Below are 53125 nucleotides of genomic sequence, written 5' to 3'. Positions count from 1 at the left end.
TAAAATGAGATGTTTGAGTATGGTTTTAAAAATTGGATCTGAGCAAAATTGAATTTGCCTCCAATTTCCAGTTTTGATCAATTTGGCTGGTTGTGATCGGTTTTGGGCATTTTTAGCGTGACGGACTGGTATTTGGTTTCCGGTTGAATTGATTAGACCGATCAATTTAGTCCGGTTTTTTTTTTTTTGGTGTAAATCTAGTCCGGTTTTTAAAACCATGTGTTTGAGCAACAATTTGAACAATAAATCAAAATATTTTATATGGACATGATTTGTTTTAGTACAATAGATCCATGTGAATAGATTGTATTCTATTCAACTATATAATTTAGATAAAATTTAAAGTCGATGTCACAATTAGGTATTATTTCGAGTTATTCCCTCACTTTTTTTTATTAGATAGTCCTTCAACTATTAGTTGTGTTAATTTAATTCTTCGACTTTTAAAATTAAGTAATTTTATTGCAGATTCTCTTTTTCCTTAAATTTAACAAAATTAATAAATACATCAAATGGAGTATCTTTTTTAAACATTTTTATAAAAAGTATAAAAATTTTCAAAATCAAGTAAATTTAACTATTAAATTTTTTTTCAATTATAATTAATTAATAATAATAATAATAATAATAATAATAATAATAATAATAATAATAATAATTGTAGCGGGCAAAAAGTGAACAAGAAAATATAGGTAGGTCTTGATTGTACTACTATTTGCTCACACATTTAATTTGTAGATGTGGAATGCAGGGTCAACCTTTAAGTATCCATTATGTGATAAAAGAAAAAAAAAATGATAGCCAGACCAGTCTTATGTGTATAATAGAAGACGTTCGATTAGAGAAAAACCCTAATATGGCTAAGTGCCCGTCCTCGGGTTTGGTCCGAGGAAGAGTTTACAAATAGATCATTTCTCTCTCTTTTCTCTTCTCTATCCAAAAAGAATACTCTCCCCTTAATCCAGATGTTTCTTGGTTTTATATAGCTTAGCCAAAATACATCTAGACTTTACATTTGAAGGGTTAGAATCAGGCCTTCTTAATACTTGTCCCATTGGGGCCTTACTAGAAGAAATTACACCAAGGTGTGAGCTGTGTGATCACTATTCATGATCATTTTCTCATTAATGCGGCCAGTTAAGTGGTTACAGTGCATTTAATGCGAAGGAGATGGATGTTTTTTCCTTCCTTTTTCTTCTATTCCTTGTTTAGTGCTAAGTCGCTTTTTTTCTCCAGTGGGTTGCGCCATGCTTCCTTCACCCTTAACTTTTAACATTTTGAGGCTAGGCAAGAGTCCTTGATATCTCTGTCAATTGTAGTAGCTCAACATCTTCACAAGTTAGGGGAGCGCCTCCCGAGGGCATACTGCCAGTATTCCATGAAGTTTACCTCCTCGAAAATGACCTTACCCATCCTATTAGTTGTTTTGGATCCTCGTCCCCCCACAATAGCCCCTCAAAACCTTGCTTTCCGTTTCTGCCCCAGGAGAGGGAGGTTTTGTCAATTTTAAGCTGTTGATTCTAGCACACTCTCAATATGTTCTCACGTGAGAGCTTCCCTTCAACTGACTGAGACACGTTCCTGACACTTCGAAATTCACAACACAGTAATAAATGCTACAGGTGGCTTGTTGTCCCCCACGTTCCATGGCTAGATTGCCATCCTCTGTCCCTATTCCTCCACCAAAGAAGCAAGAAAGCTTTCGCTACTTTTTTTGTTCCTTATATAAAGGGGAGTAAGGGGGTACTTACCCCATTTTTCTTCTTTAAAAACAGAGACTTACTTTCCACTTTAGATAACTCACCCGAGGAGCCCTTCTTCTCAAATTTTGTAAGTGTTTTTTTTTTTTTTTACGACTCTTTATTCTTCTTACATACTCTTAGATTTTCCTTCCCAGTTATCTTCCTTCTGTCATAAATGGATAGATTTTTTAACTTAGTTGATACCCCCGAGCACAAAGAGAAGTTTAAGAGGCACTATACGATTCCTAGTAACGGATCTATAGAGCACTGTAACTTAGGGGAATGGCATGAGAAAAGATCCACTAAGGCCGTAGCAATTCCTATGATAACATTTATGGAGGGAGGAATGAGGATTCCTATGAGTAGAGTTACTAGGGATTTTTTGAGTCTTTTTCGATTGTGCCCCACTCAGTGTGCCCCAAAACATGTTTAGGATACTGGGTAGTGTAGATGTAATAAACGACAGGATTGGTATAAATCTTACCCATCAGAACATAAATTTGATCTATAGTTGTCAGAAGAATAATGAAGCAGGGTACTACTTAAAAACTATGCTTCTTTTGCCTCCCCGAGAAGAACAAGGGCATGGACGAGGATTTTCTCATTGTTTCAGGGGAATGGCATGACGGACTCCACTGCTCGACCACAGATGGGATTCCAAGTGGGGTGGCTTAAGGACACATTTAAGATCTTTGTGCTTTTAGGAAAGAAAACACAAATATTTTACCTTTACTTTTCTATGCTAATTCTTTTTTTTTTTTGTTTAAAAAAAAAATCTTTTTTATTAAGACAAAGAAGCTACTGCCAAAAGATGAGACTTGGTGAACTTTGATTTGTTGAACCGAGTTCTGAGATCTGAGATCCTCCTACACCGAGACAGCCAACATCGGGCAGTACACATTATCCTCGGCTTCAAACCTATCTCCACCTGCTTCCAAGTTTCCAAGCATGTAATCAAGGCCAAAGACTCTTGTCTCGCATTGGTTGACATGGCCGTTGAAGGGTTCATCCGAAAACCCCCTCCTCGGTTGAAGTTGTTACCTCGATGTCACAACCTTCTGCTAAAGAGCAGACCACAAATGAAGTAAGGAAGGAGAAAGAGACCAAAGACCAAGGAACAGAATAGATGATAGGTTGAAGTTTTATCTTGTTGTTCTTCTTCTTCTTCTTCTTCTTTTGTGCAGTCTCTTGTTTCATGACCCTTATCTTTTTTGTCAATAATTTTTTGGTACCTCTACTTGTTAATGAAAGAGCTTCTATCCATCTTTTGCCACATATTCTCTATTTTTGTCTTTTTTTGTTATTATCCTTCTGCAATAATTCTCTAACATTATTCTAACTTACTGGAAATTACTTCTTCTTCCTGAACTTTACCATATATTAACAGCTGACTGCACATACATACCTACTTTTAACTTATCAAACTCGGCCGAGATTTTATAAAACCCTTAGCTACACATTTAGGTGTTAGTTTATCCAAGGCAGGTGATCCAAGGAATTGAACCTGGTTGAGGTTTTGTTTAACCCTTAGCAACACATTACGTGTTAATTTAAGGTAGGTGGTCTGAGGAATCAAACCTAGCCGAGGTTCTATTTAAATCTTAGCAACACATTACGTGTTAATTTACCCAAGGTGGGTGATTCGAGAACTTGAACCTGACTGAGGTTCTGTTTAACCCTTAGTAACAAATTAGGGACACTTTTAATCAAGACAACAATAATAGAGCTAATCAATACATTGATTGCACACATATATATATATATATATATATATATATATATAGATAATTGTCTACAAAACTTCACACTAGAAATAATACTTGCATAAGTTATTTATATTCCATGGTTGAGGAATTACAATTCCATCTAAACCCTCCAACTGATAAGCCCTTATTCCAACTACGGAAGTCACCCGATAAGGCCCTTCCCAATTGGGACCAAGTTTTCCCCAAGATGGATTCTTCATACTTCCAACCACCCTTTGCAAAACAAGATTTCCTAGAATGAAAACCCTCACTTTAACCCATTTCTCAAATCTCTGCCTTAGTTTCTGTTGGTATTACGCTAATCACACCGCAACAACTTCCTTATGTTCTTCAGCTAAGTCGAGGTCATGGGAGAGGAGCTGTTCATTGTTGCTACTGATGTATTGGTCAGACATCAATGTTGGAAATCCTGTTTCTGTAGGGATTACTACTTCAGATTCGTATGTCATAGAAAACAGGGTCACTTGTGTGGATCTTCTAGGAGTCGTGCGATATGTCCACAAAACATAGGGTAGCTCATCCACCCATTTTCTCCTAGCCTCTTCCAGCCTCTTCTTTAGGCCATCCACAATAACTTTGTTTGTGGCCTTTGCTTGGCCATTACTTTGTGGATACGATGGGGTGGAATATCTGTTCTTTATCCCTAAATCGCAGCAGTATCTCTAGAATGCCTTACTATCAAATTGAAGCTCATTATCCGAAATAAGAGTGTTCGGAACCCCAAACCTCGTCACAATATTTCACCACACAAATCTCTTTACATCCTGATCTCAGATATTTGTCAGGGGTTCAATCTCTACCTATTTGGTAAAATAATCAATAGCAACAAGAAGATATCTTCGATTCCCCATCACTTTAAGGAATGGCCCAACAATATCCAGCCCCCACTGTGCAAAAGGCCGAGGGCTATTTAATGGATTCAGCGCTCCCCCTAGTTGGTGGATATTGGGAGTATACCTTTGACACTGATCACATTTTTTTCATATACTCTTAGGAGGATTTTTGCATTCTCGGGCACCAGTAACCTTGCATTAAAGCCCTCTAGGCAAGTGACCTACCCCCTGTGTGACTACCACAAATTCTCTCATGCAAATCTTCCAACAGCACTTCCACCACCTCAAGATGAATACATAACAGATATGGTCTCAAATATGAGCACTTGTATAATTTCTGATCCTCAAACAGCCAAAACCTTGGCCCCTTTCTACGAATTCTCTCACCTCAATTTTGTCCTCAGTCAATATTCCACCCTTGAGGAACGTCACCAATGGGTCCATCCAACTAAGGCCCACTCGCATGAAGTGAACTCCAACTGGAATCGGTGTATCATAAGCAGGTAATGCATAGTCCTCCACAAGTATAATCCTATGAAGATTTTCTCTACTGGTGGTAGCTAAAGTTGCTAGCGAATCAACATGAGAATTTTTACTTCGAAAATTTGTTCCAAAGTAAAAGAATGGAAGCTCCCCAACAAATGTTTAACTTGATTTAAGTACCAAAGCATCCTCGAGTCTTTCACTTCAAAATAACCTATGTCCAACTATGAGCCTTGAATCACAAAACGCCCTGACAGATTTACCTTCAAGCTTCTGGACAATGACTAGCCCTACCTGTAAAGACTCGTTTTCTGCCTCGCTATTCATCGCTGAAAAGACTAGCCTTAGAGATTTTTCCAAAGTAATCCCATCTGGTGAGATTATCACGATTCCAATTCCTGATCCTTTCTGGTTGGCCGCACCCTCCACAAATAACTACCATATGTGTTGGGTTACTACTAAACTTACTCTCACCGCTTCCTCGAGCTTCTTTACCTCTTCAGAGTCACCCAATTCCTCGGTAAACTCCACTTCCAAGTCTGTTAGGATTTGACCTTTCATGGCCATTTGGATTACTCTTCCAGTGTAATTCGATATTCAAAGTAATGCCTGCAAAGGCAACTGGGTCAGGACGATCACAATGTAGGCTTGGAAGTAATGTGGCAGCTTCTTGGTGGCATGGATGATAGCAATGATAGCCTTCTCAAGATGGAGATACCTGACCTCAGCCTCTTGAAGGGATTTTCTGACATAGTACACCGGTTTCTAAACTCCTTCATCGACCCGTATCAAGACCAAACTTACTACGTGTTGCGCAACAGCTATGTATGCATACAAAACTTCCTCTTTCTCTGGACAAGACAAAACCGGTGGATGAGCCCAATATGCCTTTGGCTCCTCTAAAGCCTTGACACACTCCTTAGACCACGAAAAAAAATCCTTCCATTTATGCAACAGCTAAAAGAATGGCCTACACCAATCAGTAGACCTTGATATGAACCTATTCAAAGCCACTATCATTCCAGTCAGACGCTGAACTTCTTTCAGATTCCAAGGAGGATACAAGTTATTTGAATAATCTGATCGAGATTAACCTCAATCCCTCTATAGGTGATCATGTAACCCAAGAATTTCCCAGACCCTACACGAAAAGAACACTTAGAAGCATTTAAGCATAGTTTGTATTTTCTCAAGATTGCAAAAATTTCACCAAGGTTTGATAGATGTTCGAACTCTTTACTTTTTACCACCATATCATCAATGTATGCCTCCTCATTCTTTCCCAACTGGCTCTCAAACATCCTAGTGACCATTCTTTGATATGTAGACCCAGCATTCTTTAGACCAAACGACATTACTCGGTAATGATAGTTTCCTGTTGGAGTGAGGAATGCCATTTTCTCCTGATCTAGCAGTGCTAATGGGATTTGGTGGTACCCTTGAAAAGCATCCAAGAAGCTCATCCTAGGATGTCCGAAAATGTTGCGTCCACCAACTAATCTATTCTCGAAATAGGAAATGGGTCATTTGGGCAAGCTTTATTAAGGTTTGTGAAATCCACGCACACTCTCCACTTCTCTGATTTCTTCTTTACTACTACGGTGTTGGCCAACCACTTAAGATAAAAATCCTTTTTGATTGCTCTTGCCTGCTTAAGCTTACGGACCTTGTCCTTTACAACCTCGGCATGCTTTTTAAATGAACACTAAGGTAATTGCTTCTTTGGAGTTTCCTTGGGGCTAACATTTAAATTGTAACAAATGAACTTGAGATCAACCCCAAGTGCTTCATAGGCACTCCAAGAAAAAATATCTAAATTTTCCTTAAAAAAATCTACCAGTTGTCGTTATCCTTTAATGGGAGTTAAGTCCCAACTTGAAAGTACCTTTCTACATCCTCCTTAATGACAACCTTTTCTAACTCCTTACATGATACTGGCAATTCGAGAAGACATGCAACTCGGGTTGTGGTTGCTATAAGGTAGGCTCTATCTCTGAAGAACTCACCTCAAAAACACGATGACTAATTGCTGCTACCATACACTGTTTGGCCACTGCTTGGCATCCTACTAGCTTGGCCACTCCTTCACTAGTGGGATATTTTAACTTTACATGAAGAGTTTATGAGACCGCTCCCATAGCATGCTACCATGGCCTAGCAAGGATGGCAGTGTATGGAGAGATAGCATCCACCACAATGAAATCTACACTCACCACCTTGTCCCCTGTCTGTACAGGTAGCCAGATCATACCCTTTGAAATAGTAGTATTCCCATCAAACCCCACCAAAGGAACATCATACTTGTTCAAGTCTTCAAGCCTAAGCCCTAAGCCCTAAGCCCTTAAACAGATCAGGGTAGATGATCTCAGCCCTACTACCTCGATCAACCATCACTCTCTTGACATCATACCCCGCTATTTGCAAGATCAACACCAACGCATCGTTATGTGGCTGAATTATCCCTTCCTTGTCTTCCTCAAAAAATCTTAAAATTGGCTGTTCCAGAATCTTAGGCTTCTTACATGGTGCTTCTTCTTCCCGTGCTTCCATTTGCGAAGACACCATCATTACCCCGCTGACTGAATGAGAGTCTATCCTCGAGGCTGCGAAAATAACATTTATCATTCTTAAGGATGACGAAGGAGTTCCACTTCTTTGTGGTTCTGCATTGGGCTGACCTCCTTGAATGTCTGGCTGTTGTAAAAACTACTTTAACTTGCCAGCTGTAATTAACTGATTAAGGAAGGCTTGCAAAGTCCTACAGTCCTTAGTTATATGACCTCGGTCCTAGTGGTACTGACAATACAAATTATGCTTTCTTTTAGTAGGATCTCCTCCGATTCTATTAGGCCACTTAAAGTAGGGCTCTTTTTTTTTATCTTCTCTAACACCTAATATACCGGCTCTTTAAACACCGAGTTTACCGCCTGGTGGCCTGCAAAGTTGTGGGATGCCTGATTAAAAAATTCTCTACTCGATTGGGAAGACGTGAACCGACCTGAAGAGCTATCCCTTCGATCAGGGGTGAAAGCCTTGGCTTTACCCTTGCTAGAGTTCTGGTTGTCCTTAATCCTTTTATGCTTCTCAATCCGATCCATCAATTGAGGCATACTCCGAGGCAGTTTCATAGTAAGTGATTTCCACAGATCATAGTGTATAGGAAGGCCTACCTTGAAGGTTCGTACAGCGATGTCCTCAAAGTCTCCATCAATCTCGTTATAAATTTCAAAATATCTATCAGAGTAGTTCTTCAAGGTCTCCCCCTCTTTCATAGACATCGAAAGTAAAGAGTTTAGGGGTTTAGGGACTCGACTACATGTTACAAATTTTTCCCTAAAGGCCCTTATTAGCTCCTCAAAAGAACATATATAAATCCTTCTTCAAGGCCATCAAACCACCTCATGGCCACCAAACCATTTGAGGGAAAGACCTTACACATAAGGGCTTTATTATTGGAATGAATAGTCATTCTCTGATTAAAGTGGCTCACGTGTTCAACAGGATTGGTTTTACCATTATAAATGGTAAAAGTAGGTTGGTTAAAGTGACAAGGGAGCTCGACCTGCTCAATACGCTGAGAAAAAGGGGAGTGGGATATCTGAAGGAGAGCCTTTCACATTGCATCATGCCCCTAGCCTCTCTTTGGTGGAGTCTTGGACTTTTTACAATAGTGTTTTTGCCTAGAAGTATGACGAGATGACGATGTGAACGATTCACTGGGTGGAGTACTACTTGGAGGCCGACAGTTTCTATCACTTCTAGTACTTGAATATCAATTTGGGGAAGGAGTCCTATCATCCCTTATTCGATTTTTGCGACGAAGACATTAGTGTAACCGTTCCACCTTTTTCTCTAAGTTATACACTTCCTTATCACGCGAATGGTGACTAACTTCATGCTAACCAGTTCTTTTATAATGAATGGAGGGTGCTCTCTCGTCGTGAGTATGAGCCACGTGGCGATCCCTCCTTTGCTCTAGATTAACAAAATGGTCTCTGCGCTAAGAGCCCATAGATTCCAACGATCCACTGTGCCTAGGACTAGCCATAACCGTGAGATTTTATAAAGATACCTAAAGAGACTTTCCCAAAGACGACGCCAATTGTAGCAGGCAAAAAGTGAACAAGAAAAAATAGGTAGGTCTTGATTGTACTACTATTTGCTCATACAATTAATTTGTAGAAGTGGAATGTAAGGTCAACCTTTAAGTATCCATTATGTGATAAAAGAAACAAAAAATGATAGTCAAACTAGTCTTATGTGTATAATAGAAGACGTTCGATTAGAGAAAAACCCTAATATGGCTAAGTGTCTGTCCTTGGGTTTGGTCCGAGGAAGAGGTTACAAATAGATAATCTCTCTCTTTTCTCTTCTCTATCCAAAAAGAAAACTCTCCCCTTAATCCAAATGTTTCTTGGCTTTATATAGCTTAGCCAAAATGCATCTAGACTTTACATTTGGAGGGTTAGAATCAGGCCTTCTTGATACTCGTCCCATGAGGTCCTTATTAGAAGATTTTACACCAAGGTGTGAGCTGTATGAGCACTATTCATGGTCATTTCCTCATTAATGTGGCCAACTAAGTGATTACAGCGCATTTAATGTGGAGGGGAAGGTTGTTTTTTCCTTCCTTTTTCTTTTCTTCATTGTTTAGTGCCAAGTCACCTTTTTTATCTTTCGGGTTACGCCGTGCTTCCTTCACCCTTGACTTTTGACTTTTCGAGGCTGGGCAGGAGTCCTCATATCTCTATCAATTGTAGTAGTTCAACCCCTTCACAAGTTAGGCGAGCACCTCCCTAGGGCATACTACCAATATTCCATGAAGTTTACCTCCTCGGAAATGCCCTTACCTATCATATCAATTGTTTTGGATCCTCATCCCCCCACATTAATAATAATAATAATAACAACAACAACAACAACAACAAATCAAGTCAATATAGGGTCTGATTGGTAAGAGAATTTTTGTTTTTGTTTTCAAAACAGTATGAAAACAATTTTAAAATTTGAAATTAAAACTAGTTTTCAAATAATAATCTTCATATTATATGTGTTTGGCTCCCACTTAATTTTCAAAATACTGAAGAAAAAAAAAATTGGAAGGCCATTTCTATTTTTGAGATTTTTTTTTAAAATTACAAAAAGTAACGTGTAGAATTTGTAGATTACTTTTTTGTAGATAATGATAAGAGATTAGAGCTTATGTATCTTCTTCATTTTTTATAATGATAAGTTTCAAATTTGAAGTGTTTAAATTTTTTTGTGATAAAGATAAGCTCATTAATTTAAGAGATAATAATTTGGACAAATCTGTGGGGTCCACTATTTTCAATTTATTTACAAATATGCCATTAAAAACATTTTCTACGTCTTGAAAACATCATTTCAGCCATTTTCAAAAATCATGTACTCAACAAGGAAAATAGGATACAGTTTTCTAAAAATTGTATTTAGAGAACATTAACCAAACAATAAATTCAAACATGTGACTCATCCTTTTATGGATTACAAAACAAAAAAACTATATTTAAATACTCTTACCAAACAAGCTCTTAAGTATTTTTTTTAAATTAAAACAAAAGGAGGCCCCAGCGATAAAATTAACTTAATTTTGAAAGTTGAAAGGTTAAATTGACACAATTAATATCACACTCCAACTCATCATTGGCATAATACTGTCCTTGTTAAGGAATGACACAATGCTTCATCCTTAAAGGTTTTAATATGCCTCATACCAATTATAGTCCAAGGCATTCCTTATGAAAAATTATAGGATCACAACCAATTCTGTACCCAGTTTCACAATTATTTGATGTGGCTAACTATGAGTGTTAGAATAAAAGTGATGGGTCAAAGTGAAAGGGATAGACAGTCATTCATAATTTGCCACATAAAATAGTTGGGTCTTTTAGCCTTTTGGATCCCCCATGAATATAAAATAAAAGCTAATTATATAGATCAATTCATTATATAATATAAAAGTTAATTATATAGATCAATTCATTATATAATATAAAAGCTAATTATATATCAAAATGCTAAATAGTGATTGTTATCAAAATGATAAACAATAACTGATAGTGATTATGGATTACCTAAAAAATCAAAATGTTGAAAAATGCCCCAAAATAAAACGTTAGCACTTAGCAGTTAGCAGACTGTAGAGTGTAGACTATAACAATCTCAAAAAAGAACTGAACTTGGATAGTTCACAGTTGGACTTAGACTCAGAGAGAGATTAAGAACTTTAAGGCGAGAAGAGAGAGATGGAGTTACTAGTGGCCCGCAGATTGGGAGGAGTAGCTAGCGGCAGCGAGGTGGAGACAATGAGAGCCAACCAAGAGGTTAGAGAGAGACCGAGAGACTTAGGGTAAGGGTGAGAGAAAAGAGTGAATTTATACTTGGCATGGGTGAGAAAACCTAGCACAAAAACGAAGCTGTTTTGATTTTTTTTTTTTACTTAGTGAAATAACGCCGTTTTGTTTTAAAAAAATAAAAATAAAAGCTGTAAGGACACAATTCAAATTCCCAAACTATGACTGGAGGTAGATGGGCTTGAAAGGCCTTTCTTTACAATAAACTTGTAGATGATGGGTTTGTAATCTAGATTTCAAGGATGGTTTAGACAATAAGGGAAAGAACGGGCTTTAGGCCCAATGGGACAAATTAAAGAGTTGTGTGCAAGAGTAAGACTGAGAATTCCTCAGACGAAATCCGAGGATAATTTATAATAGTATTTCCTTAAGTTTGGATACAAATATTGATTATCATATACTATTGGCTCTTTTTCTTCCTGAAAAAGCCTCCCCCTTTCTCGTATGTCTTCCCTTCTATTTATACTCCTCCCCTTCTCTTCATCATCTTCCACTTTATGGTTGCAATCCTGATTCCGGATACTTGTCCCATCCATTCTTCCCTAAAGCCCGCTGGGATTAGGGACCAAGTTCCAAACTCCATGCTCAGGTCCCATCCTTCCATCTATACAGTCAGCGTATCAATTATAGAGCTTTTAATGTATGGGTGGTGGTAGCAGCTTTACTTTAGATATTCCACCGCTCTTTCTATTGTCCTCCACGTATACTGTGTATTCCCATAGTCGTAGGACTCTTTATAACATAACCCGGGGACACTAAACTTCTCGTCCTATGTCCTCGGCTTAGCAATCCGAGGACAAATCTAATCCTCGGACGTATTTGGACATTTAGATACTCCAAGGTCATTTTGATGTCTTCGGATTTGGGTTTCTAGCCCAAAAGACTTCGTTGGGCCATCCTTCATAAATTACTGTGCCCAATACCCCTACAAAAGCTAACTAAAAGAATGTTGTATTGGTCAATTCATATATATATATATATATATATATATATATATATATATATATATATATATATATATATATATATATATGTTACATACATATATCAGTCGGTTTGGCTCCATCTCGGTTTTGGACTTGAGTTCCGACTGCTACACCACACTGGCATTGGAACAAGCTTTACCCTCCGTTCGTCAACATTGGCTTAGTCGGTCGACTCCATCTATGATTCGGTATCATCAGCGCCGATTGGTTGGGTCGGCCATAGTCTGGTTGTGCACGCCTTTGGATGGGAACAAAGAATTAGCCCATCTCTTTTAAATCCCAAACCTCAGCAACTATGCTGGTGGTGTGTCCCATGGCTCTAGAATAGCCCTTGAGCCAATTACCTTGGACCTTGGTCATCTCTAATTAAACCCCCACTGCTCATGGTTTTAGAAACTAGACCGAACTGACTTGTCCAATCGGTTAAACCGAGAACCGGCCATTAGTCCGGTTTGAACAAAGCTCCAATAACTAGCTAAATAACCGGCCAAAACCAGTCAATAACTGGGTTAAGCCGGAAACCGAAAGCAAATCCAATTTTGCCCCCTTCCGATTTTTAAAACCATGCCACTACTACCCCTTCCCACCTGACTTATCTAATACAGGAGGTTTTTTTTTTTTTTTTTTAATGTGTTTTCCACTTTGGTTTAAACCATCTATGGTCACTTTCCTTTTCTTTTTCTTTTTTTCCTTTAATAAAAGTTGTGCCAAGGTAGTTGGACGAAACAAAGTATGGTGAATTTCATGATTAATACTATTTCCACCCCTGAAGAACTAAAAGTACTCTTTTCTTGGCAACCAATCAAGTTGCCTTAGGACAAGGATATTTAATCTCCTGTGAACATTTTCATCCAAAAAAAAAAAAAATCACGTGTGAACACAAACGCAAGAAACGATAGCATGTGGTGGACCAATCAATAAAAGTAACAGGAAATCAATACCTTGTCAAAATAGCAAAACAAAGGACAGTAGAATCTCTCTCTGCGTTTATCCACCCAAAAAAAAAAAAGAATCTCTCTCTGCATCCAAAACGTTTTAGATAACTCATATAGGGATCAGTTTTTTTTTTTTTTCAACTTTTAACTTTTATATATAACTCTTCAAAACTTTACTTTTTCTCACTTTTTCAAATACATTATATAGTAACTATGTTTGTTCTCTTTCTTAAGAAGAACTAGAATTTAAATCTTCCTACCCATTATTATAGTTATTGAATATTAGTTCAAACTTATAACCACCGTTATATAGTCCAAGTAAATATCTAAATACTACTGTACACTATTGGTGCGATAAATATAAGTGCTTGTGAGGTGTTTGTGAAGTGTGAAAGGTAAAAGTGCTTGTGAAGTGTTTGTGAAGTGTGAAGGGTAAAAGTCGGAGTTCAAGTTTCTAAGAAGAAAACTCACACGCATATACACTTAGATTAACTAGAGTAAAATTTCTATCTTATATCGAAAAATAAATAAATATCGAAACTGTTAACGTGTATAGTGTTATGGGCTTTAGGCCTAACTAGATTACTTGTATAGCACACATTCTTGTACTGCACCTTTACTTATACTGCACTCCTATGCCTCCTATATAAAGGCACACATGTATATTCTTTAGTTGAGAAATACAATACAATTATTCAGTATTTCTAACATAAACAAATATCTAAATTAACATAGTAATGGATAAAAATACACCCCGAAGTCATGCCAAACAATCAATACTATAGGGTAAGATTAGTGAGTTCACCATCTGTTAGTTTATATAATAATAAACAATAGGGTGACCGATGTAAATTAATATCAAATTATCAATTATGATGTTGATTGCAGAAATTTTTGTGGTTGCAGGTGTTGCCATAATTTATTGTGGGTAGCTGCATTTAACTCGTGTATATATATATATATATATATATATATATATGTATGTATGTATGTATGAGGTTTTTGAAATTTGCATATTAAGTTCTCCTTGGCATGAAGCTCTGATTTTGATCAACAATCACAATTATTCTTAATGAAACAAATATAACCTTAGGACAAGGATATTAAAGGGGTGTTTGGTACATGTTTTCAAACAACAATTTTCAGTTTTTAAACAACATTACACGTATTTCTACATAATTTTTTACCCATACGTATTACCACACATATTTTCAAATAACAATTTTCAATTTTTAAGTGCATGTACCAAACACCCCTTAAAATTTTTTAAGTATATACCTCTGGGATTCCTTTCTCAAAAAAAAACAAAAAAAGTACCTCTAAGATTCAAAGGGGGTGTTTGGTAGAGTAGTTTGAGATGAGATTTTTGTAGTTTTTTGAAATTTTTGTAGGTGAAAAAGTGTGTGGAAATATGTATTAAGTTTTTTAAAATGTGAAAATTTGAGTTTGAGATTGTGTAACAAACAGGCCCTAAGAGTCTTCAGCTTAAGAGAAAAAGGCCCTCAAATGCATTTTTTTCACACTTGCATTGGACTCGTCGACTGGTCTAACTAAAATTTGAATGCCCCACCCCAAAAAATCAATCCACATAACATTAGATTAGCTTGCAACTTAACAAAATACATGCTAATTAACTACAACACATCAATATGACTAGCATTGTAGCTTAGCAAATGTTTTTTGTCCCTTCAATTTGTTCTCTCTTTTACGCATATACACACGCACACATGCATTGATGTCGCGAAAGCTTAAAGAAAGCACATATGATACTCTCTTTAATGGAAAGAAACTAAACTGTTAATTTCTAAATAGTAAACTTTGAATTCATGGGGGATTTTTTGAATCCACAAGGAGATAAACTGGAATTTACTATAGAAAAAATTTGTATTTTATTAATAATAATCTATGAAAAAAAGTTTAAAGACTTAAAGGGCTATTTAAGAGCTCCATAAAACTTAACAAACAATAAAATACATTTTAGAATAACTCCTAATTAATATCTAACTATACCAAGAACCAAATTTGACCTAAAAAGTATTAAAAGCACCTAAAAACAAGAAAATAAATAACCTAAACCTAAAATAACTAATGTTACCATTTTCAAAAAATAAAATACCAAATTTGACATAAATATACTAAAATTAAATAATTACAAATTTTTTTTAAAAAAAAAAAAGTAAATTCTGTCTTACATATGCTCACGTGCATGGGGCGGGAGCCTTAATAGACCAATAAAGTCAGACGGGATAAATGCCTTTGTTTCAGTGAATGGACCACCACGTAGGATGGAACAAGTGAACAACTGTTTTCTTTGAAAAACCTTTTTTATAACTAGGGTCCGGTTAATATGTGTCCTAAGGGCACATATTAAGTCATCCATTTTTGAAAACATTTTATGAGGAATTGAAAAAAAAAATTCAATTCCCGATAAAACTTTTTCTAAAAGTAGTATACTATTGTGTGCCCTAAGAACACACGTTAGTAAAATCCTTATAACTATAAGGGTCAAATACCACGCTACTTGACTACTCGACATTGTTAAAGGCATTTTTTTTTCTTTTTTTGAGAAGACTTTGTTAAAGAACTTATGCAAATATATTTCTTAAATGAAAATATATTAATTCCTTTTAATTTTTTCATTTACGTGCATGGCAAGTCATCATTAAAAAAACATAAAGGATTTTATTGGTTCAACTTCTAGGGTTGGTTTTGAAGTTCATAAAGCAATTTAATGAATAAAATATTAAATAATAAGGGAATATCAAGGAATAAAGTTTTTTCTAATTAAATAGATTATAACATTGTTTAAGAGGACTATAAGAAAGAAAGAAATGAACTCATTTTATAATAATATTACCATTATGTATCTCTTTAAATAAATATTATATATATATTGGTAATAGATTATATTATTTAATATCATACTATATCAAGGGCGGCGGCACATAGACCTCAAGGGGTTCAAGAAAAAAAATAGTAAAGTCAAGAATGTTTAAACTTTTTATTGGTTAAGTAGATATTTAGTGTATTATTTATGTATGACTGAGTGTGTTAATATAGTACCAGTGAGTTGAGTTTTGTCAATTCGTTCAAAACATTTTTATAAAAACAATGACAAATGCATAAAAATAAAAATGTTATACAAATTTAACAAAATAAAATGGTCACGCCTACTCATAATAGATAATGACAATTGATAATGAACTATCACATAACAATTTCAAAATATGAAAACGTGTAGAAGGAAATTGTAAAACTTCATGTATTTGTATATTTTTTATTTTTTATCAATAACTTGATATATTTAAGTTCTTTTTTTATTAAATTCATTTACTTTAAATTTCATAATGACCCTCTGAAATAAATTCTTGGAACCACCACTATACTATATAAATATAGCAATTTGAGAAGAAAATAGTTTCGCTCACAAAAGAAACAATTTTAATTACATGGATATTAATTATTATGTTATATTATAATTTAATATATATTTTCCATTGAAACTGGTTTTATTTAATAAATGTACATTAATTATTATTTCATGCAACGAATTTTTTTTTTATAATTTAATTTAATTTAATATAAAATAATGGGAAATATGTTAATATGTAGATGGTTACCATTAGAATAAGCATAATGTCTAGAGAACATGATAGGAAAACTATTACCATCATTCATGACCTTAGCTATCTCGAGTACTTAATTACTTGTAAAGAGCTTCTTTTTTTTCTTTTTTTCTTTTTGAATATAAGATAGAATTTATACCCTAGTCTAATTTAAGTGTATATGTATGTAAAGCTCCCTCTTGGAGACTTGAACTCCACACTCCACACTCCACAAACACTTATACTTGTAGAGTGACCATGCACCAAGGACGTGCGGTGGTCTTGTAAAGAGCTTTATAACTCAATAATATAATCTACTTTCTTTTATTAGGAGAATCATAGTTTAATAAATTGTTTCTCCCCCATTGTATTATCAAATTTTAAAAAGAAAAAGAAGTAGTTTTTAATCACTAAAATGAGACATCAGCAATAACATCCTTATATGGCAACTTTTTTGAATGAGTCATCCTCAACAACTTAATGAGACATCAGCAATAACATCCTCGGCAACTTTTTTGAATGAGTCATCCTCAAAAACTTAATGAGACATCGGCAATAACATCCTCGGCAACTTTTTTGAATGAGTCATCCTCAACAACTTAAGACAGTGATTTAACGAAAAACCAAATTGGGGCACTAATTAATATGAGTGTTGTCCTATATATATATATATATATATATATATATATATATTAAGAAGTAGAGTATAATTCTTACATATGTAATTTAAATATTATTGATAGTCATTTATTTTTAACTCTTTAAAAAATCTTGTAAGAATATTATTAGGTAGAAAATGTAAATTTTATTTTATGTTCATTAATTTTAAAATCTTTAGTTTTGTATGCAATAACTGATTTGGATGGATATTTATGCTGTGGTCCCACATTTGACTTCAAAATTAAGAAATAAAACTCTCTCTAAAAATAAATAATTTAGGATACATGATGTAAAATTGGACTTCAATTGTAGAATCTAATTATATATATGTGTGTGTGTGTGTGTGGGGGGGGGGGTACTAGAATTCCGAGTAAGGTAATTACACCACGTGTCATAGCATGGCCGAGAAGGGCAGTTATTGTGCCGAGAATTCTACATCCTCAGATTTTATGATCACATCATCAAAGGAGGTCTTACAGTACAGAAAGAGCTTTGGGAAGGGGACTAACACTGACGTGATTGAAGAGCTGGTGATTGCCACCACATTTGATGCATCCCACCAAAGCTCCTAGTTGCATTTATGTGAAGAAGACCTTTGAACAGTGCTACCTTGGTTGCTGCATCTCACAGGGATCTAGGGAAGGTGCCTGATGGGACTAGCACTTGAGTGGTGACCTGCGTGGTCAACAAATGGAAAGTCAGAATCATCTAAGAGGGTCTTTATAAGATAGAAGGTCCCCCAAAGAGAGGGGATCGGAAAAAAGGGCAAGGAAAAATACTGTAGCACAAAAAACTGAAATCGTAAACAAATCTCATAGAGATATATTCAAGAAAAAATCTCATCGGATTTGGCCGAGGAGAATTATCCTTCACAATACTGTGGTTGCCTTCTGTTTTTCCTTATCTCCTTGTTATCTTTGGCCTATAGTAAGCGTTATCTCACCCATAAAAGTCTAAGTCTTGGAGTCCACTCTCTAACAAAATTCATTGTGTTGGGCTATTTGGGTCTGGGTCCTTCAGTCGTTTGGGCTCAGGAGCAAAACCCAATTCTTACAACATATATATATATATATATATATATATATATATATATAAGATCTTTGGTCATAGCCTTGCTTTCAAAAATATAGGATTGTACTTCAGGAGACAAGTTGGTAACAGCACTTCTTAGCAAAGATTGGATCTTAAGACTCAATATAGCATAATCAGTACCGATTATAGTCTTTTTATCCATTGAATGGATTTCCTCTTTGCCAAAGAGTTGACTAATGAAGGTTGCAATATTTGGTTTGCTAGGGTGGCTCTTATGGGGCTTGGAGTTAACAAGGTAGTCAACAAGGTAGTCTGCATAAGCTTCATCAGGATGACTTGTGCAAGTTTCATTTTGAGTAGTTAAGTTAATAAGGTGAATTTCAAGTACTCTCATAGCTTTTTTGAAAAGTTTATGGCGGTTTGATAAGAAAGTAGCTTGAAGGTTGTCAAAAATGAATTTAATGGAATCTCGTAGTTCACTAAAGGTTCCATTATGGAATTGCAGTTCTCTGGACAAAAATTCTTGTAAAGCAATTATTATATCACCACTGGAATATGTCTCTTCTGCCGGGACAAATTCTTGAAGGAATGTTGCACCACTAGGTCTTATCTTAGAGGATGCGCCTTCATGCATTACAAAAGGTGATCCCGCTAGGACCCTTTTGTTTTGAGAATAGCCCTCTGCTAGTGCTTTTCCCTTGTTCTTCTTCTCTGCTGAAGAAGGCATTATATTCCACTTATTATTGTTAATATTTTCTTTTCCCTGCCAAGCGAGAGAAAATATAGTAAAGCAAATGAAAGCATTTTGAAAGTCAATTTTTGAATCCCATAGTATAGTAATAATATAAATTAGTTGTGCGAGACAACAGACTCTAGAATGCTAAAAATCAATCTTAGAAGTATTGAGATAGTGGAAAAGCTTGGTCAAGACATTGGTGATAGGGTACCTGGCCCACTCAAAGGAGTTGGTCAAAAGTTTATGATGAATAAGAGGACTAGAAATTCCTTTTTGAAGTGCAACATAAGTAGGACAAGATGTTGTAGAAATATTTTCACTAAAGTCTTTAACATATTTCTTTTTATGCAAAAAAGCTTTGGGAATATTAGAGCAATCATCATTCCTCAGTATTCTCTTATCAATTTTGGATCTTAATAATTTATCAGAAAGTTGTTCAACAATTCTCTTGTATCTAACTTCTTGCTTAAGGAAGTTGAGATGTTTAGCTTTAGCATGAATCGGATTTAAAGCATCATCATTATGAGTTTCAAACTTTGAACAAAATTTAAATTTCACTTTCTGTCTAAAATGGTTAGTAGTAATTCCATCATTATATATATATATATATATATATATATATATATATATATATATATATATTGCACTCCTAATTTTAAATTATATCAACTTTTAGCTTAGCTCTCACAGAGGACAGGGGGGACAAAGGAAATGGTGCAGGCCTGGCCCAAATAAGCCACAACAGCAGGCCCAGATTTATTGAGCCCATATCTTGCCAAATAAAATAACGAATTGGCCCAACATAAGAGCAAGAAAAGAAGCCAGAGTTTAATATGGCAGAAACATCAGAGAAAAAGAAGAGAAGAATGGCAGAGAAAAAAGAAGCAGATACCAAGAAACAGAAGAACCCAACATTAACAACATCAAAGTGGCCTCTCATCAAACCCAAACAGAACCTGCAGATCACTCACCTCAAAGATACAGATCTTTTTACTGTATGAATTTTCATCCCATATTTGCTCTTCTTCATATTTATTTATTTGTTTTGAACACTTGTTTGTGCATGTGTGCCCTGTGTTTAAGACAGCATATGAGCTTGATTTATTCTGGTTTGTCTATTGTGATTTGTGTTTCAGGGCAAGAAGGGTGTTTGTCCTGTTGTGTCATGTTATTGTTATCAAGTTCAGGACTTGTAATTGTATACCTGTATTTTCCACAGTTCATTTTATAGGTAAAAGGAATAAAAAAATTTCACTAAGTTTCAGTTTTTTAAGGATATTTAGCAATTGGGTTCTTTTGAATTATTCAGGATGTTGATTAGAAAGACAGAAAACGCTTGGTGTTCCATTTTACTGCAAATTTTGACAATTGCAATGATGCCCAGTTGCATTTTATGAGTTCATGAATGAATAAAATGTTTGATTTGGGATGTGGATGCCTTTAATAGGTAGGATGTTTATCGTGGTGACTAGTGAGTGGAAATGAACCCGGGTTGTTAATTTGTTGGGATTCATTAGAAGCTTTTTCAAGCTTGTTTATTTGTCAAACAAATTGAATTTATGTCATGAGTTTCAGACATATCTTGTTAATTGTAATATAACCATGATTTCTTTAAGGAATGGAGTTGGAATTGATAGGTGGCTATTAGTACTTGGTAGGATAACAAAGAAAAGGATCCTGGTTTAATGCCTTAGTGAGAAGGTAGAGGTAAAAACCAATGGGGGAGAAGTTTGAAAAATTCAGATATGAGATGAAAATTATTACCTTTACATCATTGGAAGTGGTCAACAAATAATTTGGTTTAAGTTGTATCTTTGTTACTATCAAGGTTTGTGAAATTAAATTGTCTAATGATGGATGGTGTGGGGCTTACACTTTTATTACTTTAATGCCTTTTTATTCTGGCACAAAAGGCAATCCTATATATGTGGCCATTTGAAACATGATTTTGTTGAATGATTTATTGAGTTTTATCGGTTGTAATATTTCTACCATGTTTGAGATATCCAGGTGCAGAATTTCTTCACATCTGCTGAATCAAAGGCATTTATTAAAGCTGCAGAGTCTATTGGTTTTGTCCACCAAGGGAGTCTTGGTCCAACAAAAGGTGAAGCTTACAGAGATAATGATCGAATCTCTGTGAATGATCCTGTTCTTGCAGAAACAATATGGGAGTCTGGACTACACAAACTTTTTTCGGATATTAAAATTCGAGGAAAGGTTGCTGTTGGTTTGAATCCAAATATCAGGTTCTACAGGTTGGTTGAAAATTTTCCATTAGTCCATGCTCCGTTTCTTCTGTATAGATTATATAAATGCGTAGCTATCTAGTTTTCAAAGGGGAATCATATGGTGAAACTTATTGATGATGGCAAATCATCTCTTTAACTCTGAACATTGTAGAGGGTAGCAAGGACTATTCATGATCTAGACATAGGATTTTATTACTTTCACTTTTCCTTTATATACTATTCTATATGGAGCCTTGTAGCTCAATTAGCACCTCTTGGTGTTTCCAATGGAGACATCCAAGGTTCAAATCCCCCTTCCCCAACTATTAAATTATATATATATATATATATATATATATATATATATAATTAGTCTTTATGGAAAAGCTCTAGCCAAAATTTTTTGCCTTCTTTGCCTTAAAACTTCATATTATGTTGGATGCTTTGAGTGATCAGGTACAAGGTTGGTCAACGCTTTGGACGGCATATTGATGAAAGTGCTGATCTTGATGAGGGAAAGAGAACCCATTATACTTTGTTAATATATTTAAGTGGTGGTCTTAAACCCAAAGCCAAAACTGATTTGAGCAGCCCCAAGGATCCTTCCTCAGAGCTTCTAGTTGGAGGAGAGACCGTCTTCTATGGTTCAAGGAATGCTGTTGTGGCTGAGGTAAGTTCCTTTGTTTATTCTCTCTTGTCTTACCCGTTTTGTTTAAAATTTATTTTTTCCTTTTTTTCGGTTACATTTTCTGGAATATGCATTGTGATGTAACTTTAACTTGGAAGGTGGTTCCCACTGAAGGGATGGCTCTCCTACATATTCATGGGGCTAAGTGTATGTTGCATGAAGCCCGTAATGTTGCAAAGGGTGTTAAGTATGTCTTCCGTTCAGATGTAGCATTTGCCTGATGGGTGTAGTCATCTTAGATTAAGCAGACTTGGTTGGTAAGTTCCTCTATTGAAAGCTATATCTCCTCACTTAACTTTCTATCTCTTGTTGATCATATTTTCCAAGTAAAATTTAGTTTTTAATTGACTGGTGCCATAACATCTGATAATTTGCAGGCTTGATGACTCCTTACCTGAAACTCTTTTTTACTTTAGAGTTTAGAATTAGTTTAAGAGGATGTTATTGTGGACCATATGATGTGTGATTTATTTGTGCTTGTAACTATATTTTATCCCTTTTTTTTTCGGTGGATAACCAAGGAACCGGTCCACGTTTGGGTTACCTAACCTACAGCAACTTCGGGGTAGATCTCCAGGTTATTCCTCGTTGATCTTTAGAGAGAAATAAGGCATCTGGGAATTGGGATTACCTTTTTGGGATAAGACATATACCTCTATTTTGCTTCTTCTTCTTTTTTGGTGAGAGAGAGAACCCGGTGGCACCCAAGTATACATGTCACCACTCAAGGAAAACGTTAGCCACATTTGCGCTTATACCCCAAAAGTACTAGTCGAGTTACAATTGGGGCTCCTCATAATCACTTATATAGCCCAGTTTGACCTAGTAAACTCCCAACTCAACAGATGCCCGCACAAACATACGCTTATCTATTCCAACCCATGTAATTCGGATCCCGGGATACACAATTTCCCCACTTAAATTCCTAACATATTTTTCATGACTCAAGGAAAAACACTAGCTGCATTTGCATGTATACCCCAATTGGATTAACCAAGTTGTAATTGAGGCTCCTCGTAATCATTAAATAGCCCAATTCAAACTATCAAACACCCAATGTGGGACTCAGGAAATGCCCACACAATACAAGCTAATCAAATCCAATCCATGTAAACCATGGTATCACAATACACCACAAATATCTCAACAAAAGTAGCTTGAGGTTTTGAAACTACCTAGGAACAATGTGATGAAGTCAGGAATATAGTATTACAGACCAAATTTTAGCCAAATTATGAACGTGAAGTTGGAGAATGAATTTGAAACCCCTTAGACTTGATAAAAAAAATGAAGAGTCTCCTCCTCGATTAGCTTATACTCTCCGTATGAGTCAGACAGTGTTTCTTATCATTCTTAAATTAATTACAGTTTTTATGTTATGAAAAATAGGAGACCATTTCCAAGAGCCTTGGGTTCAAATCCCCGTATCTCCAATCATCAAATTATCAAAGAAAAATAGGAGACCAATGAATGTGGTTACTTGTGAAGCTAATGTTTGGACAAATCTGATGTAGGACAGGACAAATTTGGTAAACTGCATACAGATGCTTATATTGTGGGATAGCATTTAAAACCTATGGTTCTAGAGTTATATATGATGAAAGGAGGGTTTTCAGAGTTTGTTGATCATTTATATATTGAATTGATTGCAAGTTTAAAGGCACACAGGGCTGATCTTTACAAATGCAGGATGCTGATGGCTGCAGCTGAACATAAAAACTTGATTATAGGTTTTGATGGATAGGTGATGAGAAGAAGTTTAGGGAAAATTCAATGTTGTGTGTGGATGGGTAAAAAGGGAGGGAAAAGAGAGGGAGGTGAGTGTCTTTACTTGTTTGGTTTGGTAGAAAGGGAGGAGAGGGAAGGGAGATGGAGAATTTCCCCTTCTCTTTAGATGCACTATCCTTTTTTCTTCTCAAATTGGAAGGAAATAGATGGATAAGGAGGGAGAAATACTGTTTAATTTTTGATTGGGGTTAATGGTGGTTATGTACCCAAACTATAGGGGAAATTTGTGATGTATGCCCAAAATTTCAAAATTTTGCCTCCAAAACCCTATTTAAGATTAGTTTGCAGTGTCCACCTCTTAGTCAAATTTAATGTCTAAACTAACAAATCAGTGGGTCCTTAACTATTGAGACGTTTGCAATGAAATTTCAATTTTTACCTCTGCACATAAAAACGTCAATAACTCTTAACTTGTTGGCTCAAACTAAAAACTGTTTTAACACTAGCATCCTTTTGCATAATTTTCCTAGGTGATAGTCCTCCTTTGCATATATTAGCCTCTTATTTACTTTTTTTTTTATCAAAAAAAACAAAATTTGGGTTCATCTTGGGATTATATCTGGTGTTTTGCACATTTTATTCTTTTGAGTTTTGATACAGTTGGAATTACTCATATATGGGCCCAAATAGGCATAAAATATTCAGTATAACTGTGGAACCATTTGCTTGACCGTATTCTTTTCACAAATAAAGTTTTTGTTTTGTCTAGATTTTTTTCCCCAATACAACTATTCTTAGTGTAGTGTCACCAACTATTCTTAGCATCACCATCGTTCTAATAATAATAGTGCTTCTCAGGTGAATGCCAATTTTGTACTGTTGAAGTGGCCAACTCAGCAAGCCAAAGCCAATATGGAATGCTAAGATGATTTGATTCCAAAGAAATTTCTTGATTTTATTGTCCATTCTCTGTGCTGCCATAAAAGCTATCTGATGCTCTTCACATACATTTCTCATTAACGGTATGCAAAGTGAATATTTTAATTGCTCTTTATGTTACAGAAATATCAAGAACCTTTATTGCCAATGCATAGTCCTTAGAAATTAGAGATTGTCAATGTGCTCAAATTTGAAGCAGTTGTTTTATGACACAGATAATGACTTGAGAAAAAGAAAAGACCATTGTGAGTGTAGACAATCTTTCAATATGCAATTCTATTGCTGCCAATATGTGCATTGGATTTCCTTGTGATTAGTGTGTGATTAATATTAGGCTACATATGCTTGTTGTAATCAAATTTATTCAAAGACAACTCAGTAACACAATAAGTGTTTACATTATTATAAACCGGAATCAAAATAATAAAAAGGAAGAATTTTGGGTTGGCTTTGCTCTCTTTCAATTCACCACTCTGCATTTCAGCCTAACTTCACCATTTTCAATAACCCCCATGTTCCCTAGTTTCACCATTGAAGCCGTGAACTCCTTAAAGAATAAACTTTGATCCTTAGCAAATGCTTCAACAATCCACCTAGTCCTATAGTCACCAGCTAGTGCTTGATCCGATCCAAAAACACCCTTTCCAGCCATCAGTCTCCTATAATAGTCATTATCAAAAGTTGACAAGGTTGAGTCCAAGAACTCCCCAGCGCTGTGATCCCTGTTTGGTTTTGGGCATTTCTTTCTTAGCTTTTGCGCAAACTCACTATTCATACTGGGGTCAGTGTCATGTGCTGAACTAAAGTTATGTAGCCTGGCTTCAAAAGAAGAACAATGTGAAAAGCCGAGGGTGTGACCTCCTGATAGAGGAACCAAATCTTTGGCTCCTATACCTCTTTTGGCAAAGCTTTGAATGAGCTGGGTTACATTGAAGGTTGGAGCTGGTAAGTTGATGGTTTCTGCAGCTTTTGATATCCTTCAATCTTTCCTTCCTTTCGGCACATTCCAACGAGGCCCTCCAGACTGGGAAAAAAAAAAAATCTTAGTGATTATGAAAACCTATAATTATTAGATAGTCCATGGTACAGCACATTCCAATGAGGCCCTCTAGACTGAATAAAAAAAAATTTAAAAAAAAAAATCTTAGTGACTAGGAAAACCTATAATTAATAGATAGTCAATGGTACAAATACAAATCATCTAATACAAAAAGATGACATAAACTCAAAAATTTGCGTGAAAAGTTAATTTTTGTATTTGGTGTTTTATATTGGTTTGGAGTATCATGTCAGGAGTGCCTAATAATTATCCCTAGGAAAACAACTATAAATTCAATTGCCTTTAAAAACCTTTTTTTTTTTTTTTAAATTATTGTTGATTGCTCCAATTAATATCCTTGAGAGGTTTCGTGTTTATGTTGTTGACTAGATACTAAATATGAAATTAGGGTGGTTAACTAAGTGAGCATTGACTGATTCTCTTAAACAAGTTTATTTAATCAAATGCTAGAAAGCTAGGAAGGAAATTAGTCAAATTACCATGGTTACAACATCTCTTGCTGCAAATGTAATTATATCAGCACAAGAAACTGTATGTGGACATGCCATTTCAAGTTTAGTTTTGGCATCATCAATCATGTAAAATGATCGAACTGAGATATTTGGAGGTCCGTCTTTCTCTGCTTGGTTCCCTGGAGTTGAGTCCAGCAACACTGAGGCATCACATCCCAAGAATAATTAAGAGAATTATATACCTATTTCAACAATAGTGTGTGTGTGTGTGTGTGAGTGAGAGAGAGAGAGAGAGAAGTTCTACCCTTATGAAACAGTCATGGAAGAACATCCTCAGGATACGAGCTGGAACTTTAGGGTCATGCATGGATGCATTATAAACTGTCCCTAAAATGATATTCTCAGCTTGTGGACATGTTTTATCATAATAATGAGCATCCAGCAATGCTGTTGACAATGAAGCCATTAGTAAGAGAGAGAAAATTGTTGTGAGTGTGTGCATTTTTTGTGCAAAAACAGCCATTTGGTTTTCAATTATGATGAAGATAGAAGAACTGGAACTTAAATGATAAATGGTGATGAAATTTTCATGGAGTATAGCAGTATATACGGTTCATCATCAAATAAAAAATGAATAAAACATTGCATGTATATTGTGTTAATGCTTTGAAGCCACTCAATGTATGAGTAGGACTGACCCTTAGAAATTTGACTATGCCTTTAATCTGCTTTTGCACCAAGTATCTTCACCTAATTAAGCACTTATCTTGTAGGAACACCAAAGCAATTTAAATGAGGATCAGCTTATACAAAGGCATGTTCTGTTATAGTATATCTTTATGTGTAAAGTATAAATTTTAACTTAACAGGATGCTTAGGATTTTAATTTTGTAATTGAGGCATAGTCTACCGAACAAATGCACTTTATGGAAATTGGGGGGGGGGGGGGGGGGGGGGGGTTTTTATTTTAATTCAATGCAAATATTGTAGTTGTATAGAATTATTCTTTAAGTATTGCTAAATCAGCAGGTTTCGAATGTGAACAATAAGGAAAGGACATGTTTTTGTTGGTGCATTTCTATCTAGTTGGTTAAAGCAAGAAAGTACACGAGGGAAAAAATGGAGTACATAAACTCTGTACGTCTTCTTTGCTGCTTTTGTTTTATTTTATATTTTTTAATCCCTCCTCAAGGAAGGTTCGTAATATATTGTTTTGGTGCAAAGAAAGTGAAGGAAAAGGAACTGAAAATTTTAGTAGTTTACACAGAAAAGAGTTGGAACTGTGTTGCGTATAATAAAAGATCTAAGAAATTTCAAATTTTGCACAAGACTTTATAATACTTTTTTTTTTTTTTGAGAAACAAGACTCTATAATACTTTTTTTTTTTTTTTTTGAGAAACAAGACTTTATAATACTTATTTGTCTTTTTAATTGTCAAAGAGAAATGACAGAATAATGGACTGTTAAAATTTGTAGCTCTGAAAAATGTGGTTATATATATAGTTAAAATAGGATTTGAATATATTATGCCTTTTTTAGCCAAGATATCAATTAGTATTTTAGTTTAAATGAGATTAAAAGATAGATTTCTTATTCGATAAAAGAGAGTTTACCATTTAAGCTAACTAGTAGGTCCATTAGTAGAACCTACGATACTATGAACTATCTTTCCTAATTTGTCATTTGGATGCACTCTCAAATGGACTTAAGAGCATCATTTGACAATGCATCCGCATCAGTAGATGCAAAAATTGTTCATTTTGCAAATATATATATATATATATATATATATATATATATGTTTTTTCTATTTTACACACTCACTTTTACAAAACGCTCACACCAGTTTGTTTATTCTGTACATTTATTCAATAAAATATTCATTCTTGAACCATCTCACTCAAGACCTCTGTCTCTCTCTCACAGTCCCAACACTACTCAAAACACCTAGCCATCATCAATGATCAAACAAAGAAGAAAGAGAGTAGTGGCGATCATCAACCCAGCCTCTATCATCAACCCACCCATCAAAATCCCAAAACCACTAATCAAAATCACCAAAACCCACTAATCAAAATCATCAAATAAAGAAAAAAGAGAGCAGAGGTAATCATCAACACAGCCTCCATCATCAACCCACCCATCAAAATTCCAAAACCACTAATCAAAATCATCAAAACCACTGATCAAAACCATCAAATCCACTTATCAAAATTTCAAAACCATCAAACAAAGAAAAAAAATAGCAACAGCGATCGGCGAGAGCAATGGCAATCAATGAGAGCTTCAACAAGTGAGGTGATCGGCGGTGGCACGGCTATGGCGAGAGAGCAGCAGATATCAGTGGCACAACTAAAGTGAGGTGAGGGTGAAAGTGAGAGGTACCAGAGAGGAAAAGAGAGAGTGAGGTGAGAGTGAGACTAGAGAGAAAAAGAGAGAGTGAGGTGAAGGAGAGAGAAAAAAAAAGTAAAATATTAAATGCAAAACTACAGTAACCGTGCAATATGCACAATTATTGTAGCATTTTTGCATTTAAACAAACTTATGCAAGCACTGATGTGGGTGGTTTTTTTATTAAAATGTGCAAAACTAAGTACTTTTTGTATTTTGCAAACTTTTGCAACCACCGATGCTGTTGCTCTAAGAGCAACCACATCAGCATGTGTAAAGTCTTCTAAAATAGAAAAAGGTACCAATTTTACACATTATGACTAAAAAAACATCCACATCAGTGAGTGTAAAATTGTGCATTTATGCATAATTGCTACAACAACCGTGCATATTTTTTCTCTCACTTCTCAAGTTACATTCTCTCTATTCTCCATCAATTCCCTCTCTTCTCCATCGGACTCTCTTCCATCTCTATCTCCTCCATACAAATCATCAAACAAATCCTAGATCTAGACCTTAACTCATCAAACCCATATAGTTTTCTTAAATCTAAATCTCAAACTCCTCAAACCCATTTACAAAACCATATCATCAAACCCATATACAAATCTATGTGAATCATCAAAGAAGAAGCAGAAGACGAAGCGGTCAAGACGAAGAAGAAGAAGCAGCGGCTATAGCAGTAGTAGAAAAAAAAAAAAAATGAAGCCTAGAACCTTGGAGGAACAGAGCAACACCAACGCTGCTCCAAATCCAAACCTAAACCCAAACATGAGAGCAGTTGAGGAAGAAGAAGATGATGAGCTTGAAGAGGGAGAGATCGTTGGGAGAGAAGATGAGTCCAATGGATCTTTTGCTACAACATTTTTTATTTTTGTTGACTGTTTATGTGTTTGATAGGAATGAATTAGCTGAAGATTTGTGGGTTGTTGATGGTGGCTGGGTGGGTTGGTGGTAAGTGTGGATGAATATTTTATTTGAATAAATGTGTATAATAGACAAATTAATGTGGGTGTTTTGTAAAAATGAAAGTGCAAAATAGAAAAAGTAGGTTTTAGATGTGCAAATTTACAAAAGTTTTGCATTACTGATGCGGATGCTCTTAAGGGTTTAAGTATTTGTTTGGATCCACGTTTGCGTTTGTAAGGTTGCTGCGTTTTTAGCTTCTTCTTTTTTTTTTCCTCCAGCGCGTATGAACAGTAACCACATTGTTCATGCACATGGATTCACTGTGCAGGAGACAAAGTGCACTGTTCGCACACTGTTCACGGGTCCCACGGCATTATTCATACATTTAAAAATTATTTTGTTATATTGTTTTCAGTTTTCAGCAAAATAAATTGTATCCAAACGGACCCTAAATTTTTATTTTTATTTTCTTCTCTAAAAGAAAATTTATATTTTTGTCATTCAGTTCAAGTGGGTGCATGCATGATTGGGCTTTCAATAGAGAGAAAATTGGCCCAAATTGGGCCCATTCTAATTCTTTTTAGACCCAGGTCAGATTAGAACTTAAAAGATATTTTTTAGGGTATCAAAGTTACAAAGGTTTTACAAGCACCAAAAAAACAAAGGGTAACAAAGATCTGACCAAGAATGGTCTAACGGAATCACAGCTAACAAAAAAAAAAAAAAAAAAAAAACCTTAGGACGAAGTTAAAACAGGTTACTTACATGGTACACCAATGGCAATAGGCAAGCCTCTCTCGAACATTCTTGCATAAAATGAGGAAGATTAAAAATCATATTTAATAAGATATTTATATTTATTTATAATAATCAACCAAGAATCTTGTAACTAAAAAAAAAAAAAATTGTAACTTAATTCATACCTTTTAGCGAAACGTCTAGAATTTAAATCTCCTCTTCTCTAATTATGAAGGAGATTCAACGGCCAAAAGCAACATATACATTTTGTATTAAATATACTTTCTATTTATTATGGGTTTTTTTTCTTTCTATAATTACAGTGGGGAATATGGGAGATTTGAATCGTAGATGTTTTCATTTAAAACACTAAGAGATGTCAATTAGTTGAGTTACATGACTCTTATTTATTTTGGATAAACTACCTTGTCAATTAGTTTTGAAAATGTCAAATGGTTTTGAAAATATTTAAAAAGAAAAAAAGGAAAAAAAGAAAGAAGGTTCTTATGTTTTTGGTAGGTAACTGTAAATGCACAAGTGCACCTGGCCCCAAGAACAGTTATGGGCTCAGGCCCAATGAGCCTTAAACAATATGAATTTGTAGAGTGTGGGCTTGAAACCCAGGTTAGAAGTGTGTGGGGATTAAATGACAAACTAAAGGTTGCAAATACTTGGAAACAACAAGGGATATTGTAAATCGGCCTTCTCGGACGTAAGCCAAGAGCTGTTCTTATATTATATCTTTCTCCTTGTCTTTTTTCTTTTTTAGGTTACAAAAAGTCCGTCCCCTCTTTCTGTCTTAGATTGCTCTTTAAATACTACTCTTTTGAATACTTTGTACACGTGTTGCCTCACCTCCCCCTTAGCCTAGATATTTCTTTTCTCAGTGCCTTTGAATAGTAACCAGAAGTTTCTCTTCCACTGTTCAGGTGTCACTTCCCCATAAATGCGGCCAGGGTGGTAGGTGCAGGGTCTTTAATGTGGAGGTAGCAGCCTTTAACTTTGACATTTCTTCAACACCGGTGCTTCTGGGGCGTTCGAGGGTTCCCCCCTTTTAACCATTGGCCTTAACCGTGTCATCCCCTAATCTTTACTATGAAATCCCGAGTTCTTCGGTGTTCATTCGAGGGTAAGGTCACCCTCGGCTGGATCCTCGGATCCTCGGCGTATGGGCCGACCCATAGTACTAACAAATTTTAAACCCAGGATCAGGTCGGCCTTCCTTAACACGGCCCAAAAGGCCCACGTTCCCATCAGGATCTTTTTGCCCCCCACAATAGCCCCTCAAAACTCTAATTTTCAACGTCCGAGGAGAAAAATAGGGTTTTGATCCGACGAGAACCTACTCCACTCACTTTGTGAGTAACGGCACGTGTGGAAATCGTTTCGCGTCCCAGAAGATGCCACTTGGCGGTTTTATTTTTAAAAACGCGCGCATTTATTACTGTAAGTTACTCTTTGTCTCCCATGTTCAACGGTGAGATGGGCATCCAACGATCCTCGTTACTCCACGAAATTTTAGGCGGGACAAATATAATTTCGAGGCCGCCTTTTCGCACGTCGTGACGCTTCGGGAACCTGCACCTTCATTTAATTCATCAGGGATCAATCCCATCAAAATACCAACAATCATTCTTTACCAGCAGAAAACCGTGGAAACCCGTACCTTCAACTTTGTAAGTTCTTGCTCTCTCTATTCTTAACCCTTTCTCCTCGAATACAGTCCTCGGCTGTTTTCGTAAACATTCTCCCCGTTAGAGTTTAAACTTTCGTTCTTTTCTAATGGGTAGATTTAAGTGTCTAGTTGATACCGCCGCTGGGATGGAAGGCTTTAGGGCCAAATACCGTATTCCCAGCGATGTAGGACTAAAATATTGCCCGGCAGAAGCCGTGGCCGGTTCTAGGAAAGAGGGAGAGGTTATCATCCCTATGATAGCCTTTATAGAGGGTGGGATGACCCTTCCAATGAAACCTGTAACTAGGGAGTACCTTCGCAACCACCGGTTGTGTCCCGATCAATGCCTCCCAAACATTTTTAGAGTTCTAGGTAGTGTAGATGCTCTAAACGAGCAGATGGGTTTAAACCTCACATGGCACGATGTCGTGTTCCTATATGAGTCCCATAAACTTTCTAAGGTAGGTTATTATATTAAGTCTCGGTCCAGCACCGTTAGGCTAATCTCCTGTTTGCCCAAATCAAACAAAGGCATGAAAGACGACTACTTGATCGTGTCTAGGAATTGGCACGACGGCTTCCACTGCCCAGTTGAATGGGGGGATCCAGGTGCGATGCCGTAGGATTAATCTCCCCACAACACAACTTCTTCTAACACACACAGAAATGCGTATTCGTACTTACTTAAATTTGTTAAATATCCATGTGAATCTGACCAGGTTTGTTTGTTTTGACGTCTTTTTTGCAGATAAGCAGCACGTGCGTCCTCGTCTGAGTCACTGTAACATCGCAGATTTAAACCGAGTACTTCGCTCCGAGGTGTTCGTTAGCGAAAACTTACAGCTTTGGGCGGCTCATCTCATTCTAGGGTACACTCCCCTTTCCTCGGACTTCCAGGAGATAGAGAACGCCATAATTGCGGGCGACCGAAGACGAAGGAGGATAAACGTAGCTCGGCCCCACTTTCTGGACGACCGCGACCTCCCGGACGCTCCTAACACATTTTTATACAACCAGCCTATAGCAGCAATTCCCCTTGCTGTGCACTTACAAGCAACTGTCGTTCCAGAAGAGTAGGTGTCTTCTTCACACACACTTGACGACGAGATAGATCAATTCCATCTCGAAGACACCGAGAGACCTCGCGGGAACCAGTTTGTGGTACTTTCCGATGAGGAGGAAGAAGCCACCGAGGCCTCTAAAATTGCAGGGTTTGTGGTTGCCCTTCCTGAGGACGAATTTGAAGAAGGCATGGGAAGAATGGAGGGTCTCCTCACCAATAGGGCTGCTAAGGTTGCAGAGAAAAAGAGGGGGACGTCTCAAGTTCCCCCATCCTTACCACCTCCCCCTTCTCCAGCTGAGCCAAAACCTCCAGCCGAGGATCTAAAGAAGAAGAGGAAGGGGGATAACGAGGGGACGATTAATAAAAACCCCAAGAAACCACGACAACAACTCCCACCGGCCCAGCAGCAGAAGGTGGACAAGGGAAAGGGTAGGGCCCGTTCGGTTGAAATCGGGGAATTCAGGGACAAGGCTGAAGTGCGCCGAGCACCGACCACCTAGTCCCCCGATCTAAGACTGGACAGCGCACCCATCTCCTGCCAATCCAGTATAAGGGCTGTTCAACAAGGCCATGCCCACCACCTGGCCGAGGTCTTGGAACGCCCTCTCCTGCTGCCCAAAGACATGGAGACCTTGGAAAAAATGGGCCAGCCACAACTATTCCTCTCTGCAAAAAGAGACTTAGTGCTGGTAAGTGTTTCTCCTTTTTTCCGGAAGATTCCACTTTTAACAATATTTATAAGTAAGTTTGTTTTTTACTGTTCTTAACTCCATCATACTTTGTTACAGGTTATTCAGGAGGTCTTTGTAGCTGAGAAGTTTATTGAAGACACTCGAAAAATACCCAGAACTGAGCTCGAAATCAGGCTGGAGACTGAAAAGTCCTTGGGTACAGCCCTTGCCGAGAACGAGAAGCTGACCTCTGAGGTGGCGGATCTGAGGAGAGAGAGAAATGGGGTCGAGTCAAACTTGAAGACTATGAAGACCCAGATAGAAGGACAGCGCAAGCTCCTTCATGAAAGAGATGAAGAACTCTCCCAAGCTCAAAGGGAGTGCTCGGATCTGAAGAAGGAACTGGTGTTGATGAAGAAAGAAGCCAGCTCCTTCCAACTCTCTCTCCACGCTGCCAAGCAGGCAAGTTTCGATGAAGGGGTAGCAACCACAGAGGAGCAGCTGACAGAGGAGTTCGCAGCTTTATGCCGCGAATACTGTTAAAAAGTATGGGGGGAAGCTTTAAACGTGGCAGGAGTTCCCCAATATTCGGATCTGAGGAAGTCCGAGAACGTTTGGCTTCCCCTAGAAATACAGGAGATTGAAGAGGCTCCTGCTGCTACTCCTACCCCCGAGACAACTCTTCCTGCTCCACCTCCGGTGGTTTCACAGCAAGTTCCTGATCCTACAGAATCCTCTAGTTCCAACAAAGAGAAGGAAGGAGAAGGGGATGCAGAGAAGGACTTGAGCCAGATAGTGGAACCCAACGTCCTTCCAACGAAGACAGCAGATAAAGGAAAGCAAGTTTTGACTCCTTTTGAGCTGGAGTTGAGAAAGACCGAGGGTACCAGTACCTCTCAGCAAGACCCCCCTCTAAAGGCTTAGGACTTATCTTTAGGACTTCTCTTTTTCCATGTTTGAATTATATATGTAATGTATATTTGACTAATTAATGAAAAACAATTTCGTTTTGCTTTTCACTTGGGTTGTATCTGTTTTTACTTTATACTTTTTGTTCTTATTACAGAAGTTTCTCAGAGTAAACAACTCTAACACCAAGGATTGCACAATCATAACTTTCATATAATCACACGCATATTATTAAAGATTTAATAAAAGGTGACATGGTTAATATATTTAAACAATGCCTTGACTAAAAAGAAAAAAGGACTTCATATAACGATTAAACTCTTATAATGCATAACACTATTTCTAGTAGGATGTAAGATCCGAGGACCGTTCCTTACACAAAATTGCTTAACAACCAAAGATATGAAACTTAATATCCGAATTTAATAAACAGTAACGCATTAACATCCAGTCATAATAAGGAGACAACCTTGATCAAAGTTATGGTCCGAAGATAAGACTTAAACTAATTTTCCGTTTGATTCTTAAAAATTATAACTTCAAATGTTAATTTTCCCAAAGTAGGAGATCCAAGGACTCGACATAACTAAGGTTTTGTTTAACAAATGACAAGACATCAATTTCCACAAGGTTTGTGGTCCGAGGACTGTACTTAACCAAGTTTATGTTTGATTCTTAAAAATGATAACTTCAAATGTTAATTTTCCCAAAGTAGGAGGTCTGAAGACCCGGCATAACTAAGGTTCTGTTTAACAAATGACAAGACATCAATTTTCACAAGGTTTATGGTCCGAGGACTGCACTTAACCAAGTTTCTGTTTGATTCTTAAAAATGATAACTTCAAATGTTAATTTTCCCAAAGTAGGAGATCCGAAGACCCGGCATAACTAAGGTTCTGTTTAACAAATGACAAGACATCAATTTTCACAAGGTTTGTGGTCCGAGGACTGCACTTAACCAAGTTTCTGTTTGATTCTTAAAAATGATAACTTCAAGAATCAAAGTTACTCATAATTTTGAAATATATTGACAAAAGCTCATTTTCATTAATAATAATACCTTCTAAGATTATTTACATTCCATGGACGTGGTACAATTTTTTCGTCTAGGTCAGCTAGCCTATACGACCCTATGCCTGCTATTGAAACAATGCGATAGGGGTTTTCCCAGTTAGGTCCGAGCTTACCCCAAGCTGGGTTCTTAGAAGTGCCTACAACTTTCCTTAATACAAGATCACCAGGTGCAAGTGGCCTTAGCTTCACGTGGGCATCATATCCTCGTTTTAGCTTCTGCTGATAATAGGCCATTTGGACCATAGCTGCCTCACGCCGTTCCTCAAGTAAATCAAGATCTTTCTCTAGAAGTCCCTTGTTATTCTCTGGGCTAAAAAAACATGTCTTTAGAGTAGGAAAACCAGATTCCAATGGTATCACCGCCTCGGCTCCATATGTCATAGAGAATGGCGTTTCTCCAGTGGATCTGCGCGGTGTGGTCCGATACGTCCACAGGACATGAGGGAGCTCTTCTACCCATTTACCTTTCGCATCATCCAACCTCTTCTTGAGCCCGTTGACTATGACCTTGTTAACGGCCTCGGCCTGCCCATTTCCTCGAGGATAAGCTGGGGTAGAATATCTATTTATGATACCCATGTCACCACAATATTGCCTAAAGGCGTTGCTGTCAAATTGAACGCCATTGTCTGAGATAAGTGTATGCGGTATACCAAATCTAGTAACAATATTTTTCCATATAAATTTCTTTGAATCAACATCTCGGATATTGGCTAAGGGCTCAGCTTCAACCCATTTAGTGAAGTAGTCTGTTCCCATGAGCAGCCATCTATTGTTGCCAGCAGCCCTCGGAAATGGCCCTACAATGTCCAAACCCCACTGTGCGAAAGGCCAAGGGCTGGAGAGAGGGTTATGAACCCCTCCAGGTTGGTGGATATTAGGGGCGAACCTCTGACATTGATCACATTTTTTGGCATAATCCTGAGCCTCCCTCTACATATTAGGCCACCAATAACCCTGAGTCAGGGCTCTATGGGCTAAGGACCTTCCCCCGGTGTGGCTCCCACAAATTCCCTCATGCAGTTCCTCCATTAACGTTTCTGTTGATTCAGGGTGCACACACAACAAATACGGTCCTGAAAAGGATCGTTTGTATAGCTTCTGGTCCTCGGACAACCAGAAACGCGGTGCCTTTCGACGTACCTTTTCTGCTTCAACCCTGTCTTCGGGAAGAATGTCACTTTTAAGAAAAGATATGATCGAATCCATCCAACTAGGACCAGGCCTTATTAGATGGATGCGAGGTGCGTTAGCAGTTACAAGAGAAGGTTCTACCAGATCCTCAACGAGAATAACCCTTGGTAGACCTTGAGCCGAGGATGTTGCCAACGTAGCCAAAGAATTTGCATGAGTGTTTCCACTCCTAGAGACGTGAGCTAAGGCAAAGGAGTCGAATTCAGCCTGCTGACGCTTGATCTGGGCCAAATATTCCTGCATTCGGGGGTCTCTAGCCTCCATGGTCCCCATGACTTGGCCGACCACTAACTGAGAGTCCGAGAACACATGGAGTTCCTTGCCACCCATCTTATGTACCATTTGCATGCTTACCAAGACTGCTTCATACTCGGCCTCATTATTAGTAGCCGAGAAGGCCAATCTCAAAGATTTTTCGAAGACAATTCCTTCAGGGGACATTAGAACAAGTCCAACACCAGACCCTTTTTGATTAGCAGCCCCATCCACATAAACTCTCCAAACTGAGGGCGATACGTCTGTGATCACACTAACTGATTTTTCACCCATGTGTGCTTCTTTTGAAGTTTCTTCTAACAATGGTTCAGTGAACTCTGCCACCAAATCAGCGAAGACCTGTCCCTTTACCGAAGTGCGAGGCTTGTATTTAACATCAAAGGCTCCCAAAATGGTTCCCCATTTTGCCACCCTGCCAGAATAATCAGCGCTACGCAACACAGCCTTAAGAGGCAACTGGGTCAAAACAACCACAGTATGGGATTGGAAATAATGAGGAAGTTTGCGCGTGGCGTGGACTACAGCCAGAAGTGCTTTTTCCAAGGGCAGATAGCGCACCTCGGCCTCATTCAAGGACTTACTAACGTAGTAGATCGGTCTCTGTACTCCGCTTTCATTCCATACAAGGACTAAGCTCACCGCGTGAATAGCCACAGCCAGATAAGCGAATAAAACCTCGTTCACCTCAGGGCGAGATAAAATAGGTGGCCGAGAAAGATATTGCTTAAGCTGTTGGAAAGCTAACTCGCAGGCCTCGGTCCATTGAAACCCTTTTCCACTTGTGCAACAACTAAAAGAAAGGACGGCACCGGTCAGCTGACCGAGAAATAAATCTATTCAACGCAGCAATCATTCCAGTCAATTTCTGAATCTCCTTTGGGTTCCTAGGCGGCTGCAAATTCTGAATAGCCTGAACCTGTACTGGGTTTACCTCTATGCCCCTATGAGTAATCATATATTCCAAGAACTTTCCAGATCCCACGCCAAAAGAACACTTGGAGGCGTTAAGGCGCAACTTATACTTCCTTAGCACCTGGAAGGTGTCGGCCAGATCTGTCATGTGTGAAGGTACTGTCTTACTCTTCACCACCATATCATCTACGTATACTTCGATGGTTTTCCCCAGTTGCTGTTCAAACATTCGGGTCATCATTCTTTGATAAGTAGCCCCAGCATTTTTTAATCCAAATGGCATAACCTTATAATGATAGTTCTCGGTTGGAGTAATGAAAGCAGTCTTCTCCTGATCCTCTAACGGCAAGGGAATTTGGTGGTAACCCTGGAAGGCGTCCAAGAAACTCATCCGAGGATGTCCAACAGTAGCATCTACCAGTTGATCAATCAGTGGCATTGGGAACGAATCTTTAGGACAGGCCTTGTTCAGATCAGTAAAGTCCACACATACTCTCCACTTGCCGTTCTTCTTTTTAACAACAACAGTATGAGCCAACCATTTAGGGTAGAAAACTTCTTTGATAGCCCCCGCCCTTTTGAGTTTAAGAACCTCTTCCTTCACAGCCTCAGAATGTTATCGGGAAGATCGCCAAGGTGGCTGCCTCCTCGGAACGATAGCAGGATTGTCGTTTAAATGATGACAAATAAAGTTTGGATCTACGCCTGGAGCCTCATAGGGGTCCCACGCAAAGACATCTAAATTATCCTTTAGAAATTTCAACAACTCCATCTTCTCTTGGTGTGGCAAAAGTATGCCAACTTGGAAGAACCTCTCTGGATCATCTGTTATTACAAACTTCTCTAACTCCTCACAAACAGCCTCGTCTCCTGTCATCGCTCCAGGTGCCTCCGGAGCTGTTAATTGCTATAACTCCTGGATGGGCAAGGTTGATGACTCAATTTCTGACTGTCGAAGCACCACAGCCGATATGCATTGTCTAGCCACTACCTGGCTGCCGAGGATTTCCTCAACATGCTCCCCCGAGGGGAATTTCACCTTAACATGTAAGGTAGAGGAGACAGCTCCCAAAGCGTGCAGCCATGGCCTGGCGAGGATGGCTGTATATGGAGAGTACGCGTCAACCACAATGAAATCTACCTCAACCGTTTCTGTGCCGGATTGAACGGGTAAACGGATCTGTCCCTTCGGCACAACGGCCCTTCCTTCGAAGCTTATAAGTGGGGAGTTGTAAGGGGTTAGATCTTCCAACTCCAATCTTAGCCCTTTAAATAGATGTACATGATATCTGCACCGCTGCCCTGATCTATCATCACCCTTCTCACATCATAATTCTCTATCCTGAGGGTAACCACAAGAGCATCGTCATGGGGCTGGATAGTCCCTACTTTATCCTCCTCGGAGAAACCCAAGACAGGTAAAGTGCACTTTAATCTCTTCGGCCTGCTACCCACATCCTCGGCCTGCGGATGGGAAACCGCCATCACCCTAGTGGGACCTGAGCCGGTCCTACCAGGTGCAGCGAAGATAACATTAATTGTTCCCAATGCTGGCCGAGATGAACTGTTCCTCTGGTTGTTTAAACCAACTTGACTGACCTGCCCAATGGGCTGACACAAGTACTGCTTTAACTTTCCCTCACCGACGAGCTGCTCTAGATGGTTCCACAGGGTCCGACAGTTTTCAGTAGTGTGACCCACATCCTGATGATACTGACAGAAAAGGTTTTGATTTCTTCTCGCAGGGTCCCCTGCCATCTTGCCGGGCCATCTGAAGAAGGGCTCTTTACGAACTTTTTCTAATAACTGATGCACTGGTTCTCGGAACACAGTATTTACAGCCTAAGGTGCTGCCGAGCCGGATTGTCCGAAGTAATCCCTCATCGGCTTGTTGTTGTGATATCTGTCCGACCTGAAATCCCTTCTCTCCTGTGGGATAACCTTCTCCTTTCCTTTTCCCTGCTGCTGGTCTTCCTCTACCCTTTTGTATTCATCAATACGATCCATAAGACGACGTACGCTGCGGACGGGCTTTTTCGTCAAAGACTTTCTTAGGTCGTGATCAGTAGGGAGACCCACTTTAAAGGTATTAAGCGCCACCTCATCAAAGTCGCCGTCTATTTCATTAAACATCTCCCAAGACGGTCGGAGTATGCTTTCGTTGTCTCCCCTTCCTTCATGGCCATGGATAGCAACGAGTCCAATGGCCGAGGGACTCTGCTACACGTAATGAACCGCGAATCAAATGCCCTAGTTAGCTCCCCAAATGAGCCTACAGATCCCGATTTGAGACCGTTAAACCATCTCATAGCCACAGGTCCCAAGCTGGAGGGGAAGACTTTACACATCAAAGTCTCGTTGTGAGAGTGGACTGCCATCCTTTGGTTGAAGTGACTTACGTGCTCCACCGGATCAGTCCGGCCATTATATATGGTAAAGGTAGGCTGGGTGAACCTCCTGGGAAGCCTCCCCCTCTCGATCCTCCGTGAAAACGGAGATTTAGAGAGCTGTTGCAACGCCCTACTCATGGTATCGTTGCCTAAGCCCCTAGAACGAAACTTCTTAGGTCTGCGGGCTGGCTGGTCGTCCTCCTCACCGGAGGATGTTGCGCTGGTGGGGGAACATGACCTTGAACTGTAGCCAAGTCCCCTATCCTTCTCTGAGGAAGAACTAGACGAGGACGGGGAAACCTTACGTTTAGAACGGCGTAACTTCCTCTTCAAACGATTGATTTTCTTCTGCATGGATTTAGAACCCTCATCATGGGTAGTGCTACCCCCTCCATGAGTATGGCTAGCCCCTGGGTATTCTGTATGGACGCTTCTCTCACGATCCCTACGATGTTCAAGACGTTCGAAATGATCTTCCGGTTGTGATCCTTGTGACTCTGCATGGTGAGAGCCTAAACCTGCCATAATATCCCTACCTCTTCTAGACTAGGTCTCCACAGACGGCGCCAATTGCAAGTGCACAAGTGCACCTGGCTCCAAGAACAGTTATGGGCTCAGGCCCAATAAGCCTTAAACAATATGAATTTGTAGAGTGTGGGCTTCAAACCCAGGTTAGAAGTGTGTGGGAATTAAATGACAAACTAAAGGTTGTAAATACTTGGAAATAACAAGGGATATTGTCAATCGGCCTTCTCGGACGTAAACCAAGAGCGGTTCTTGTATTATCACTTTCTCCTTGTCTTTTTTCTTTTTTAGGTTACAAAAAGTCCGTCCCCTTTTTCTGTCTTAGATTGCTCTTTAAATACTACTCTTTTGAATACTTTGTACACGTGTTGCCTCACCTCCCCCTTAGCCTAGATATTTCTTTTCTCAGTGCCTTTGAATAGTAACCAGAAGTTTCTCTTCCACTGTTCAGGTGTCACTTCCCCATAAATGCGGCCAGGGTGGTAGGTGCAGGGTCTTTAATGTGGAGATAGCAGCCTTTATCTTTGACATTTCTTCAACACCGGTGCTTCTGGGGCGTTCTAGGGTTCCCCCCTTTTAACCATTGGCCTTAACCGTGTCATCCCCTAATCTTTACTATGAAATCCCGAGTTCTTCGGTGTTCATCCGAGGGTAAGGTCACCCTCGGCTGGATCCTCGGATCCTCGGCGTATGGGCCGACCCATAGTACTAACAAATTCTAAACCCAAGATCAGGTCGGCCTTCCTTAACACGGCCCAAAAGGCCCACGTTCCCATCAGGATCTTTTTGCCCCCCACAGTAACAATGTAAATGTTTTTGGTACGTAACAATGTAAATGAGTGGAATCAAGTTCAAAATATCCCCCCCCCCCCCCAGCACTATATTTGATATATCATAGATGGAATGAGTAATGATATAGAAACATAATAGTGTATTTTTACTATTATATCATTCACCATTTTACTACAAAACCATTAACAATCTTGCCGTAGATTATCAAATTACAAATTTACAAGAATTACCCTTAAAGGAGATTCAAAAACCAAAAAGCAAATTTGACCTTTGTATTGAATATACTTGCCATTTATTATGGATTAATTATCCTGTCAATTAGTTTGGTATTTTTTTTTTTTTTTTTTTTTGGGAAAGGAGTTCTGGTAATGATTAAAAAAAAATGTTCTCATGTTTTTGGTAGGTAGCAATGTTTTTTTTATTTGAGAAACGCACACACATATATAGGGGAAGGAGATGAAATAAGGGGTAGGTATCAATGTAAATAAGTGTAATCAAGTTGAGTATATGTTCCCGTAAAAAAATTTATAAAAAAAAAAAGCTAAGTACATGCCAAAAAAGAAGGTGCACTATATTTGAGAGTTTTTTTTTTTTTTTAAAGATAATTATAATATGCTATTAATTTCACAGCTCAAACTCTTTTTTTCTTAGACTCTCAAGCACTTTATTCATAGGAATGTGTCAATTAAGCTACAAGAATCTTGATTATATTTGGGAGTTTATAAAATAACAAAATTGGATAGAATTGATATATTATATTTGGAATGAAATAGAAAATAATAGCGTATTTCATTTAGTGAGTTTGGGAGTTTATTAAAAAAAGAAGAAGATATTAACCAAATGAGAGATGCTACATCCATAACATTTTTACAACATTTTCACAACAAATCACAGATGTTTAGTTGTTATTGGTTCAAATTTGAATCTAACACTTAGATTACTTTTTTGCCCAACAATAACAACTAGTAACAACCTGCCACTTAGGATTTGTTATAAAAATGTTGTGAACATATCATTTCTCTAACCAAATATATAATTTATTGTCATATCATTCACCATTTTACTATTATATTATATCATTCACAACTTATTTGTCTTTTATCAAAATAAGGCAAATATACAATTATATTTCACATTCCATTTATTAAAGAAACGAGTATTCTTCCTATTTTTACAAGGAATGCTTATATATGAATAGAGTAAAATAAGCATCATAAAAGTAGGAAAGCTTATAAATAAATAGAATAAAATAAGCTTCTTCTTATAAGTCATAATCATTCTATTTGTTGTGTTATAACCCCTTCCTCCCTCCATTGTGTGTGCGTTTGTTTCTCAAAAAAAAAAAAAAAAAAAACTCCCAAATAGAAGAATTTATAGACTATTCCTTGTAATCTCGTTCAATTTATTTTTTCCCTCCCAAATGAGTTATAAGCATGTATTTGTTTAGAGTCTTTAGACACCAAATTATTTTATAAAAATTAATTTATTCATTTACACTTCATTAAAACTACGTTTACCAAACATACAATATTGTAGAACAAAAATGAAATATTTGTACAAAATATTAAAATTTACAGATAATTATTTAGGGGACGTTTGGTTTGTTGTGACATGTCATTGATGTGATGCACATTACGATGATGTAACAATAAAAGTTTTTACTTTTTAATTTTTTTTTTAAATTTTTTTAACATCATTATAATTTAAAATTACAAAATATATCACATCATCTTGATCTGATCACCTTCTTAAACAATGTAATATTATATTCTTATATTGAGATGACATAAAGTTAAGATTATAATAACATAATATTACGATGTAATGTAATATCACATTGAACCAAACGCCCATTTAGTGTATCCATTTGACTTGCATTTTAATTTTTTTTCCTTATATTGATTATTTCTTTATTTACATATTTTTTTAAACTTCAATGGTTCAAAAAAATACAATTTTATTTTGCTTTAAATTTTTTATTAAATAAAATTAGCAAAGGAAAATTAGTTTGATCAAACCAACACTTACAAATTAATTATATATATTTGCTGAGACATGAAAATTTTGCTAAACAGAAACATACGAACGCCGTATAAAACCAGCATCCTCCGACAATACATTCAAATATGATAGCATCACCTCGTCCTCATCATATTCTATGGACCTACATTTACAATAATTTAATTTCAAGAGATTTATTAAATAAAAATAAAAAATAAAAAGCTTGGAAGGAAATGCTTCACATAAAACGGGGTCCACGTGCAAGAACCTAGCAAAAAGGTTAGGGTCCCCACACGGATAGTTTGGAAAATATAAAGCTTTACCAAGAATATTTATTGGGATTCAGATCCTCTAGAGTTCCTAGGGTAATCTACCAAGTAGAGTTCATTAAATCCTAACCACTCTTTAATGATTTAATGGTTTAGATTCTGCCATGTCAGCATTTCATTAATAATATTCTTAAAATAATAAAATAATGTTGTAAACAAAACAATTAAGATGATTGTTAATAAAATGCTGACATGGCAGAATCTAGACCATTAAATCATTAAAGAGTGGTTAGGATTTAATGAACTCTACTTGGTAGATTACCCTAGGAACTCTAGAGGATCTGAATCCTATTTATTGGTGGCCTTTATTTTCTATGATGGGTGTTTATAAGGTTATTTTTTAATGGCAAATCATGTTTTGCTACAGCAATTGCCGTATATAGGGGTATATCGCAATAAAAATAAATGGACATATGTCCAAGGGTTATATGCATTTAGACTTTAGGCACTTGTCATTTTCTTTTTACTGCCGCATACTACAACTGTATACTTATATATATAAGAAAAGAAAAGAAAATAGCGTTACAGCTTTAGATTAGATTATTCCACTTAATAACACAAGACATATTGGAATATCCATTATTCCACTTACTAACACAATACATTTTGTAATACTCATAAATTGATAGTATAGTAGATGAAATTTGAGACTTTTGAACTCAAAACACCCATAGACTAATTGTATAGGGAATGAAACTTGAAACGTTTGATTTTTTTTTTTTTGTAAAGTTTTTTTTGTTGTTGGTAATTTGATAGTTGGGTTGAGAGTTTTAATATTTTAATTCTAAATGTTTTCGTTAAAAACACAAAGATATGTCAATTAGTTAATATATAAAGCTATTAACGGTTCTTAGTATATATAGTTAATATAATAAAATTTGTAATATTCATATATATATATATATATGTATATGTGAACTTTAATATGTAGTGTTCATTCCATAATAATTGGTTAAAATACGAATTAATTTTTAATTTTTAGTTTAGTCATAGATTGAATCTAAATTTCTAATTGGATAAAAAGAAATTTTACGTGTTAAACTTTTTTTTTATATATAGAGTTTTAATTTATGATATTTAGTTTTAATAATTATACTTTTTATTATTAAGTTAAGATATTAATCTATTTTTATATAAATAAATATTGAATCCAAATTACGGTGAATTCTTAAATCGTATAAAATGTTGTGTCAGAAAAGGCCAGCTGGTATTAAAATTTTAAAAAGCAAACCATGTAGATGCGAGGTGTAGGTGAGGACCAGTACCACGAGGTCAAAGAACAAGGTGTGTGTGGGTGGGGGGGTCCCAATCAATCCTAGGGACACGTGCCCCACGCAGACGGTCACATGTCTACAAGTGGTGGCCCACATTGAACCACTCGGCTTGGTCCACGGACCACCTCACCTTTTCTTTTTGTTTGACCCGCAAACTCAGTGGACCCCCACCATTTTCATTGTTACACTTTCCAAAAACTAGGACCCACCGCACACGTGTATCCCCCTACTCACGTGACTTTTTAGTTCCTTGTTGGACCCCCCACCTCTCTTTTCTGGGGATACCTTTCCTTGATGGGGCGACCCACCATCAATGCATACGGCATACCCCCACCCACAACTACTACTTCACACTCACATATGATACAATATATAAAATTAGTCTATCAAAGACCTACTTTGCACGTGCAGGTCCTCAACTCACGTGACCTCATTCTCATCCACTAGCAATACATAAGTCTTTTTTTTTTTTCTTTTTTTCTTTTTCAAGAATTTCAATACATTATACATAAGGCAAGATAGATAAAAATTAGAATAGTAATAGTTACGCACGGAGTGTATTGAATACATACATACTGTTCAATTAGTTGAAATCTTTCTTTGTGTTTTAAAAACACTATTTCATAAGATATGTGTATTGAAGTTTGCAATAAAGAGTGTGTAACAAGATTTAGCCTAAAAATTATACTTAGTATCTTTTGTGATATCTTATATCTATGATTTGGAACTCCATATCTCATTTTCTAATTATTAAAAGCCATTAAAAAAGTTCATAACTATTAGTGCATCAAGTTGTTATTAGTATTCTTAAAAGAAAAAATAGTGAGTTAATCCCACGTTGAAAAATGAATGTGAGTTAAAGAGGTTTAAAGCATGTGCTATGTAGCCAAGAGTAAGGTTATACAAGAGTTAAGTTATTTTGGATATACACCACTATTAGTTTCTTTTAGGGGTGGCAATTTGTGTTTGCGTGTCGGGTATGTGTCGTGTCAACTCTTGAGTATCTTACTATATAGATCAACACTAACCCTACATATTTATTAAACGAGTCAAGATTCCTCAACTCTAACACAACCCATTTATTAAACGGGTCAATCGTGTCGACTTGTTTATCGGATTTTATCAAAATGAAGACAAAAAATTATGGAAAAACAAACAAATAAATATTTTTAATATAAAATTCAGAACTAACGAGTAATTGCATCACAAATAATCATTCAAAACTAAAGCATATCTAAATATTACAAATAATCAATCACAATATGTCAAAATAAATAAATAAATCACAACAGCTCATAAGTTATATACCTAGGGTTTGAAGGGCATATTAGTAAAATGTCACTTAATTAAACGGGTCAAATATGTTCTATATGTTGAACACTAACCTAATTCATTTATTAAATGGGTTAGTCTTGTCAACCCAAATATGATACGAACTCATTAAGCCTCAACTCATAATCTACTAATTTCGTGTCGAGTCGTGTCAAGTTTACGGGTTATGTCTAATTTTGCCACTTTCTTTAAGACTTTCTCCTCTACGTGTGTGTGTGTTAAATATTTAGTATTCAAAAAAAAGTTGCTATTAGTATCTTTCCAAAAAATAGAAGTTATTAATAAATAAAACAATGATGACAATGATGGACCCAAACAAGAACCGTTAAAAACTCATTAACACAACTGTTAAAAATTCATTAACTAACAATCTAAGAAGACTATCAATTTAGTCTTATTAATAATTATATTAGAGTCTAGCTAACAGGTGTTCTTAAAACATCTGTTAATGAATTATTTTACGAAAAATTTTTATATCACTTTTATGAAAAAAAACTAATGAAAAACTAGTTACTTTATTACCTTCTTATAAAAAATTTCTAAAAGTATTTCCTACCCTTTTAACCTTTAACAAACTCCATTATCTTATACATATGATATTTACATCCTCTTTTTCATATTATGGATATGTATATTTACATCCTCTTTCTCATAGTAGTATGGATATGTATATGTATTTTCTTTCTCATATTTGGCATATGGAATCCACACTATCAGAGTTTTTTTGATGAGGCACTATCAGAGTTAATATGATAATATATCATATGCATAATAATTATGCTATTCGCGGGACACATCTTATAAAAATCTAGCGAATAGAAAAAAAAAAAAAAAGCAGCAAAAATAAGGACAAAATACAAGTATTTAGCCTTGAATAATTAAAACCCAGATAACATAAATAAATGGACTAATCTGTTTCTCAAATTTTTTTATTACAAAAAAAAAAAAAAAAAAAAAAATCTAAAACCCTATAAGCCCCCTTGTTACCCTTACGGTTTTGAACATGGTGTTTGTGAACTCCCAAGCCGACCCAAGAATGGAAGCTCCTTCCTATCATAAATCTCCATAGAAAAATCCCTAAGCATCTGAGTCGTGCCAGTACTATTATTATTACTAGTTGTAGCACCACCACTGGTCCCGGAACTCGAACTGGGCGCCATAGAAGAACAACTCCCCGAACCCGTAGCACCACCACCACCACCACTTGAAATAGAACCAGCAGTCGAACCCTGCACCTCACCCAATTGAACATGAACCCCACCAGCACCAGGTGGCACTTGCACTTGCATAGCTGACACAAAATTAGATATGGGTCTTGCTTGCACGTTGAATATACGAGTCGCACCCGCTGGAATAGCCCACAATTGTGCCTGATGATGATTAATAGTTCCATTTGGGAACATAAAAAATGGCCCACTGTTATTATTATTATTATGAGCTCCCACACTCACAGGCCACATAGGCAATGGTGCTATTGGTGCTAACCCAGCAGAAACAGAAGCAACACGCTCATTCACGTTGATAAAATCACAGCTCTGTGACGCTCTTCTTCTGCGTTTTCTTTGCACAACGTTGTTGTCGTTGCTATTGTTGTTGTCCTCGTCAATAATGTTGTCTTCACCATCTGCGTCTGGGTTAGAAGGAGAGGTTGTTGGAATTTTCAGCGTACCATTTACAGAGACAGCAATAGCTGGCACAGTTCCAGTCCCCGTGGCTTGAATTATAGCTGGCTCCGCATGTTCGAGTAGCCATTTGATAGTCTCACCGTCTGACCTGTGGCCAAGCTCGCGTGTCAGCTGGAAGATCCTGGCCGCACACGTGGCGGGCATACGGATCCTACGGCCTCTACCCTCCACTTTTGTGTGCCTGTCTTTTGAGGGTCTCTTCGCCTTTGCCACCACCGCTGCTCTTGATGAAGCCGATATTGGGACCTGGACGAGACTCATCGTGTCGTTTAGCTTTAGCTGGGACGACGACAGGTCGTCTTGCTCGCTCTCTATAACCTCTTCTTTTAGCGGCGGCGGTGGGGTTTGTGATGGACTTTGATTGTTGGGTGTCTCTTCTTCTTTTTGGTCCATACCCAAATCTTCAACAAAAAAAAAAATCTTGATGATATTCAACCACAAAAGCAACAATTTTTCAAGGATTTAACAAAGACCCAGAAACAAGTTTTGGTTTTTGAACCAAACCCAGAATTTTTTTTTTTTTTGTTGGCCTAATGGTTTCAACTTTCAATTTCAAAAGAGAAATGAGGAAGCACAGTGTTTTTAAGGTACTGTGGAGGACTGGGAATTGGAGGGAGTGAATTTTAGGAATTGAAAGAAGGATTGGTAAAAAAAAAAGAAAAAAAAATGGTTTTTGTAAATATATAAAAATATATAAGAGAATAAGGATTAAGATTAAGAAACACAGACAGAGAGAAGAAGAAACCCTAGAGAGGAACATGAACCCCAGCCCCACTTATCCTACTTGCCAGCGAGGGGGGCCCTCTCAAATCTCAATCTCTATTTATTTTTAGGGGAGAAGGAGATCAAACGGCTGGGATTACTTGGAGAAATCATGGGTCCCGGAGATGGTGACACGTACTGGGTCTTAGGTTTAGTGGGTGATTGGGGAATTGGGAAAAGCATGGTTTATTTAATTATTTACTACTATTATTATTATTATTATTAATTATGTAATATTTAATTATAATTTTGTCAGAGAGAGTGTGATTTATTTTATAATTTGCAGCGCAGTGCACTCTGGTGAGTGTGGTCCTAAGCCAATAATATTATTATCTTTTTTTCTTTTTTGGTGTAAGAGCCAATTAAGCAATTGGTTTCAGTGATTTGATCAATAAAATAGTAACATTTTATTCTAAGTTTTAATAAATTTAATAATAGTAACATTCTACAAAAACTGTCTTCCAATTTGAATAAAAATAAAAATTGAACGGGAGATTCTTGTTTATCCTACCTTTAATTAATATAATAGAATGAATCAATTTCAATCAATCCAATTTATTCCGGATCAAATGATGGAAAATCTTTGCACATAAAAATTAGAGTGAGTCATTATTGTAGGTTCTAGTTAGAATGGATCACAATTATGAGTTCCAGTTAATTTTAGTTGCATCATCAAAGAAAATATTTGGAATTCAATTTTTACCTACACTAAAACTAATTAGTATTTTAGTTTGGTGATAATAAGCAACTATTAGGAGTAGACTCTATAATTTAAAATTTTGTCTAAAAAAAAATAAAATGGGTCACAATTTTGTAAACTAGAGTGGCAATTGGCAATGATGCATTTATTTGTAGTTTCACTAAACTCTTTATTAGTAAAATACAAAAAAATTGTGATCATCTTTTTTTTGCTAAACAAAAATTGTGATCATGTACTTTAAGATATTGCGAAGAGTCTTTTTATTTTTAATCTGAAAAATAAAATTGCCATTGCTATTGGGGTGGGTTGCTCACGTAGGAAACGAGCTCCAACTCAATCACATTTCTCAATGGATGGAGCAAGTACATTAGTCTTATTATTGTATTTGAATACAGTTTTTTTTTTTGGCTGAATGTATTTGAATACAGCTTGATCAGGTTTAGAAATGGCAAAAATTCCACAATAGCTGGATATTTTGCAGTTGTGTTTGTCCACATTCAACAGCCAGAAAGTAGTACCTAGTAAATGGAGAATTTATAAATAATTAATATAATGAAAGAGAAAATTTGAAGGTTAAATCTCTCGTTAGAAACAACAATATATGCTAGTTGAGATACAAAATTTTAAGCAAATATTTCATATAATTTAAGCACCATATTTCCGCTATTTTAGAAACCATGCATCATTATTAGCATTAATAACAGTGATTGGATGTCATTTGTTTATATTTAGGTATTTCATGTGTGGGTTCTAACTAGTTCAACTAAAGTCTCTGATGGTTATATAAAAGATCTGGGGTTCAATTCCTGCCTACACTAAAAACTGATTAGTATCTTATTCTGATGATAAATAGCTATCATTATGAGCGGACGTCATAGGTTGAAACTCTCTTAAAAAAAAATGAAGGTATTTCATGTAATTAATTGATTTTTTTTTCTTTTGTATTCATTTGATATTTTGTTTCATTTATTATGAATTACACCATAAACATTTATAATTATGGACATTTGACAGTGATCATATATACACATACTTATTTTAGCAAAATAAGGGGGTGTTTGGTGGTTGCTTTCAAACAATCATTTTTAGTTTTTAAACAGCATTTCACGTATTTTTGTACACTTTTTCACCTACACGTATTTTCACAAATGTTTTTAAATAATAATTTTCAATTTTTAAACGCATGTACCAAACGGGCCCTAAATCTCTCTTTTTCCTATGGCCAACTTGTTGAAAAAGGGGCATGTGTAATACCCCTTTCACATGGGGGAGATCCTATACGCGTGAGACTCACCGGTAAGAAAATGAATAATGCTATATTCCGCTATTTTAGAAACCATGCATCAGTATTAGCATTAATAACAATGATTGGATGTCATTTGTTTTATATTTAGGTATTTCATGTGTGAGTTCTAACTAGCTTAGCTAAAGTCTTTGATGGTTGTATAAAAGATATGGGGTTCAATCCCTGCCTACACTAAAAACTGATTGGTGTCTTGTTCTGATGATAAAGAGTTATCATTATGAGCGAACATCATGGGTTGAAACTCGCTTAAAAAAGAAGAAGGTATTTCATGTAATTAATCGATTTTTTTTTCTATTGTATTCATTTGATATTTTGTTTCATTTATTATGAATTACACCATAAACATTTATAATTATGGACATTTGACAGTGATCATATATACATATACTTATTTTAGCAAAATAAATCTGTCTTTTTCCTATGGCCAACTTGTTGAAAAAGGGACATGCGTAATATCCCTTTCACATGGGGAGATCCTATATGCGTGAGACTCACCGGTAAGAAAATAAATAATGCTGGAGATACAAATTTTTTTACAAATTATTGATATGGTGAGTAATTATTGATAAATGAAAAAGTGATATTAATAGTGAGCCTAGATGAAAATCAATAAAAGGTTGGTCACATCAGCAGTTTATAAAAATATTATAAAATAATTTGTGGCTATAACATTACTCGTAAGAAAATATAAAAAAAAATTCAATACGTAGTAAATTTTTGGAAAATTTTGCAATACATAAGGAAACCAGATCGACAATTTAAGATATTACAATAAGAAGTTGCCAACATATGAAAATATATTACGCAAATCAAGCTAACAAAAACATTGTAGAAAACCATGACCGTATGCATAGTAAGAAATTTGTTTTTACTCGAATTTGGAGCTTATCAAGATAAGAGTTTCTCAAGTTTCGAGCCAAAAGAATGCAATAGTGAGTTGTCATGTCACAAAGGCTTATTCAATGAGGGAATTAACTTCGTGGTTAGGTCATGACAACTCTGTGCACTTAATGGAAACTATCTGCATATCTCTATTTGATGCCTCATTTTATCATCGCTTATTTCGAATCAATTCCACTAATTTTCAAAGATGAAACAATTTTGCTGTAAAACAATGGATAAAGCATAAGGAAGCATAAAAGGAAATAAGAGCATTCACACCCATAAACAAAATGAATTTTCCTAATTAACCTTTTTTTTTTTTTTTGAGAAAGAGGTAAATTAACTTTATTCGGCTAAATCAGACTGAAAAATCCTAATTACCTAAATTTGTAAGAAAATACATGCTTAACTAAAAATTTATTGCCCATGTACACATGAGAATGAGAAATTATTGTGTACTCTTGGAGTACCATAAATGCGTATTCTTTTTTCTCACATAAATGGTGGGTCTCATTAATTAAATTCATGGTGGAACCCACCATTCATATGAGATGAGGGAGTACGTATTTATGGTACTTCAAGAGTACCTAATAATTTTCCTCTGAGAATTAAGTTATTCATAATTGTAAAACAAAATACAATTAATTTTCTTTATTGGGAGGAACGGAACTATGAATTTTTCTTTAGGGGGCTGATTTTAATCTAAAAAATGATTGAAAGTATATATAAAAACATACATATACATATATACATATAGGTATAGGTATGTATATTACCTTTTTTTTTAAATGCAGCCAAAATTTTCATACCGTATGAAAAAAGATGTAAACTAACACCACCTAAAGTTCTTGAATTCTTATGGAAAAAAAAAAGTTCTTGAATTCAAATTTTCTTTTGAGCTGTTAAAATTATAAAATTTAGTTATATATTTACTTTTCAGATAAGATCACATATATCTCACTGAGAGATTGTCATACAGTATGTTGGAGCATTTTAATATTAATTAATTAAGATGAATAAATATTACAACATAAATGTAAAGATGTGAGAGTGATTATGAAGATGAGGAATTAGTGAAAATGTT

At 36.5% G+C, this 53125-nt stretch overlaps 4 protein-coding genes across 8 annotated transcripts; 1 reads left to right on the top strand and 3 right to left on the bottom strand.

Moving 5' to 3' along the window:
• Positions 1–7143: 7143 nt before the first annotated feature.
• On the bottom strand, positions 7144–8102 carry LOC142620231 (uncharacterized). Its single transcript, XM_075793631.1, has 2 exons — positions 7725–8102; positions 7144–7518 (listed from the first exon to the last, which is right to left on the bottom strand). The coding sequence occupies exons 1-2, from the start codon at positions 8100–8102 to the stop codon at positions 7144–7146; spliced, it is 753 nt and encodes a 250-aa protein (XP_075649746.1).
• An 11866-nt stretch (positions 8103–19968) lies between these two features.
• LOC142620067 (uncharacterized) lies at positions 19969–29709 on the top strand. 5 transcript variants are annotated; one of them, XR_012841627.1, is made up of 6 exons: positions 19969–20147; positions 21163–21410; positions 21840–22053; positions 22170–22328; positions 24658–24821; positions 27280–29709. XR_012841627.1 is itself a non-coding variant. In XM_075793502.1 (5 exons), the coding sequence occupies exons 1-4, from the start codon at positions 19986–19988 to the stop codon at positions 22290–22292; spliced, it is 747 nt and encodes a 248-aa protein (XP_075649617.1). In that variant the 5' UTR covers positions 19969–19985; the 3' UTR covers positions 22293–22324; positions 24658–25027. The 5 variants fall into 5 exon arrangements, 2 of the variants coding, with proteins under 2 accessions (XP_075649617.1, XP_075649616.1); XR_012841628.1 differs by lacking the exon at positions 27280–29709 and adding an exon at positions 27024–27176; XR_012841629.1 differs by lacking the exon at positions 27280–29709 and adding an exon at positions 24954–25027.
• LOC142620068 (peroxidase 66) lies at positions 25199–27012 on the bottom strand. The gene is given in 3 exon segments (XM_075793503.1): positions 25199–25762; positions 26278–26467; positions 26556–27012. Coding segments are annotated over 3 exon segments (972 nt in total). The 5' UTR covers positions 26774–27012.
• A 17860-nt stretch (positions 29710–47569) lies between the features above and the next one.
• LOC142619154 (transcription factor TCP19) lies at positions 47570–49165 on the bottom strand. The gene has a single exon (XM_075792230.1). It carries the CDS (start codon positions 48782–48784, stop codon positions 47696–47698), a length of 1089 nt encoding a protein of 362 aa, XP_075648345.1. The 5' UTR covers positions 48785–49165; the 3' UTR covers positions 47570–47695.
• Between the last annotated feature and the right edge of the window lie 3960 nt (positions 49166–53125).

The sequence above is a fragment of the Castanea sativa genome, chromosome 12 (assembly GCF_040712315.1).
Source record: "Castanea sativa cultivar Marrone di Chiusa Pesio chromosome 12, ASM4071231v1".
Classification (NCBI taxonomy): Eukaryota; Viridiplantae; Streptophyta; class Magnoliopsida; order Fagales; family Fagaceae; genus Castanea; species Castanea sativa.
Note: the sequence above shows the minus strand (reverse complement) of the source record. Positions and strands in the feature narration are given on the sequence as shown.

What these genes read in the sequence shown, in the direction of transcription:
- LOC142620231 (XM_075793631.1), bottom strand. Translation starts at nt 8,102, where the DNA reads ATGTCTATGAAAGAGGGGGAGACCTTGAAGAACTACTCTGATAGATAT. An exon ending in ACTCGGTGTTTAAAGAGCCG is followed by an intron (nt 7,519 to 7,724) that starts GTATATTAGGTG and finishes TTTTTACAACAG; the next exon opens with CCAGACATTCAAGGAGGTCA.
- LOC142620067 (XM_075793502.1), top strand. Translation starts at nt 19,986, where the DNA reads ATGGCAGAAACATCAGAGAAAAAGAAGAGAAGAATGGCAGAGAAAAAA. An exon ending in AAGATACAGATCTTTTTACT is followed by an intron (nt 20,148 to 21,162) that starts GTATGAATTTTC and finishes TGAGATATCCAG; the next exon opens with GTGCAGAATTTCTTCACATC. An exon ending in GGAATGCTGTTGTGGCTGAG is followed by an intron (nt 22,054 to 22,169) that starts GTAAGTTCCTTT and finishes TTAACTTGGAAG; the next exon opens with GTGGTTCCCACTGAAGGGAT.
- LOC142619154 (XM_075792230.1), bottom strand. Translation starts at nt 48,784, where the DNA reads ATGGACCAAAAAGAAGAAGAGACACCCAACAATCAAAGTCCATCACAA.